Source organism: Lonchura striata, chromosome 18, assembly GCF_050655825.1.
Source record: "Lonchura striata isolate lonStrDom1 chromosome 18, ASM5065582v1, whole genome shotgun sequence".
Lineage (NCBI taxonomy): Eukaryota > Metazoa > Chordata > Aves > Passeriformes > Estrildidae > Lonchura > Lonchura striata.
The window spans coordinates 12,884,813-12,955,752 of NC_140720.1; the positions used below are offsets into that span (position 1 = coordinate 12,884,813).

The 70,940-nt window shown below is 49.2% G+C and overlaps 1 protein-coding gene across 2 annotated transcripts; it reads left to right on the top strand.

The window, feature by feature from the left end:
• The first annotated feature begins 6,658 nt into the window (after positions 1–6,658).
• LOC110474899 (heparan sulfate glucosamine 3-O-sulfotransferase 3A1) lies at positions 6,659–37,062 on the top strand. 2 transcript variants are annotated; one of them, XM_085556917.1, is made up of 3 exons: positions 6,659–7,452; positions 25,197–25,271; positions 31,392–37,062. In XM_085556917.1, the coding sequence occupies exons 1-3, from the start codon at positions 6,905–6,907 to the stop codon at positions 32,008–32,010; spliced, it is 1,242 nt and encodes a 413-aa protein (XP_085413043.1). In that variant the 5' UTR covers positions 6,659–6,904; the 3' UTR covers positions 32,011–37,062. The 2 variants fall into 2 exon arrangements, with proteins under 2 accessions (XP_085413043.1, XP_021394368.1); XM_021538693.4 differs by lacking the exon at positions 25,197–25,271 and having other exon boundaries at positions 6,664–7,452.
• The last annotated feature ends 33,878 nt before the right edge of the window (positions 37,063–70,940 follow it).

Below are 70,940 nucleotides of genomic sequence, written 5' to 3' on the forward strand. Positions count from 1 at the left end.
CAGCACAAGGAAGCACGCAGAGCACAAATAAAAGGAGACACAAACAAAGGTAATAAAAGAGACAAGTATCTGTTTCAAAAGCACTGGAAGAGCAGCAGGAGTGTAACTACTTCATGTTCCAGCTAATATAGCTGTCTGGAGTGATCCTCAGGCAGCTACACCAGGCAGCAGTTGATGGGTTCCCCTTGGAGAGCTCTTGTGAATATTGGCCTGCAGGGGCTGAGGAACATCCCGGGCTGCCAGCCCCACAGCACCCCACAGCACCCCGTGGGCATGGAGGGGCAGCCAGGGCACCACAGATGTGCTGGGTTATTCCAGGAGAGGGTTTTCCAGGATGGGAGCTGCCATGGAGGAGCACTGGGGTGGAACAGGTTGTTTCAGATGTGGGGTGTGCTCAGCGCAGCCTCCCCAGCCCTGCTGCCTGTCCTGGCTCTCCAGCTGGCAATCCATTGCTCCCCACTGTGGCAAGCACATTGCTCTCCCTCTCAGGATTTTTTATAGAGGTGCACAGAGAGAAATAAAAGATTTCTATTTCTGCTCCTTGTTTTTCCCATGTGGAATGTGTTTGGAGAATTGTTTACCTGGGGTGAGTGCTTGGTTGGATTCTGGTGAGGATTGCTTGAGCCTGGTGGCCAATCCAACCGACCTGGGGCTGGAATCTCAGAGAGGGTCACAAGTTGTGTTAAAGTAGTATGTAGTTTTAGTATCCTCCTTTTATATATTATATTAATGTATTTTACCATAGTTATAATAAAGAAATAATTCAGCCTTCTGAATTGACTCAGACATTGTCATTTCTTCCCATTGGGTTTACCTGCATTTACAATACCCCACAGCCCAGGGACGGGTGGATGTCATCCCAGCCAGCACAGGGTGACAGGATGCCTTTTCCTGTGGGAATCCAGAGCTTCCCCCTGGCTGCCCTGGCAGGTCTGGGACCCTGGCAGGGGTCAGGAACCCCCTGGACAGAGCCCCCAGAGACACTGGCTGTGATCTCTGGCCATGGAAAAGAGTTTTCAATCTTACAGGATCAATTACAAGCTCTCAGTGTTTGATATAAGCAATAATTAAGTGTGGCACGGGTGCAAAAGTAAAATTTTAGGATTCTAGATGAGGGGTCCAAAGGGGACAAGGTGGAGGAAATTGGGTGTGCCTTGTCCTTTTCCTCCTTCTTCATGCCCTCCATGTTTCACTGTGGTGTTGGCATTTTTCTGTTGGTTCAGGCTGGGGACACACTGTCCAACGGAGGTGACAGATATTGGCACGTTCTTGTAAATCCAGCCCAGGGAGTTTCTGGTATTTAATGTTTGTCACATCCCACTGAGGGCAGAGCCCCACACGCTGCCCTGCAGGACAGAGCTGGGCAGGGCAGCAGAACATGTGAGAGATAAACAGAATAAACAACCTGGAAACCAGCACAGACCAATTCTGGCTTCTGCTTTGGCAGGGGGCTGACAGACAGAGACTTTCTACAATCTCAGAATCATCAATAGCTCAGATTCCAACACCCACCTTGGGAAGGGCAGGGGCAGAGGTCAGGACCCCATTTACCCCATTACAGGCACTGTGGCTGGCAGCGTGGAGCTCCTGCCATGGCTCTGAGTCCAAGCCAGTCTCCTCCTCTTGCTGGTTCTTATTAATTCATGCTCCTGATCTGAGGCCTCCCAGATGTCCCCGTGCCCCGTGCCAGCTCTCTAATCAAGTTGGCCCCATCCCAGCTGGGCAGGAGGTACGGGAGCAAGGTGCATTCACTCAGTGCCATGGGCAGGCATCAGGTACAGAGATCTGTGGCCTCCAGCCCCAGCCAAAGCAGGACTCAGATTTCACTGCCTTTCTGCTCACAGCTCTGCTTGCTTTTGGGCACAGGCATTGCAAATTATACAACAGACCAAGTCGTTTTGCCAGGTTAAGAGAGTGCAGAGTGAAAACAGTCTCTCAAAACTTGTATTTCTTTTCTTTTTTCCCTGGTCTACATGGTATTTCCTGTGGATACTTTTGTCCTCCCAAAAGAAAAAAAAAATTAAAAACCAAAGTAAAATCCTATCCCTACATTTTTAGTGTCTTTGGCTCGATATTTCAAGATACCTTTTCAACAAAACTACCAGGACTGGATCTGATGATCAGCTCTAACACCTCTCCATCACCTGTCCCATCTGCTTGGACGCTGTTGATGCTCCATGGGGATGCAGCTCCTAATTCCCAGTGCCCTCATGGCTCTGCTGCTGCCCTGAACACCCTCAGCACGTGCTGTGCCTGAGGACATCCTGCTGGTGCCCTAGTAGAAACACCACAATTCTTTTTTTTTCTTTAAATAATTTGACAGCATTTGACTCTGCCAGTCTCTGGGCATCCACACATACTCTGCCCCAAAAATCTCAGTGGGTTTGGAAGCCCCTTGGGAGGCAGTGAGAGCTGGGATGAGGGCGGTGGGCACGGTGCTCCTGCCAGCAGTGCCAGCCCAGGGCTGGGGACACCCCAGGGGACAGCAGCAGCTCCTGCCAGGGCTGGGGACATCCCAGGGCACAGCAGCAGCTCCTGCCAGGGCTGGGGACACCCCAGGGCACAGCAGCAGCTCCTGCCTGGCCTCTCAGCCTGCCCCAGTACCCCTCAGTGGCTCTCCAGAACAATGCGTGTTCCTGCAATAGAAAAGCAAAAAGTCCTTGAACTTTCTGTCTGGTTTCAAGGGGGGGAAAGCCCAGGAGATTGTTGAGATCAATCGAGGATTTGGGTAGAACAGGAGCTGTCATTGCCTCCTCCCTCTCCCCTGGCTCTCAGATCCTTGGCCACTGCTGGCCTGTCCCCATTAGCCATTGTTCCTATTCACTGTAGATGAAGGGGCTTTTGTTGGAGGAGCCTATGTGGGGTCACATCACCCCTTGGTTATCAATCTGTTTCGCTCTGCTCTGTCCCATTCTCCATCTCCCCGGCACAAAGGGATGTTTTCTTCAGCAGCAGCTTCCTGACAGGCAGGGCTTCCCTTTCCCGTAGACCTTATAATCACTTGTTAAATCGCACTAGCCCCGGGCTCCTGGTCCCTTTTCCACCATACTCCCAGTTTAACCCCTGATCCCATCTGTGCCACGGGTCACTGGGAAAGGGGAAAAAATACAGCAATCCCAGCGGGGCTGGCACGGGCTGTGCATGCACAGAGCCTCCCCCCTTCCCAGCTGGATGGAAACACCTGGAAATGTCAGACGGTGGAAGCAAAGCCTGCAGCTCTAGTTGGCCAAGGGGAAGAAGATTTTGCTTGCTTGGTTTAAGCCAAAGTTCTCTCCTGGCAAGCAGGTGTGGTTTTTTTCAGTGAGAGGCATCCCAAATCAGCCTATTTGGAGTAGGAAGCCTTGCTGGAAGATTTTGGCACCAGCCATGCCAGGAGAGGAGCCCCACTCACCCTCAACACCCGAAATGACAGGAGCAGCGGAGCATTCCTGGGGGGAGGCAGGAGTGCAGCGAGAAATAAAACTGTAAATTGCTAAAAGGAGAAAGGAAGAGCTCAAAGTAAGGAGGAGCAAGTGCAAACAGGAGCACGGAGGAGACAGAGCCTGCCAGCACCATCCCAGGGCTGAGCCCATGCCAGCAGCAGGATTGGTGCCAGGGAGCTGTGAGTCACAGCCGTGGGGCACAGCCCTGGGGGTGGCCAGGCTGCCCCAACCCTGCCAGCACTCTGGGACAGTGCCCAGTGCCCATGGGGACAGCCCTGGGGGTGGCCAGGCTGCCCCAACCCTGCCAGCACTCTGGGACAGTGCCCAGTGCCCATGGGGACAGCCCTGGGGGTGGCCACACTCCCCCCATCCACAGTGCCCAGTGCCCAGTGCCCATGGGGCCAGCCTGGTGTGCAGAGCTGCCCTGGGATCCCCCCCAGGGACCCAAACACCTTCTGCTGTGGGAGAGCCAAGCTGGGTCTGTGATGGGTGCAATGAAAGGCTCTGAGATGGGCAGACAGAAATTTAAGGGGCAAAGAAAGAGGCTGCACTGAAAATGTTAAGTCAGTCGTGCAAGAGACTGAGTAAAATGAAAAGCAACTTTTGCTGCAAGCTCTAAGTCGTTAAAAACCCTTAAGTTATCCCTGAGAAGGGTTCTTTTTGCAGCAGGGCTAAAATAGATAAGACGAGTAAGTTCTCAGCACTTGATGCCATGATCTCAGCCACATAATTTTTCTGGCTTTATAGTACAGCCGTCATCAAATGGTCTCTGTAGCAAGAAAAACTCATCCAAAAATAAGGTCCAAAGCAGTCTGCTGCTAATAAAGAATCTCAGATTTGCAGCTGTACTAACAGAGTCCACAGCAATACGGGTGAAACTATTTCCCTATATTGCCCTTTCTAAAGCATTAAGACACCTTCCTTCTTGGAGAGCTGTTCCTGGCTGCAGAATTACTGGTGCCTTCAGCCCCAGGAGGCAGAAACCATGAGTCAGGGTCTGTAAAAATATCACAAGTTTGCCTTAAATATCGTAGGGCTCTTTTAAATATAGATATATTTAGCTTATTGCTTTCTAGACACTGAAACTTTTTATACAGGCTCTGGTCATATTTTCCCTAGTCAGCTAGTGACTCTTGAAAGGAAAGCTGAGTTTCACACAAATATTTCCAGGAAAAATGCTGCAAACATAAGTCTTGCAATGCAATCCCAGCAGATACATGCTCTACGCTCGTTCACACATATTTCACTTCTCTTTTCTGTTTTTCTCCATGTGAAACGACTTTTTTTTTTTTTTTTTTACAAACAGAAAGTGTAGCACTGTTTTAAGTGTCTAGGAAAAAGGTATCATAATGAGAATAATAAGAAGTCAAACCACTTTTGCCCTTCTGCAGGGCCCAGTCCAAAGCCCATTGATGTCAGCAAAGTCTTTTCATTGGCTTCAATGAGCTGGATCAGAGCACAGATTTATAAAGGCATTTAGGTTCCTAATGATGTAAGTAGTTGCCTAGAGGTGTTGGTGGCCTAACCTGCTTATAGCATTTTGTAAATCTACTTATTTATTGCAGCACTGAAATACCTGAAACGCTACAGTATCTTGAAGTCACCAAACACACTGAGATGTCGTAGAGTAATTCATTGCAAATAGCATTTGTTATTAATTTTGGTCTGTTTACTATTTGGAAACACATTTTTATTAGCCAGCCAGCTCTGCAGATGGCTGATTAGAATTCAATGCAATTTTTCTCCCCTCTTTTCATTGCATAATTTGCAGATACACCAGCTTTATTTCCAAGTAGTTGAAGTTTAAGTCCTCAGCTAGGTCCACACCAAACAGAAGGAGAAAAAAAGATCTAAGTCAAGTGTTTCATGTGCAAGTTTGTTTGAAAATTCTATAATCTATGACAAACATTTCGAATTAAGAGGGCATTCCCACAGGCAATGAAATAGCGAAGCCCTTAGAATCAGGCAGCCGAGCCACGAAGCTGAGAGCTATTTCCACATTTTATGTACTCTCTAAGGAGAAGAGCAAATTCCAAGAGCAATATCGTGTTGCATTTGCAGATATTTCTTACCAACCGTGGGCCAGATTCTGCAGCCAGCCTAGGAGGGGCAGATTGTGCAAATTAGAGGGGGAAAGTCTGATTTGGGGTGTTCCTCTTGGTTGTGATACCGTGAGCGTGTTTTACACCCAGCAGTGGCTTCGCTGAGCTTAAGGGGGGCTGTTCTTCCATGCAAAGGGATTTGTGTCTGTCAGGGTGGATTATTTGGCATATCAGGAATTGTTCTCAGGTCCGGAGGGATGCAGGGGGGGTTGTTTTAAAAACCTGAGTGGCCGGACAGGCAGGTGGCCAGCGCGGTCAGCCAAACCCCACCAGGGTCTCACCGCACCGCCCGTGCTGGACACAAAAGTCCTGCGGAGTTGGGCTGCCCAAGCAGGCTGCCCGTGGGCAGCAGGGCGTCCCACTGAGGCTGGAGAGCAGTCAGCACCGAGAGGAAAACTAGGCAACAGTTCCCAGATCTCCTCCCTGCCCCGCGGGATAGTCTCAGGGCATCCTTGCGACAGCTTCTGGGGCACCCCCGCAGCTCCCGGGGCAGCCTGCGGGGCATCCTTGCATCTGTCTACCTCCGGGACAACCTCCTGGCCACCCACACATCCCCCGGGGCATCCCCGCATCCTCCGGGACAATCTCCCGGACACCCACACATCCCCCGGAGCATCCCCACATCCTCCGGGACAACCTCCCGAACACCCCCGCATCCCGTGGCACATCCCCCGGGGCATCTCCGCATCCTTCGGGACAATCTCCCGGACACCCACACATCCCCCGGGGCATCTCCGCATCCTTCGGGACAATCTCCCGGACACCCACACATCCCCCGGAGCATCCCCGCATCCTTCGGGACAATCTCCCAGACACCCCCGCATCCTCCGGAGCATCCCCGCATCCTCCGGGACAACCTCCCGGACACCCCCGCATCCCATGGCACATCCCCCAGGGCATCCCCGCATCCTTTGGGACAGCCTCCCGGACACCCCCGCATCCCCCCGAGCATCCCCGCATCCTCCGGGACAACCTCCCGGACACCCCCGCTCCCCCTAAAGCGCTCGGCCGCGGTTTCCCAGCGGGGTCCGCCCGCTCCGGGGGCGGCCTTGCCCCCCGCCCCCGCCGCCCCATTGGCCCCGCGGCCGGCAGCGCTCCGCCCCGCGCCCGGCGATGCCTCGGCCGAAGTTTTCCGCGGCGGGCTCCGCACGTGGGAGCCCCGCGTCGAGCCCCGGTGCCGCAGCCGCGCCGAGCCCGCCGGAGCGGCAGCGGGGGCGGCCCCGCGCTCCCCCCGGGCCCGCGGGGGATGCCCCCCTGAAGCGCCGCCGGGGATGCGGCAGCGCGCAGCCCCCCGGCCCCGCGGAGCGCAGCGCGGACGGGCCGCGCCGGGGGGCGGCCGCGGAGCATGGCCAGGGCGCCCGGCCGCGCTCTCGGGCTAGCATGGCCGTGAGCGCGGCGGCCGCCCCCGCCGCCGAGCCGCTGCCCCGCAGCATCTTCAAGAAGTTCCTGGTGATGCTCTGCTCCCTCCTCATGTCCCTCTACGTCTTCTACTGCCTGGCCGACCGCTGCCAGACGCTGCCCGGACCCATCATCGCCGCCGGCGCCGCATCCGAGGAGGACGAGGGCGGCGGCGGAGAGTTGCTGGGCGGCTCGGCCGAGCTGCCCCCCTGGCAGGCGGCGGCGGCGCGGCGCAAGCGGCTCCTGCAGCGGCTGAAGCAGCGGCGGCGGCGGCAGGAGGCGGCGCCGGGCGCGGAGCTGCCGGCCGGGGGCGGCGGCGGCCGGGCGGGCACGGCGGGCACCGCCGGCACCCTGGCTCTGCTGCTGGGCGAGGGCAGCAAGCGGCTGCCGCAGGCCATCATCATCGGCGTCAAGAAGGGGGGGACGCGGGCGCTGCTGGAGTTCCTGCGGGTGCACCCCGACGTGCGCGCCGTCGGCGCCGAGCCTCACTTCTTCGACCGCAACTACGAGCGGGGACTCGCCTGGTACAGGTACGGGACGGCTGGCGGGACGCGGCCGGGGATGGGGATGGGGATGGGGATGGGGATGGGGATGGGGATGGGGATGGGGATGGGGCCGGGGATGGGGATGGGGATGGGGATGGGGATGCAGCGGTGGCCGAGCCGCCAGTGCCCTCCGCTGGCCGCCGCTCCCGGCAGCCCCGTCCTCGCTCCCCAAACCCGCCGATCCTCTCCTCCGCCAGCCCCGTGTTCGTTCCTCCGTTCATCCAGCACTCTTCCCCGCAGCCCCTCGTTCCACCCGTTCTTCCGTCCCTGCTCCCGAACCCTCCAGCCCGCTTCTCCCGCTGTCCCCGTTCCAGGTCCCCCTGTCCCCAGCGCTCCCGGGGTCCCCCCGGCGCTGCCCGCTCCAGCCCGGCTCTTGTGTTGCCGGACACGCACAAAGGGAGAAGCGGTGGGTTCCCCGCTGCCCTGAGGACTGCGCGGGAATGCTGAGGCACAGCTAAACCCTGGCATCAGAAGCACGGGCCCCCAATATCTTTAAAATCCCCCAACTCTTTGCAAAACCTGTGGCTGAGCGCAGATTCTCAGCCGATCCATCCCGCAGCCTCGCCAGCGGATCAGCGCAGCTCCCAGCCCAGCAGCCGCTAGAAGCCACTTTTCCTGTCGCCAGTGTGGACAAAAAAACCCTGTTTCCCACGTAAATACTTCAGCATCCCAGTAGTGACTAAAAACGCGACCAAAAATGTCACTTCCAGGAGCATGCCCCACATGCTCACCTTGCCTGCGGAATACCAGCAAAAGGCTGGTCGGGTGTTTCTTTCAATGAATGTTTTGTTGAACAAGCCAGTAAACGTTAAAGCCAAGAGGGTTCTCACTGAAGTCGTTCAGGTCTTTTTTTTGTTGTGTGTTTTAACGTTAGTAGAGGAGCGTCTTTCCGGCAGATTCCTATAGGAGGGCTTGGTTAGGGTGAGAGTGAAACTGCTGTCTCGAGAAGCCCGTCTTGTGTTCGTGGCTTTCTTGAATGAACAGGAGAACAGGAGAGGATTTTGGGTACCCCTGGAGTTTGTTTTACTTTCGCATAAAGCCCGGCTATTAGCAGAGAGAAGAGGATTTTGGCTCAGCTTGTGGTGACAGTAGTGAAATGTGGAGTAGGGTAGTACTGACAGTCCGAGTGTTTATGTAAAAGTCTTAACACGTGGAAAGGGTGAGTTTCCTTGTGTATCTGCCGCTGTCAGAAACACGCTGGGTTTCTGCAGGCTGCAAAGTGTGGGTTCTCTTGAGAAGAAAGATTTCCTTTCGTGTGGGCTGAAGCTGTCTACAAAATTATATTTTTAGTCTGCGCTTATCCAATTTCCACATGCTGACCCTGTAGCGGAAAGGAAACGTTAAAAATCAATCTGAAAAACCTCAAGAACTCTAATCAAAGTCTTGACTTTGAAAAATAAACACATGGCTGTGGGGTGGCATCTACTGAAATTTATGGTGGATATGCAGAAGAGCTCATTTATCAGAGATGCTCTGGGAGCTTTGAGGAGCAGATGGCAGTGGGACAGACCTGCTTCTGGAAGCAGGAGTGCAGACCTAGACAGAGGAGGAGCCACAGGCATTTAGGGCATAGTGCAGTGTCGGGGATATAATTTTCCAGAGGTTTGGTCTTGATCTTGCAGCTCTTACTCACTGGCCATGCTGTCCCGTGAGCTGTTTGTGTACTCATTAAGTTTTAGCAGTTGGCACATGAACTCTCCCATCAATTACTGCAGTTTGTTTGTTCTGGTATTTGATGTGCTGAGTTGAGTTTAATCTTTTTTTTTTCCCCTTTCCTTTTTTTTTTTTTTTTTTTTTATTAGCCCTGTGGAGGCTGAGGTACAGTGAATTCTTTGTACGGGATTATTCCTTTGAGACCTAATCTTGCTGGCTCTGCTTGTGTGAGTAATCTTTGCTAGCACGCCGTGGCAGAGCTGTGGTGCCAGCGTGCTGGTCACCGGTGACAAATGCCCATTTAAAAACCTACCTGTCTCTCTCTGCAGGCTTTGTTGTAATCTTTGAGGAGGGTTCATTGCTGGGGAAATGGCCAGATGTTTGCCAGAGGTCGGGATTCCTTATCTTTGGCATCAGAGGCTTAGGTTTCATGCACGCTGCTGTTTCCCAGCAGTCAGACTAAACAGGTTTAGGGTCATTACAAGGTATAAACACTTGGGTTTGTTTTCAGCCCCTGCAGGAAGCCTCCACAAGCAGCCAGTGCCCAGGGAACAAAACAAATTGGTGGCTGTTGCAGAGGTTGAAGAGGCAGCCAGCCTGTGTAGCTGATGCTGCTGTCACCGGAGCACGAAGGTGGGCTGCCACAGGCACAGGGTGGCTGTGGGGTTTTGGATGTGAGGAGAACCCTGATTTTCCCTGGAAATAAAAGAGCTGCTCCCCGAGCAGCTGCTGTGAGCAGGGGGAATGGCTGGGCTGTGGCTGCAGCCGTGGGGTGATGCTCCTGGAGCAGCCAGCCAGGTGTACCTGTGGGGCACGGGCTTGGTGACATGCAGGTCACCTGCTGGAGTGCATGGAAACATCATCCTGGGAATAAATGGAGTAACAGAGCAGACCCTGGTTCCCTGGAGAAGCCAGGGAGAACCATCTGTGGGATCGAGTTTGGTGAGTGTGACACCTCCGTGTGGGCCCGTGTGTGGGTTGGATATCAAGGGCAGCTGTGTGCCCAGAGGAGCTTTTTCTCTTTTGGGTTTGAGTCCCCTCATCCAGTGGGGATAAAAGGAGGGAGGGGGCAGCCCACAATGCTCGCATTGACTTCAGTGCTGAGATTGCTGCTCCAGCCCTGAACAAGGCTATTGAGCTAACAGGGTTCAATAGCAGGTGAGCATGGGCTTTAATAGAGTTCAACTGCCAACCCCCACCCGAGAATGGCTCTACAGCCTGGGGAAAACTCCCAAGAACAGGGGCTGAGCCAGTCATGTAAAAAAAAAAAGAAAAAAAAAGCCAGGATTAAAAGAAAATATCTGTGTTTGTGGGTGATACTGCGAATCTGGCTCTTTCCCTCTGATCTTTTGTTAGTCTCGCACTGATTGAGCTGCCTGTTGGAATGCCATTATACTGTCAGTCACCCTGGGAACATTTATTTCATATGTTTTAATCTCCCTGCCTCTCTAGCACCAATGCCACTTTCACTAGAGTGAAGCCAAGTTAATGTCATTAGAATACATCTGATGCAGGGGAAGATGAAAGATAATTCAAAGTTACTCCGTCAGGTTGGGAGTTTAAATATTGCTCCTCCTCGATGCTTCAGAGCTGGGGAGTTCTGACTCCTGATTAATGTCCTCTTGGGATTTTTTTCCAGGTTTTTTTTTTTTTTTCTTTGCTTCTTTGTAATCTAGGCAAGCACTGATATTCTGAGTCAAAGGGAACAGAGAACATCTCAGATGCTGAAGAGGTCTGGGATGGAGGAAGAGGAGGATTGTTGGGAGGGGAGATGCTCACAGCAGCTGTGAGCAGCTGCATCCCACCTCGAGCTGTGTCCCATCCTCTGTGCCTCAAACCAGGGTGAAATCAGAGCCCTGGGGATGGAGGAGTCAGGCTGCTCCTGGGGCAGGGCTTTCAGGTCTCTGTAATCCAGCAGAGCATTCTGTGAGTGAATAAGTGTGGGAGTGTTGGTGTGGGGGGCAGGAGTGTGTGGAGATGTCACGGGGACATCAGGACAGTGAATTCAATTTATAGAAGGTGGAGCAGGACCAGGTGGCCTTCAGGAGGAAAGACCTTGTTGCAAACCCTCTGTGTGAGGGTTCTGCAAGAAGCACCAGCTCTTTGGCTGTGTTCAGGGTGTGCCCAGCACAGAGCATGGCTTGTGTTGTTGGACACTGAGCTCAAACCAGTTTGGGTTTTCCACTCCCTGCTGCACATAGGAAGGGCAGGTTTAGCAGTACCTTCCCCTTGTCCTGGGAACATCTCATCTCCCAAACACATTTGACTCACTAATAGCATCACAAGCACAGCCTGGAGCAGTTTCCCTGGAAATTGCAGCCTTGGACAGCCTCATGCTGAAGAGGATCAAGGTCCTTGTTTATTTATTAGCTGTGTAATCAAACACCTCCTGTACCGAGCTGGCAGGGCCAGGTACTGTATAAAAAGGAAACAAAAGGTGGTCATGGCCCCAGAGTGCAGCTAATTCACTGTAAACAGCAGATGGAGATGGGCTGGGCCTGGCACAGCAGTGCAGAGTGCCTGTGCTGGCTGGGCAGCAGGTCTCCTGGGCAAGGAGTCCTGCAGATGAGGATGAGGTGGGTCTGTGGGTGGCTGGAGGGACCTTTCTTTGCTGGGGAGAGGAGCTGGAAATGCTGGGGAAATCAGGGCTGGAGTTGAGTCTGTGTAAGACAGTTACTGGTTCTGGTGCTCATGTGTTTTGTCACTGCCTGGACTGGGATGTTCCAAGGATTTTCAGCAAAAATCTGAAGCAGTTTGGAAGTTGGCACTTGGCTGCTGGGGAGATGTGGTGGTGTGCCTCAGTTTGCCCATCACTGCCCTGTGCTGCAGGGATGGAACCAGCAGGGCTGTGCTGTGACACCTCTCTCCAGCACAGACACGAGGAGTTACATGGATTCTGATGGGTTAAATACCACCCAAAGCAGGTGATGCCCACCAGAGCTGCTGGCAGAGCAGCTGGAGCCTTGACCCAGCTTTGACTGGCTGTCCTCTTGCAGCTGGATGGGCTATCCAGGGATGGCACTGTACAGACACTCCTTATGAGATCTTCCTGCAGAGAATCACAGAATCACAGAATCAATCACAGAATCACAGAATCAATCACAGAATCACAGAATCGTGAGGGTGGAAGAGACCTCCAAGATCATCAAGTCCAACCCATGCCTTAACACCACATGCCATGTCCAGTCTTATTTTAAACACATCCAGAGATGGTGATTCCACCACCTCCCTGGGAAGAAAATGCCAGTACTTTATTATTCTTTCAGTGAAAATTCTTTCCTAATATCCACCCTGTACCTTCCCTGACATAGCTGAAGCTGTGTCCTCTTGTCCTGTCAGTTCTGTCCGACCCCACCTGTCTGAACCTCCCTTCAGGAGCTGTGGAGAGCAATGAGGGCACCTCTGAGCCTCCTCTTCTCCAGAATGAACAGCCCCAGCTCCTTCAAATGTTCCTCACAGGGTTTGTGTTCCCAGCCCCTCTCCAGACTCGCTGCCTCCTCTGGACATTCTCCAGCATCTCAATGTCCTTCCCAAACTGAGGGGCCAGACCTGGACACAGCACTCAAGAGAACTGGGGCTGGGCTCATTCCCATCTTAAATAGATCCCAAAGGGTTACTGTTTTTCGGTGTTTTTTTCCAAGCATTTTGTGTCTCTACATATCCCTTCTGTTTTCTGTTACTGGAGAAGTTCATATCTGGGGTTTGTGTCTGTTCCAGATGATGGAGTGAGCTCTTGAGTTGGCATATTAGGAGAAGAAATCAACCACATTCCTATCAGAAAGCATCAAAATAAATTCTTCAGATTTTACTGGGCTCTTTTTTTCCAGATGCTGTGGTATGCACTGGGGAGGTTCAGAAGTCTATAGCCCATCCTCCTCTTCTGTACTGCTTCACACCCAAATCCTGGAGAGAACAGCACCTTCCTCACAGGGCACAGCTCTGCCTCTGCCCAAGCTGTTTGCAAATAGAGCTCCCCTGGCCCTGTCTGCTGGTGCTGAGCAATTGGGAAAACATGGCCTTGGCTGTCCAAGAAGTTGTCAGTAAAATTCTCAGAGCCAGCTCTCGTGGAGAGCAGCACAAAGCTGCAGCTGGCTGGGGGGAGAGCTCGTTTATGGCAAAAATTGGGATAGACTTTAGAGAAGCAGCAGATTCACCTGCTTTAGCCACTCTGGTTGGGTTTTGTGAGTCCCCAGCTGTGCTCGTAGCCTGTCCTGCTGCTCAGCTCTGCTGCCTTTGGGGGGGCTCCTGGCAGTCACTCCATGGAGTCTGGGGTCCACACCATCACCACCAGGATGTCTTTACCACAGCCCAGCTTGGATTTCACCTTTTGAAGTTTATAATAGGAGCAGTGAGGTCTGGGGAGGGGGAAGGGAGCTGGTGCACTTCCAAAGAGTTCAGGGCAAACAACCAGTGATCAGAAAACCTGAGAACAGCCCCCCAGGAGCCCCTGTGTGAGGCAGCCATTGAAACTCCTGAGCTGCTAATGATGCTTTTTTCCCTGGAAGAAACACTCAGAGCTGGTAATTCATCCTGTAAGATTGAAAACTCTTTTGCATGGCCAGAGATCACAGCCAGTGTCTCTGGGGGCTCTGTCCAGGGGGGTTCCTGACCCCTGCCAGGGTCCCAGGGCAGCCAGAGGGAAGCCCTGGATTCCAGCACCCCACCACAGGGCTTGGGGTGCTCTGCTTTTGATTGCTGTGGGATGGTTGTTGTGAAAGACAGTTTGGGGTTTTCTGCATGCAAAAGCTGCGTGTCACAGCAAGGCATGAAGTGAATATTGTGCAATAATCCCGTCCTCCTGCACTGCTGAACTCTGCTGTGTGAATGTGAATATTTGCCCGTGAATGTTTGCCTGGTGTTCAGCATTCTTGTATGTGTGTGGCAAAGGTTGTCATAGCCTTCATCACCTCCAAAGGAGGATAAAAACACAAAAGGAAAATCAGATTGCCTGCAGCAAGCAGAGCACAGGCAGTGACATGCAGAGCTGTGCTTTGGGGTTGACAGCTGGCACAGCCACCCCCTGTGCAGGGCTGGGGAGCCCTGGCTGGTCCATGCTCACTGCAGAGCCTCTGGCAGGAGCTTTCATGGGCTGTCCCTCCTCCCCCTCTCATGTCTCCATCTGTACTATCAGCAACAGGTTGGAAAGAAGCAGAATTGGAGACTTTCTCAAACAGTGTGAGATTAAGCTGTGAAACTGGCTGCCACGGGAGGTTTTTAGCTGAAGGAGTCTAAAAAGCACCCTGGAAGTGCTTGGGAAGGAACAGTACATCAGGAGCTGCTAAATCCAGCTTTGCTTCTGGTCCAGGTCTCACCTGGGAGGGACCCAGGGCTCTGCTCCTGCTGCTGGCACAGGAATTATCTTGTGGATCACAGGGGGCTCACCCTCCCATAACTGCTGCTGGAGGGGAATTATGGTTGGTGTTGTTTGGTTCAAAATCCAGCTGCTGTGCAGGGAGGAGTTTTCCAGTTGGCATCACGTGGTTGGTAGCAAGGAAAGGAGCATTTCCACCACTTTGCATTGCCACCACTTTCTTTGCACCATGGTCTGGGTAATTTGGGTGGAAGTGACCATCAAACCCCTGCTCCCTGTCAGCTCCTGTGCTACCTGGAGGTCATCAGCCCAACTCCTCTGCCCCATGCAAGCCTGCCAGGGCTGAAGGGCTGCCAGAGGTTTCTGAGCAAGCACAAAAAACCCCAGAACAGTCCGTGGGTGGGTGCGAATGGCTGGTGATGCTCCTGCTGGAGGGGATGATAACAGATACAGATCTACCTGCACCCCAGCTGTGGAGCAAAGCAAGGACAGGGACAGTGGGGACATCCCCTGACCCTGCTCTGCAGAAGGACTTTGAGGCACCAGCCTTGGGTCACCCTGATGTTGCTGATTCAGCCACGGGCCCTTCCCTCTGCAGAGATTTCCAGGAATGCTGTCCTTAACATCTCCCACTAGGCAAATCATAGCCAGCATATGGTTAGGGAGAAATTGGATTTCCCCTGTAATCTAATCAATGTTAAATAACAGTAATTCTAACTCCGAGCTCAAAGTGTTCAAAGTGCTGTTGGTCTCTGGGGCTCACTGGAGTTATTTAATCTAATGAAATCCCATTACTGTCTCCTGAGGGTGCACCGTGGGGATGGCTTTCCTAGGAAGGAAGGCAATGGTTAAAGAATTGGGACAAACACCCAGGGACAAATATCCAGTAGGGGTAAGGGGCTGAGTGCAGTAAGTTGAGGGTTTCACCTGGCAGGAGCTCAGAGCATTTTGGCTGCATCATTGCAGTGGTGGCTGTCATTGCTCAGGACGTGGTGGTGGGGACTGTGTGCCCAGGTGCCTCCTGTCACCTCCCTGGGCAGGCTGTACCACCTGGTGCCAGCTTTTCCTGGCCCTGGCAGGAGCTGTGTTTCTTAGCCCATCTCAGTGCTCCACCCAGCATCACACTTGCTGTGCTTCCTGCCCTGGGGGGTTCTCAGTGCTGGCTCTCCCTGGGCTGCTCCTGCCTGCTGGACTTTGACAGAATCAGAGAATCACCAATGTTTTGGTTGGACTGGGCCTCACAGAGCAGCTCATTCCAAGCCCCCCTGCTGCAGGCAGGTCTCGGGGTCTGGGTGTCGGGGTGACCCCAGGAGTGTAAAATCCTCATTTCCAGCCCTGCAGCCAAAGGAGGAGTCTGAAGGCACAGTATCAGCTTCTCAAGGCTGGTTATTTTCCCTTATCCAGAAGATTCTTTCTCTGCCCTGCTGAGCTCTGTCCAGCAGGTTATCCATGGCTTCTGTCTGCCCTCAGGGGGTGTTTGCATTTTATACCAAAAACTGCCTGTGCTGTGTTTGCAATAACGTGCCAATATCTGTCATTTATGTTGGACAGTTTGTCTGTGCCTTAAACCAACAGAAAAGTGTCACCAGCACAGCAAGACATGGAGGGCAAGGAGAAGGAGAAGGAGGTCAGGACATGCCCAATACATCTTGTCCCATCAAACCCCATTCTAAAAACCCCAAAATTCCACTTTTTCACCCTGTGTTAACTCAACTATCTCACTACTCAAACCCTTGTGGCTTGTAATTCCTCACACAAAGTTGCCAGCTTTTTCCACGGGCTAAAATCAAAGCCACAGGTATTTGTGACTTTGTGCCAAGGTCTCTGAGCCCCTGGCAGGGTCTGAGCCAGCCAGGGCAGCCAGAGGGATGTGCTGGGCTCCCACAGGAAGGGACACCTCCCACCAGCCCAGGATGCTCCAAGCCCCATCCAACCTAACCTTGAACACATCCAGGGCTTTAAGATGTTTTCCCCCAAACCTGCTGTACTTTTCCCATTTGCACCAAGCAATTTTCCCTAATCTGCTTTGCAGAGGGAGAGAGGAGCTCTTGCAGGTCACATTTCCCACGCTGCCTTTGTGACAGTTTCTGAGCCTTCAATCAATTACATCACAACAGAGTCAAGCCGAGCCTATTGCACCAGTTGCTCTCCTACATGCTGAGCTTATTGTATTCAAATATCTTGGAATTCTCTCAGCAGAAGGCAGGGACTCTGCTGCTGTCAAATACCAGCTGGGCTGCATCCTGTGTACTGAGGGAGTGTTCCTTTCCCTGTAGCACGTGCACCAGTTTCCCATTATTACTTCTTTAATAACACTGATACTTCCTCTGCATTGCCCATTTGCTGCCAAAATTGGAACCATTGAGCAGTAAGTGAATTATCTTGTGAGCAGTGTGGGGTAGGAGCCCAGTGGGGTGCTGCCCCAAAGGAGAGGGATCAAACCTGCCTTTGGGGTGTAAATTCCTGTCTCACCCTGGACCAGCTGCCTGGGGACAGTTGGGATGACTGTCAGGGGTGTCCAGCATCCTCTAGAGGAAGGATTGCACCCATAGGTGCTGGGAGAGGGCATTTAAAGACACTGGCTCAGTGTCAGTGCATGGGATGGGAATGAGGGGTTGTGGCTCTGTGCTGCTGGATTATCTTGGGACATCCTTGGAGCTGCCCATCCCCAGGGAACAGCTTGTTTCCTTGAAAATGTCTTCATGCTGAAAAAAACCCTAAAACATTAAAAAGGAACATGTCTGGTAATTTAATCACATTAAGTGCTCCTAAAATCATGTCTGTGCTGCACAGCAGCAATGCCAGAGCTCTCTGGAGGGGCAGATGTGGCTGGGTGAGGTGCAGAGGGATGGCGCTGATGCCTCAGGTTTTGGCTTTTATATTTTTCACATTCTGTGCTGCTTTAGTGTGTGGGTCTGGGCTTCATATCAGGGAATGGTGAACTCTGCACAGAGCAGGGAGACAAAACAATTCCTGCTCCAGCTGGGCACCAAGGACAAATGATCCAAACCTCAGCCCAGGAGCACAAACAGCGTGGGCTGGAGAGAGAAAAACAAGCAGGGTGGGACTGCCTGGGCTGGAGCTGGAATGGGACAATGAACTCCAAGGTGCCAATGGAGCAGAACTGATCCCAGGGAGAGCCCCGGGAGCGCTCGTGCATTTTGGGACCATTTTGGGTCATTTAGGTGCAGCCATGGCTGGGCTCTGGTGCTGCCCGAGGTGGATCCATAGAGGAGATTGTTTAATAAATCCCTATTTATTCTTTAGCTCTGTCTGGCTCTGCTCTGGGTCAGCCTGTACAAGGCACCAGGGCACAGGAGGGATTTCGGGAGGAGGGAGGGTGTGCCCTGTGCTCTGGCAAGCACTGCAGGAGCAGCCCGTGCCCCTGGGGGGTGGCACCGTGTCCCCAGCAGTGGTCTGGGTGAGCTGGCAGGGTCCCTGGGGTGGCGTGGGAGCAGTGGCAGGGCTGGCTGTGCTGAGGAGGAGCCCGGGTCCCCGCGGGCAGCGATGCCTGTGCTCATTATGCACGTCCCTTTCACACTGCCTTCATTATTCCCCTGCTATCTAGTGTCATTAAGATATCAAGTTCATTTAGGTACATCCACATTGGCAGTTTAATTATGTCTGGGTACTACTCTGTATTTTATTCATGGACTATCTGGGGGCGGTTGTCAAACACAAGACCAGGAGATAAAGGTTTGGTGGCTGCAGAATGCTAATGTCCTGCTGGTTCCCTTTTGACAAATACACATGCCAGTTATTGCCAAACTGATTATTTCATTCATTAACACCACATACATCAGCTCCCTTCACCAGCTATTATTGTATACATTCATCTTTTCATAAACAATTACCTGACAAAGTTGAGAAAGGCAAGATTTGGGGAATTAATGCTGTGCTGGGAGGTTCCTGGTGTGGGTTAGTAACAAGGTGCTGGGGGTGTGTAGAACGCTCCGTTAGCGTGATGGCTTCATTAATCAAATTAGGGACAATAGCATGTCACATGTGTGCCATGCTTCCAACAGCCCATTTGTGCTGTGCTCCCTCTTTGCCACCCTGACCAGTTTGTGCTGATGAGCTGGGTGAAGTGAAACCCAGGGGACCCCGTGGGAAGGTTTGGAAAGCAGCCAGACCATGATCCGCATTTCTTATCATTATTATTATTTTTAATAGTATTATTAGCATTATTATGATGAGGAATATTTGCGTGAAGATGGGTTCTTTGTTTATTGTTTCTATCTTTTTTCCAGCTTCCTCATACTGCTTTTTCCCAAGTTGGAGCCCTGTGCAATAGGATTAGAAATGTTGGTAGAATTATTAGGATATCACAAGTGTGTAACCAGCTGGGGAGCAAAGCCTCCCACCATTTCTTCTTTCTACACATTTTGACTGTAAAAACTGGAGATGGAGAAAAAAAACTGCAGGGAGATGTGAGCAGAGCAACCAAAGTCATGAAATAAGTGATTCCTGCAGCTTTCCTAGAGATGGTGGTGAGACCCACCAGGAAGGACTTGCCCAGGAGGAGATAACTCATATCTCCAGCTCCCCAAGTCCAGCACAAACCCTTGTGGAAGGGTGTTGGAATCTGAACTATTGATGATTCTGAGATTGTAAAAGTCTCTGTTTTTCTGCCCCGCTGCCAAAGAAGCCATAATTAGTCTGTGCTGGTTTCCAGGTTGTTTATTCTGTTGATCTCTCACATGTTCTGCTGCCCTGCCCAGCTCTGTCCTGCAGGGCAGCGTGTGGGGCTCTGCCCTCAGTGGGATGTGACAAATATTAAATACCAGAAACTCCCTGGGCTGCATTTACAAGAACGTGCCAATATCTGTCACCTACGTTGGACAGTGTGTCCCCAGCCTGAACCAACAGAAAAATGCCAACACCACAGTGAGACATGGAGGGCATGAAGAAGGAGAAAAAGGACAAGACACACCCAATTTCCTTCATCTTGTCCCCTTTGGGCCCCTCATCTAGAATCCTAAAATTTTACTTTTGCACCCGTGCCACACTTAATTATTACTTCTATCAAACACTCAGAGCTGGTAATTCATGCTGTAAGATTGAAAACTCTTTTCCATGGCCAGAGATCACAGCCAGTGTCTCTGGGGGCTCTGTCCAGGGGGGTTCCTGAGCCCTGCCAGGGTCCCAGGGCAGCCAGGGCAGGCAGAGGGAAGCCCTGCATTCCCACAGAAGGGATCAGACCTGGATGATGCTCTCAGCTTCCCCTCGAACACACAGTCCTCATGCTTTCAGTGTGGTGTCTTGTTTAATTTCTTCAGATGCTTTGTGCCCTCAGCTGTTTCTGCAGGCAGACTCCTGGGTGTGGAGAAGGAGCAGCTGCAGGAGGCCACCAATACAGGCAGGATCAATTCAGCTTTTCACTCAGGCAGACACGCTCGAAAAGTAATGCTTCAGGGGTCACACTGCTGCACTGCTCCAGTGCACGATTTGCAAACTAAATAAAGGATCTGAGTGAGTTTTAAGTGCCTAACTCCCTTAGGCCCCTTTGGAGAAAACCCCACTGGAGTAACTAAGAAGCTTTCACCGTGTGTTTGCAGAAACATTAATCCTCCTCACAATGTCAGGTCTCTTTGATCACACATCAAAATCTTCATCTCCAGGGGTCCTGGCTGGGCTTTCCAAAGTGGCTTAAGAGCAGAAGACCTGAGCTCCCAAGGCTCAGAATCCTTTTGGAAATTCCTTGTGGCTTTCTGTGTTGGAATGGAGAGATCCCACCATGCCGGGGGTCCCCGTGGTTCCCTGCAGGGTGGGACCCACCGTGGGGTGCTGGGTGACTGTTCTGGTGGGCTCTGGGTTTTCCAATCCCTGGTGATCTCCAGAGTGTCAGCGTGGCCTTAGTCAGTTCTCCCTTACATGTATATAAGGAAGAATATGTAAGGAAACAGAATATGTTTCCTTACACATTCCCAGGAAGCATGATGGAAGAGGGTTTTGTCTCTGGATGCTGAGGAATTAATGGTGAAGGAGGGTTGGTCTTGCTAAGCAGGGCAGCCCTGGAACAGGAGAGGCTGGATCCATCTTCAGGAGCTGATCTGAAGCCTCCAGCCCACGTTCAGAGCTGGGTGAGGAAGAGCAGTGTTTATTGACCTGCATCCAAATGGTTCAAGTTGACTTATGAACTTGAGGTCAATAATTGTTTTTTTTTCATCCATCTGTATCCTGGAGAACACTTCATCTTTCTTTCTTTTTAGTTCTTTTTTCTTTTCACATTACTGAGCTGTATTCACTCTGAACAGCCTCAGTGTCACAGCACTGCCCAAGCCTGAGCCTGCTGCCCTGATTTTTAAGTGTTAAGTTTTCTTTTATAGTTCTTTTGAAAGTTTTAAAGTTCTTACAATACTTTTTTAGCCTTCTGATGATGTTTACATATTTCTACTAAAGTTCTCATGCACTGTTCATGTAAATAATGACTGGTTTGCATCCTCCTTTGTGAGAAGAGAGAATTAATAGAGTGTTAGTTTGACCAGTGTGGTTGGAGAAGTGACAATTTCATCCTCCAATCCACTGTCGCTTTTAGAATTCTATATATTGCAAAGTCAAAATTAAAATTAGCTGTTTTTCTCTTTTAAACTTACCAAGCTTCTGTGTATTCAGTTTGTGTCCAATAATGACAAGAGCCTCCACATCCCTCCCTGTGACACGAAGCAGAGCATGGCACAGACCCACAGCTCAGCCAGAGCTGGGCTGGCTGCTGTGCCCCCTACTCTTGAAATTTAGATCTGCTGCAAACTAAAACTTCCTGAAGCTTGTCAGAGCACTCTGATACTGGATCAGACAGCGATGCACTCCCTGGGGGAAGGGGGAATTGCTGAGCTCAGGGAAGAGCTCTTGCTCCATCATCTTGTGAGTAGTGCCTAAACTCCTTGCCTTGACTGTGGGGCTGGAGACACCAGTGTCCATCTCTGTGCAGCTTCCTCAGAAGCCAGAATTTGCAGATTAGGCCAGGAAGAATATTTTTCAGCTTTCTGGAGACTTTTGCCCCCTTTTCACTTGACTGCTTTGCTCTGGGAATGAAAATACAGAGCCCTTTCCCAGCCATTAAAGTTTCATCTAGCAAAAGGACAAAGAATTGGCACAGGAAGGATGAAGAGCTGCAAGAGTAAACTTGTGTGACTCTATGTATTTTAGATCATAGCCTGAGGTCAGGCTCCCTTTTTTGTAATACAAATAAAGGTTTTTTTGGCCATGCAGCAGCAGGAGATGTGTAGTGGTACATAAAAAAGTCACTTCTCAGCATAATTTAAGGAACAATCTCTGTTCTGCACAGTGAGGGCCTTTGAGGTGTCTGGGTGTTTCCTAAAACCCTCTGCAGGCACAGAGACACACACAGATGTACACACAGCATCTCCAGCAGTCCAGACCATGCCACAGGGATTTCCCAAACTTTGCCATAATCTCTGCTGAACTGTTAAGGACTCCACAACAATATTCTGGCTGGCAAATCCTTGTACCTGTGCAGAGGGAGGAGAAAATCCATCTCCTTGCTCCCAGAGCCCCAGCAGCCAGTTCATACCCTGCAGAGACACAGGTGTGTCCAGCACTCCCCAGGTGTGGCTGTATAACCCACTGGGTCCCAGCCTGCTGCATCCCCTGCCTATTTCCAATATTATTTCTCTACCTCCAGTTTCTACTGCCTTAATTTAGCGAGTTTGGTCCCTGCACTCACCAGGTCCTGATTTACAGTCTCTGAGATTTGGTGGCATTTCTTCAGAGGGAAGGAGAATGAAGGAACATTGGGGGTTTTTTTCCACAAATCACCTCCATTTAGTGGTTTTTCTGTGTCCTTCCAACATTCAGACAACATTTTATTCCCCTTTAGGTTGCCTGCAGCTTCTCAACCACCACCCCTCTCTCCAGCTCCAGGTCCCACCCTGCTCCCCTCCCATCCTGCTGCTTTTCCTCGGGAGGAGCACATGCACTGAGTGTGCATGGCCTGCACTTGTACTGAGGAGCAGTGAGGCAGGCATGGAGAAAAGCAAATTGCATTATGTATTGCAGGCAATAATGCAGCTCCCAGGGGACACAGATAATGTAGTCAGAGACAAAGGAACAATAGTTTTTGCTGGCCTGAGCACTCACTTGATTGTGGCCTTTCTGGAATTATTCCTGACTTCTTCTGGGTGATTGTGTCACTCTATTGACTTTTCGCTTCTGTCTGCTTGAATCGAGCCCCAGAGCTGATGAGGGATCAGGATGTGGGCAGAGGCACCCCCAGCACCAGGGTTGGGGGTTATTTTCAAGCTGGCTGTGATTTTTGGGGGTTTGTTTGTCTGGGGCACTTTTTCTGGAGAACTGGTGGTTTGGGTTCCCATTTTCTGGTGGGGGCAGATGTGCCATTGGTAGTGGGAGGGAAGCAGTGGAGATTCCCTGAGTTTTGGGTGCAGAAAGAGGCATGAGGATGGAACTGCTGGCATCAGCCAGGCTGTGTGTGTGTCCCCAGGCCACATCTGGGCTTGGGGTTCTTGCAGGACACAGTGGGGCTGGTGATCCATGAGTCTGCAGGACACTGAACTGTGCCAGTGATGGGGATGGATTTCCTCAGCAGCCTAGGTGGTGAGAAACTGTCCAAATCAAAGCTCCAGCAGCTTTTGGAAAAATCCCATCAGGGATGTTTGCCTGGGGGCTCCCCAGAAATCACCCTGCAGAGACAGCCAAGGCTCTAAGATGTGCTTTGGACTCCTCTTCTCTTCTCTTCTCTTCTCTTCTCTTCTCTTCTCTTCTCTTCTCTTCTCTTCTCTTCTCTTCTCTTCTCTTCTCTTCTCTTCTCTTCTCTTCTCTTCTCTTCTCTTCTCTTCTCTTCTCTTCTCTTCTCTTCTCTCTCTTCTCTTCTCTTCTCTTCTCTTCTCTTCTCTTCTCTTCTCTTCTCTTCTCTTCTCTTCTCTTCTCTTCTCTTCTCTTCTCTTCTCTTCTCTTCTCTTCTCTTCTCTTCTCTTCTCTTCTCTTCTCTTCTCTTCTCTTCTCTTCTCTTCTCTTCTCTTCTCTTCTTTATCCCTTCTGCTTTTTCTGTCTTGTCTTTCCACCTTTCTGAGACGTAAGCAAATTCCAGGAAGGCATCAGTTGTCTTTAACACCCAGAGGAAAAATCGAAGGGAAGGGTTCAATTACCCACATGAAAAATGACTCTCCTAACAGAGGTCTATCCATTTGCTAGTTGTGCTTGTTTTAAAACTGAATTATAGAGACTGCACATTTTTCCAGAGACAAATGCATTAATTTTTCTCCAAACAGACAAGAGAGAAGCAGAGGGAAAATAAGATAATAAGAGTTTCCACAGTGATTTATATGCCTTTGTGAGAAATAATGGGGGCAGACAGCAGTGTGCTCCAGCAGCTGGGAGGAAGGGGCAGGGGGGTGGCAGGGACGACTGCACGGAAAACTGCCAGAAGTCCAAGTCTGATTGTTGCTTTTAGATGATATAAGATCACTTTATGTCTCTGACTGGCTTGAAAAATCTCTCTTTCTCTCTCTCTCTATATATATATATATACACATATAAAATATAGACCATATGATGCACTTAAAGCCAGCACAGACTGTGGTGTTTATACAGGAAAGGATTGTGTTTCTGGCCAACCTCTCCCCAGCCTCCTCCTCCTGACAAAGGATAAACTGGGACCTTTCGAAAACAAAGTGGTGGCTGCAATTTTTAACAGATTTGCTCTTGTATATATTTATACAGGGCAGGCGAGCCCTTCCCCAGGGCTGTCTGCTCCTGCCTGTGGGCAGGCACCAGGGGGGTTGAGTTTATTTTTTTTTTTATCTGTTCGCTTTGGTTTGATTTATATGGTAAAAGAGATATTTTTATTATAGTGCATAGTAAATTGGGTTTCTTTATTGCTCATGAGAGCTGTTTCCCAAAATTGGACTATTTATATAGTACACTGATTGCAATGTATTTCTGATCTTGGTGTCTAACTGTAGGGAATAAAAAAAAATTACAGAAAATCAGTTTTTTTTAAGAAAACCTGCAACCTCTTGAGATGATGATGTGGCACTCAGCAGCTCCCAGGAAATCATCTTGGTTTGGTGACTAAAGACTCTTGGTGGGAACTGGAGGCTCTGGGAGGTTTTAAAGCAGTTTTGTGGTTTGTCCATTGGTGTAATCCACAGGAAACACATCCGTGAGGCCAAAGGCCACCAGGGCTGTGGTACCTCCAGTGATGTTTCTCTGCAATTATAGGAATGATTCAATGCATTAATTCCCACTTGGTTTCCCAGCAGAAAATCCTGCAGCCTTCAGATGGATGTGAGAGTGAAGGGAGGCTGGAAGTGATGCTCTCAAGCAAAACTTAAATCTGTTCCAGGGCAGATGGTTAATTGTGTAGTTCAATTTATTTGCCTAATGCAAATCACGTCCCATTTGCCCGTGGCGCCAGGAGAACCAGATTCCTGTTTGTTTTGCTAAAAGCTGATGTTTCAGGGGATATTCTGCAGCTCCCACGTGAACCTCCCCCTCTGGCCCCAGAGGAGGATGAGTTGCACACAGGACAAGCTGTGCTTCCCATGGCAAGGAGCTGCCAGCACCACCTTGGTTTGCAGGATTCAGCCTCTCCTGCTCGTGGCTCCAGAGCTGAGGAGGTGCTTCAGCATCCTCTTTTCTTTTCCCATTCCCAAAGCAGGCACCAGGAAATGTCTGTGGGGCTGGATTCCTGCCTTGGGCCACCAGGCTGCTTCTCAGGGAACTTCCCAACTTCCCAAAAGGGCCTAATTGAAGCCTGTAGAGATTTTTTTTTTTTTTCCCACAGATTCATGGCTTTTCAAAGGAGAAATTTGCATATTAATAAGAAGCTGTTCAGACTGATTGGCTTAATGTGTTTGGTGTAAGTATAATTAAATGTCAGGGGAAATATATCATGAAGTAATGAAGCTGAAGTTAATTTATCAAAAAAAAACCCTAAACCTAAAGAGGGAGACACTTCCAATAACAAACAGTTCTTTAACCTTCCTCCTTAAGATGATTTGCTTAGTCAGGGCTGAAATGTGTCATCTTGGAGATCTTGAGTGAGAGAGACGTGAGGTGGTTGCTGGTTTGGGGATGGAGGTTTTTCCATGCTCTCCCAATTGCTGAGCCTCCTGTCCTGGCTGAGCCAGAGGGTTCCCCCAGGTCCAGGTGCAGTCCTGGTCCCTCCAAACCCAGCAGCAGCTCCAGTGAGGATGTCTGGGAGGATGTGCCCATGTAGGACTTCAGAATGAGATTGAGATTTATTGATATCAGGTGCTGGGCCATCTGTACCCATTTTTTTTCTCACCCCTCAGTCTTTACTCTTTGAACTTTTCAGAACACGTGCCATCTCCTGCTCTGTTCACATCCTAGCTGGTCACAAACCCCAGCCCACACAGGCACATCTCTAAAACAAATAAAAATTGCAATGCAGGTGCCAAAACTGGATGGTTTAAGATTATAATTGAGGAAGGTGAGGTCCAGGCTGAAGGCTGTCAAGGCTGTGGCTCCTGGCATCCTTCTGATGGAAAGAGCCTGGGAGCTCCCTCTCCATGGTGCAGACATGCAGTGGACAAACAGGCAAGGACTTCCCAGCAAAACTCTGCTTTAGGGGAGTGCTGGGTTCGTGGAATTCCTGTCCAGCCACGTCCTCTGCTGTCCTCTTCCAGCAGTGGCTGACCCTCCTGCGTGCTGGGATGCCAAAAGGGAGCTCTTGATTTGCACTTGTAAAAGGATCGTGTCCATTGTCTCAGCTGGAAAATCCTCCTTTGGCAGGACATGGCAGAGAGGGGAGTCAGCAGGTTGTAATAAAGGATCCCTTTGCATTTGGGAATGGGATTGGAAATGTGGTGAAATCACTGTGAGCCTGATTTTCTCCCTTGTAAGAATCAGCTGGTGCTGCAAGAATTTGGCAAAGCTCCTTACGTGTGGAGCTCTGGCCACTGCTGGGGTTAAGCTGCCCCTGGGGGAGGTAACGTGGTGCTGGAGAGACCAGAGGTGATGAGTGCTGGGTCCAGGTCTGATGGGGCAGGAGGAGTTTGTCCTTCCCAGTGCAGGAGTTACCCCTTCACTGGAGCTGCTGGGAGTACTGGGAGTACTGGGAGAGGGGCTCTAAGGCTGGGTTAAAGAGCTTAAAGAGGGGAAGCACTGCAGCCATGGCTGATGAACTCAGCCCCAGCCACAACCCTGGCAGAGAAAGATCCTTCAGAAGATGCCTGCTGGTGCCTCCATTCCCATACAAAGGATGGACACACGTTGAAGGGGCTGTGACCAACAGCCCTGGGGCTCTTCATCTCTTCCTAGTAGCAGAGGGCTGGGATTTACCAGCAATTAGCCACTGGAAAGAAAACAAACCCAAAACACTCCTTTTGCAAACGCAGCTGGACAGCCCAGAGGAGCTGGTAGTGCCACCTGTGATTGCCTCAGCTCCGATGAGCTCCTTGTTCCAGCAGAGAAAATCAATGGCTTGCAGGGCTAAGGACGCCAGGGAGTTTCTGCTTGTCGATAGCACTTAGGCACTGCTGGGCTCCAGATGTGCTTGCCAGCAGGGTGGGTTTTTTGGGAACCTCTCGGCCCAGTTTCCTCTCCCAGCCTGTTCAGGGGGTGCTGGCACAGCGGGATCACTGCTCAGCACGAGGTGGCCCCGGGCACCTGGGTGAGCTCGGCGCTGCCCACTCCTGCCGCCCTCAGAGCAGCCGCTCGGCCCGTCAGTAATTCAGCAGAGCAATTAGACAGAGGCTTTGCGTGCTGTAATTAGCTGTGACCCACACACTCTCCATGCCCAGGAGAGGAGGAGGACATGAGCTGGGCACGGGGCTGGCGAGCAGAGCCCCATCTTTGTGTGCAGATTCTGCCCCTCAGTGCACAGCGCCGTGGCTCTGCAGGCAGGGCAGGGACACCAGGGACAGGGACACCAGGGACAGGGACACCAGGGACAGGGACATGAGGGACAGGGACACCAGGGACACCAGGGCAGGGACACCAGGGACAGGGACATGAGGGACAGGGACATGAGGGACAGGGACACCAGGGCAAGGACACGAGGGACAGGGACACCAGGGACAGGGACACCAGGGACAGGGACATGAGGGACAGGGACACCAGGGACAAGGACACCAGGGCACCCTCCAAAACCACCAGAATTTCCCTGAGCATTGTCTTTATGCAGACAGAATGCCTCTACAGCAGGATGGGTAAGGACAGCAGAGACCCAGAGCTCCTTGTCCTCTCCTAGGACTGTTCCTGGATCTTGTTTTACTCCAAGCTCAGCTTAATCCACCCTCATTAAAATCAGTGGCAAGGGTGTCCTTTTGCTGTTAATGCCAGTTGGGTTTGATTTTACATCCAACACAATGAGTGATTCTTTTTTCCTTACAGACCTCTCTGATCTTTTGCCCCTCTCCTTTCAGCTTCCTCAGTCTCACAGCTTTTCTTGGACGTTTTTTTTTCTTTTAAATCTTTCTCAGTTTCCTGAAATGCATCTTTCCGTGTATCGATTTCACCTGAGATCTGAGGGAAGGCAGAGCAGGAGGCTCAGCTGACTCCCATGCACACTCACAGCTCATCAAAGCAAATACAGAGCCTCGTGAGAGCTGCTGGGGCAGCACAGCCCCTGGGCTCAGCAGCTGGCCTCATGGGAGGGAGGAATTAATCTCTTTAGGCAGCATTTTGGAATTTATGTATCCATACACACTCCTGGTTACATCAAGTTATCACTCTTGCTAGAGCATCTTTCTTTTCAATCATCTCCTGAACATGCTGTAATGGCACTTCTGGGAGTGTGGGCTGGAGGTGGGGGAAGGGGAGTGCTCCTGAGAGCGAGTTTTGGGTTTTTTATAAATTCCTCTTGCAGAGTCACTGCTTAAAATGACTTGGAAGGAAAAGAGAGATGGTGGGGGAAGAAGAAGACGAGGTGCTGGTGGCCCAGGGAGCAGCACACACCCCTCTGGGGCTGTGAGGTGGACCGAGCCACGATGCTGGCTGTGCCTCAGTTTCTCTGCCCTGCTTGTTTGATAGCTCCATGATGGAGAAGGCTCTGTGTTTCCCCCGGGGCTGCCAGCCCTGCCACATGCCTGTCACCACCGTGTCTGGCTCCTTCCTGGAGGCAGAATTCTGGCACTGTTTCTGTGGAGAAGTCAGAGATGAAATAAGCCCCCTCAGACAGTTCATTTTCCCTCTCTGCCCTGCTACCCCACCCTATCTAGAGGGTCTCATCCTTCCTAGGACTGTGTTGCATTTCTGGGAGCAGATTTCTTCCTTACCTTTTTCCACAGGACCCAAGGCTGATTGCAGAGCTGTGGGGCTCTTTCAGAAAGGGCAGCAATTTTTTTTTTATTTATTATTTATTGCATTTCCCTGCAGTGACCCCTTCAGTGGCACCTCCTTAAAAACAGCACTTGCCACCATGCCAGACTTCCTTTCCCACCACTGCTGGGGTGCTCCAGATCCCAGCCAGACCCTGGACATTTCTGGGGAGGAAAATCGAGCTGCAGCAAAGCTGCTGAGCAGGGAAAAGCTGACAGAGGGCAGATTTCCCCTTTGCAGCTTGCTTTAAGGTGTTTGTTCTCAAATCCATTGGCAGCTCATCCCAAGCCATGAACGCAGGGAGGGCCCTTGGGTGCTCTAACACCACATTGTTGTCAGTGGTGACTCCCTTTGCCTTCACATCTTCAGGATGCATGAGAGATCTTTCATCCTCCTCAGATTGCTTATTCCTCAGTCCCAAAGTCTTGGAGTTTCCCCCAGACAGAAACCCTCAGCAAAGGTTTGATTCTCTGGAGATGTCTTTGCTCAGCCCCTGCGTAACGTGGTTGCAGAGGGAATTCCTTTAGGAAGGGCCATTCCTTGCTCTCTCATTTGAAACATAACAGCCTGGGGTTTGGTTATTATTGCTGTTTTTAGCTGCTGTTGGTTTTTCTTTGTTGCTTTTTTTGATAGATGGCTTCAATTTTGCTGGCATATTGCACGGGTTTGCAAGCCAGATGCTGCTGCAGGATGGTTGCAGGGAGGAGGGCAGGGAGCTCATCTCACACATGGGGTCAAAGCCAAGGGCTCAGGGTGTGGGGGGCTGCAGCTGCCATCAGAGCTGCTGGGGGCATGGGGGTGAACCCCAGTGGGGCTGCAGGCACCCCCCATCCATCCCCCATTCCCCTGGGAAGGACGGGACCATGGGAGGATCAGCTGTGGAGAGGGAGAGTGCTGAGGGATGGATTGGTGTGCCACCAAGGATGGGGGTGGGAGTCTGGAGTTTTGTAGAAGCCTTGTGAAGGCCTAGAGCAGAGGCTGGACACAGCTAAAGAATAAAGCAGGGATTTATTCAAAGGATCTCCTCCATGGATCCACCTTGGGCAGCACCAGGGCTGCAGCCAAGATGAACCAAAATGGTCCCAAAATGCACGAGCGCTCCCGGGGGCTCTCCCTGGGATCAGTTCTGCTCCATGGGCACCTTGGAGCTCATTGTCCCATTCCAGCTCCAGCCCAGGCAGTCCCACCCTGCTTGTTTTTCTCTCTCCAGCCCACGCTGTTTGTGCTCCTGGGCTGAAATTTGGATCATTTGTCCTTGGTGCCCAGCTGGAGCAGGAATTGTTTTGTCTCCCTGCTCTGTGCAGAGAGCTCAGCATCCCCTGATATAAAGCCCAGACCCACACACTAAAGCAGCACAGAATGTGAAAAATATAAAAGCCAAAACCTGAGACATCCTACTGTGTTGTAGGAGTGATGTGTGGGGGGGATGCAAGTGGGATGAGCAGGAGAGGGAGAAGAACTGGGAGTCACCTGCTCCAAAGGCTCCTCCACCTTCCTGCTGTGCCTTGTTTAACATGAAGGAGCTCAGGGTGTCCAGCCACCAAATCCTGTGGCTCTTTAGCAAATCACACCCAATCCTGGCCCAGGAGAAACTCTCGGGACCACGGAGCAGGATGGACCCTGGCCTGAGCCCCAAGCCCCTTCCCACTTCACTCTAGGAGAGCTTCCCAAAGCAGCTGCCGTGGGATGTCTTTGGGTGAAAGAAGGAAATTGCTGAGGTCAGGAGGCTGAAGTTGCACATTTTTATGTGTCACCAACTTGCTGCCTCCTTGGAAATCCTAAAAAATAAAGTCTTGCATCCTGGACCTTGAAAATTCCCCTGTCCAACAGGAAGGGAGTGTTGTTACTCCAGGAATTCACTGTTATTCCAGGGAATGTAAGCCTCTGTGCAGGAAACCCCAGTGTGGGCAGGGAGGAATTTAAAGGGGTAGGGCATTAGGATGGTTGAGATGCTGCTGTGTTCCTGCCACTGCAAGAAGGGAGGTGGGATCCCATCCAGAGGGCAGGGCTTGAACAGGCAAAATGAATCTGGGCTTGGAGCACAAGCCCTGTGAGGAATGACTGAGGGAGCTGGGGGTGCTCAGCCTGGAGAAACGGAGACTCAGGGGTGACCTCATCACTCTCTACAGCTCCTGAAAGGTGGCTGAGCTCAGGTGGGGTTGGGCTCTTTCTCCAGGAACTGACAGAACCAGAGCACACAGCCTCAAGCTGCACCAAGGGAAATACAGGTTGGATATTAGGAAGTGTTACAGAAAACTGATAAAGTTCTGGAATGGCTGCCCAGGGAGGTGGTGGAGTCACCATCCCTGGGTGTGTTTAAACCAGCCTGGATGTGGCACTGGGTGCCAGGGTTGAGTTGAGGTGTTGGGGCTGGGTTGGACTTGATCTTGCAGGTCTCTTCCAACCCAGTGATTCTGTGAATTCTGTGTGAATTATTCTGTGAATTCAGGTCTAATTCCAGGTAGATGGGCAGCGAGAGGAAGTGGGAAATCAAGGGCAAGCTCAGGTGTTTGCAGAATCAGAGCATTGTGGCCTCCTGACTGTAAATGCAAGGAGGGAAGGGCTGGGCCAGGGGCAGGGGGCTCAGGACCATCCTGCCCTCGATCCCCAGGACACCCCCAGAGCTCTGCCCACCTCCAGCTCCCCTGCCCAGGGCACTTTGGCACTGACCTGTCCCTCGTTCCCCCTCTGGCAGGGACCTGATGCCCAGGACGCTGGAGGGGCAGATCACCATGGAGAAGACGCCCAGCTACTTCGTCACCAAGGAGGCCCCGGCCCGCATCTCCTCCATGTGCAAGGGCACCAAGCTGATCGTGGTGGTGCGGGACCCCGTCACCAGAGCCATCTCGGACTACACCCAGACGCTCTCCAAGAAGCCTGACATCCCCACCTTTGAGAGCCTGACCTTCAAAAACAGGACTACGGGCCTGATTGACACCTCGTGGAGTGCCATCCAGATTGGCATCTACGCCAAGCACCTGGAGAACTGGCTGCTCCACTTCCCCCTGGGGCAGATCCTCTTCGTCAGCGGGGAGAGGCTGATCAGCGACCCTGCGGGGGAGCTGGGCAGGGTCCAGGACTTTCTGGGCCTCAAGAGGATCATCACGGACAAACACTTCTACTTCAACAAAACCAAGGGCTTCCCGTGCCTGAAGAAGGCGGAGGGCAGCAGCAAACCCCACTGCCTGGGGAAGACGAAAGGCAGGACCCACCCTGACATCGACCAGGAGGTGGTGCAGAGGCTGAGGGACTTCTACCGACCCTTCAACATGAAGTTCTACCAGATGACAGGGCAGGACTTCGGCTGGGACTGAGGCTGAAAGAAATAATTTAAGAAAAGGAAAATATAATATAATATATATATTTTTTTTACGTATCAGTAGAGAAGCGGGGGGGAAATACGGAAAAAAAAAATAATAGCTGTGCTGAAACATGATTTGTTCTGATTGGATTTTCTTTTCCTTTTTTTTTTTAAACACTGCTTCGTTTCCTTTCTTCTCTCAGAGAAGAGGTGCTGTGTACATCCAAAAAAGGAGGCTGTGAACAACAGCCTGATCCTACTGACATGAGCCTGAGGTTTAGCCCTGCCTCTGAAAAAAACACAGGTGCAAAGTTTTTTGCAGTGACACGAGTGCTTGGGGTAGCTCAGAGTCTTCCTGAAAGTTCAGCCAGGTTTTGGCTAGCAAGGGCCATTTTGGCCAGACCTCACCACTTTTGACAATAAAACAAAGGTGGCTTAATACCTAATTTGGCTTTCCAAACGTTCCCTTAGGGGATTTTTTTATTGCATGAAACATTTGGTGAATTTTGCTTCCACTTACCCAATTTTTTGTTTTATTTTTACCCCCTTTAAATCAAGCTCTTTCATCAGCCAAGCTTATTTTTCCTCTTAAGGAAGCCAAAACCAATAATCCTTTGTTTTGTTTTGAGAGAAAATAATTTTGGTAGCCAAAAGTGAAAGAACACAAATGATTCTTTTGACTCTATAATGAAAATTGCCAGGTAGTCAAAAGGCCTCATTCACAGGAGCTGGCTCTAGACCAGTGCTCCCTATTGCATCCCTTTTGCTACTCTGACAGCAAAATGCTTTTCTAAGGGTTTTTTTTCCTAAGGCGGGCTCATCTGAAGGGATTTTGGGGATGGGAAGGAAGGTCCATGCTGAGATGATGCTGGTGGCACATCCTGAAGGTGTTGGGGGACCCACCATCCCACCAGGTGTATGCAAGAAACTTCTTGGTGTCCAGTGCACGTGGTTGAAGCCATAAGGATGAATGCTTTAAGTTGGGCCAGTCTTAAATAGACTGGAGGAAGGGTTGGTTGGGAAAAAGTGAACGATAATCATGTCCAGAAAGAGGAATGAGAAAACAATAGTTCTTTCCTAAAGGAGAGCTGATGGCGGGAGCTGGAAGGTTGTGAAGGGCTTTAAAAACTGTCAGGCAAAACCTTTACCTCGTTTTTTTTTAGCTGGTGGAAATGTTTCAGTGATAGAAATCTGTTAGTGAAGCAGTCTTTTATTACCATGGGCTCATTTATCTGCTGGCTCTTGATTTTCAGCATTTCTGAGCTGTGGGAGTGCCCAGTTACACCTCGGTGCTGCACAAACCACATGGCAGTGCTCCTCTCCTGAGCCCAGCTTTGGAGAGTACCTGAGGGGGTAAAACAAACCTGTGGGGATCCCCCAGGAATATGGTTGGGAAGGAAGCTGGGGATGAAGTTCACTGGCTGCCTGCATACCAGGAAGGACATTAATAAAATCCCAGCAGAGCAGAGATTTCAGAGTCCAAAGAGAATTGGATCAAAAGTTACAATTCCACCTGAGGGGGAAACATTTCCACCTTGGCAAGTCAGGAGAAGGGTTTGGTGACCCACTCAGCCTCATGGCATGTGCTGAGCTGCAGCTTCTCCTGGCTGCCCTAAACCACCTTTCTTCCCAGCCCTACAGGTCTCCTTGTGTTCCCAAAGATCCTGGAACCTTCCTATCCCCTCAAGACACAAACCCTCAGGGTTTTGCATGCCAGGCCCATTTCCCAAGGGAAAATTCAGCTCGTGAGGCCCCAGGAGCTTCTCCCACAGCTGTCACTGCAGAAATGCCCCAGCTGGTAGAGAAGTGGTGATGGGCTGGTGGCACCAAAGCCAGACTGTGCTCAGCCCTCTGTCCTGGTGTGGCACAGCTCAGTGCCATGTTCACTACCTCCTCTCCCCCATTTCTGTCCCATTTTAAGGCCTTTTGTGGCAATATCCCATGCCACATCTGCATTAACACCTTTCAGCAGGAAGGAGGAGGAGGCACCACACACACCCCCAGCAGTCCCTCTCCTTGCCTGCCTCCCCTCAGCCCCTCAAAATTCACTAAGACATGACAGGAGCAGATCAGAGATGGTCACAGAGCTTTGGCTCCATGAGGCCACGGTCCCTCCCAGCATCTGCAGCTCAAATCAGAAGCTGGGAGAACGTCGGGCTCTTGGCAGTGGTGTCACATCACCCTCCCCAGTGTGTCACAGGAGGGGAGGGGAGCAATCTGCCTGTGCTGCTCAGAATGGGCATGAGGTGTAGCCAAAAGGATGGCAGGTAATTATTGGGACAGATATTCTAAGAGCAAGTTTTTTGGGGTAGGAATGAGGGATGGATAGCCGCCCATGCTGTGCTCTTCAATTCAAAGGGAAAAACCAAGGTGCTAGTGAGGATGAGGCATCACTCACTCACCCAGCAGGCACAAAATATGAGGTCTTCCTAGCTGAAAAGAAGATTTTAACATGCTATTTCTTTGGTATTTCAAGGAGAATTAAGGTTGGGATAATACAGACAAGTATTGTGGTCTGACAAGTTATTGTGGTTTAAGCCCAGCTGGGATCTCAGCCCCACTCACTCACTCCACAGGTGAGATGGGGGGAGAATTGGAAGAGTAAATCTAAGGAAACCTGTGGGTTGAGATAAAGACAATTTAATAGGTAAAGCAAAAGCTACACACACAAGCAAAGCAAATGAAGTCATTAATTTCAGGCTTCCCGTGGGTGCTCAGATGCTCATCCCCAGGACAGCAGGGCTCCTCACATTTGGAATGGTGACTTGAGAACACAAACACCATCGCTCCAAAAGTTTCCTGCTTCATTCTTTGCCCACTTTGATATGCTGAGCATGATGCCATGTGGTCTGGAATATCCAGAGCCATATTGCTCCCATCAGGCTCAGCTGTCCTGGCTGTGTCCCCTCCCAGCTCCTTGTGCATCCCCAGCCTCCTCACTGGAGGAGAAGCAAAAGCCTTGATGCTCGTGCAAGAACTGCTCAGCCACAGTGAAAACATCCCTGGGTTATCAGGACTGTTCCCAGCACAAATCCAAACCACAGTCCTAGGAACAGAATGAACTCCACCCCAGCCAAAACCAGCAGACAAATATAAACATCACTTACGAGTGTGATGTTTTAAAAAATCAATATAATTATATTGCTATTTTCTCCCATACAGTCACATTTGCACTACCATAAAGCAGCTTTATAGGGCCACAGACTGGTCTCCCCATATTGCACAAGCTGCAGCAATACCAAGCATTTTTTACAGCTGAATATCTGCACCTGCCACCAAATCCCTGCCATTAAATCAGGAGAGCCCTGATATGTGCACAAGCCCATCAAATGTGCCTTTAAAAACTCTTCCCAGCACATCAAGCTCAGCCACTTAGGAATACTTTCCCCTAAATGCTTCAGTGTTTTACCCCCTCTCATTTCCAGGGGTTTGAATACCTTGTTGCACACCTTGTAAAGCTATTTAGGGATCTGGGACTGTGATTGATTGGTTTTGATCTGGCCCATAAGTAGTTCTGAAAATCCCTCCACATATGAACAATGGCTTTTAAAAAGAGGTCAGGCAACCAAATTGCTTTGAACTCTAATAGCATTTAAGCCTCTAAACTCTTTAGGCTTATTTGAAAATCCAGCCATGAAGTTTAGATTATTTTAACCTAAGAAGAATTGGAGGTAAACTATTGAAAACCACATCCCTTCTGGGCCTGCAGCGCTGAGCACGTGTATTGGAGGGGAAATCAAGAGTAGCTATAAATAAAAGAGTGTTTTTATTTAAAAAGAAAGAGGAAGAAAAATCAAAACATTAACTATGAGAAAATAATTAGGTCATTAAAATGCTTCTGGTCTCAATAATCAAATCTGCCATGAGACATTGATGAAGTTCAGGCTTATATGCGATGCAACATTTGGATTTTAGAACAAATCCAAATTTTGGATTTAAGAACCCACACCAACCTTTACAAGGCATCCTGTCAGCATCAAGCGCCAAATTGATCATAAAGAAATTTCATACAATGAGGGAGGTGAGGCCTGGGCTGCCCAAGGTGGTGGATTCCCCATCCCTGGAAGTGTCCAAGGACAGACTGGACTTGCAGCAACCTGGGATGGTGGAAGGTTTCCCTGGAATGAGATCAGCTTCGTGGTGCCTTCCAATCCAAACCATCCCATGGTTCCATGATCTTTGAGGAGACACACAGCCACAAATGGCACCAGAGCTCTCCTGGACCACCAGGAGCATGGCCTTGGGTGTGCTGAGCACCAGGATTGCCCCACAGTCCTCAAAAATAATTTTTCCCCCATTGCTCTTGACATGCTTTGGCACAGGCTCGAGGAGTTCAGAAAGTCACAGAAGGTGAGATCTCCCTTTAACCCATCAGCAACAGCTTTCAGCCAAACCTGGAGGATGGGGAAGCTCTTTGCTCTCTGTTTCAACTGAAAAACACAGAGAAATGGGGTTTTCTTTACCAGTGCAGTTTGGCAAGGCAATACCAGGTCTTTGTGCTGCCGTGAAATCCATCACTGCCATTCCTGGAAGGGCTGGGATGGGGCTGCTGTGCCCCTGGTATCCTTGGTGCTGATTTTGTGCCGTGGGGAATTTTATCAGCTGCTGTGGAACTGCTGCCACTCAATGATCTGCACAGCTAAAAGGAGTTTATTCACCAGGGTGCCCTGGAGATCAGTGTGTGACACTCCTCTGCCTGGTGTCAGGGTGGCCTTTGGGTGCGGCACTAAGAATTTTCCAGCAATATTTTGGCCTTTCCTACCCTGAAAGGTGATTCTTGCACTGATTCCAGGGTGATTCTTGCACTGATTCTCAGTTCTCCCACATACACACTTCACACTTCACAGCATCAAGTCTCCAGATGAAGGGGAAATATTGCCCATTTTCCTAACCATTGAAACATTCCTTGGTTGTAGACAGCAGTTTCTGGGTTTTCTCTCCTCCCTCCCCTTCACTTGGTGATACTGTCATCCTTCTTCCTTTGGTGCTATTTCAGTATGAAAAAAAAAAAAATTAATTTAAGAATGAAAAAGCACACATTTAATAAAGTTTACGGGTACTGAGAGGCTGTGCTCTCTTTTTGCTGGTGGCAGCAACCTGGAACGAGGGGGAAGGTTTATGAAAAAAGGGGGATACCACAAAGTTACCCATTTGTGTCTGATTTTAGTCTCCTAAACCTAACTCACTCCATGGCTCTGCCTTCTGTGAACTCCCCAGTGGCATCACTGGCATTGTTCCCATGACCTCTTGTTTTCCACCACATCAAGGTCAATGCTTGAAATTGAAAAAATTCCTTTCTTTAAATTGCAAAAATCCTCAAAATTTCAGGTCTCCCTGTCTCCCCCAATGTTCACCCCTCTGCTGTCCCTGGCCCTGCCACGTCCCCAGCATTTCTCCACTGAGATGGAAGAATTCCTGCTTCCCCTGACCTGGGTAGCTCAGGAATGGTCCCAGCTCACAGCGTGTGAAACCCGAGGGGAAAGGAATTCCTCAAGAAATATATACAGTGGAGAAGCCCCCCTGTATCAGGTTTGCTGTGTGGTCAAGTAAAATGATATTCTATTTACTTTTTTAGATGTATAAACAGATTAAGTCCCAGGGAAAATATGCTCCCAAACTTCATAATATTTTATTAAACCACTGAAGTTTAATATAATCTTTGGGCTTCCACAGAAAAATTTTCCATTTCTTTTCTGAGCACCTTTGATTTTATTTTCTTTTAATTATGGTTATCCGGAGTTAACAATCTGGGGTTTGCACTCCACCCAGAAAGGACTTTCCAGATTAGAAGTGGGGAATTTTGCTGAAATACAGAAATATCGATGTGGTGGTAAGAAGTCATCGACACCTGGGCAGAAAACTCTGGAGAAGGCAATGTGCAGAATTAATTCTGCTCAGTAACAAGGCTGCATTCCTCAGTTCACAGCATTTATTACCTAAAATATTGGCCAGCCATGGCTTTTGTGAAGAGTTATACCTTCTTCATGTTCTGCCTGTCTCCAGCACTGCCCTCGGGCTCAGCACTCATGGACACAGCTCTGGATCCTCACCCATCGGGGTGTGAAGCTGCAGGAGAAATCCAACATCACACCAACACACACAGCCTGGCCCCTGACCTGGCCTGGCTCGTGGGGAAAGCTGCTGGAAGCCAAGCAAAACCCCTCAGGAAAGACCCAGCACCTGCATTTCCACATGGCTAATTAGGAATAATAATGGCCATCGTGGTGTCGTGGTTCTTCAGACAGCTGTGTGACTTCTGGAGGCCAAATTCGCTGGTGTGAGCGTTCCCCAGGGTCCTCAGTGCAGCACAGGAACTGCAAATGTTGCTTGTCAGCCCCACAAATGTGTCCCTGCAGCTCAGATCAGCTCCCAGGAAATGGAGATCAGCCCTGGAAGTGGAGATCAGCCCTGGAAATGGAGATCAGCTTCTGGAAATGGAGATCAGCCCTGGAAGTGGAGATCAGCCCTGGAAATGGAGATCAGCCCTGGAAATAGAGATCAGCTCCTGGAAATGGAGATCAGCTCCTGGAAATTAAGATCAGCACCCTGGAAATGGAGATCAGCTCCTGGAAAAGCAGATCAGCTGCTGGAAATGGAGATCAGCTCCTGGAAATGGAGATCAGCCCTGGAAAAGGAAGGTCCTTCCTCGCAGGCACGCCAGCCTCTCTGAGTTTCTCCATGAATGCTGAGGCAGTGGTGAGGCTGTAGGTTAGACTTGCTTGGCCAGAGTTTCTCCAGCTGATTTCTTTTGTTCTCCCACCACCTGCTGTGCTTTAGGGCGTGTGAGCAGCAATCTGAAGGAAATGAGATGTGCTGGCTGGAGAGCTCTTACCTTCCCTGGTACAGGCTGATGGAAGAGAATCAATAGATTTTCCATCCAGCTCGCTGCTGGGCACACAGGAGATGGCAGTGGAGTGAGAACGTTCTGAGCAGGACAGGTTTCAGAGCACAGAGGGAAGAGGCCAAATGCATCCTATTGACAGGGCAAACACAGTCACCAATTGAATTATTCACCTTTCTGCTCACTCTCCAGGGCTCTGCCAATGCTTTCCTGGGATCCACGGCTTTGGGATGTGCAGTGCTGTCTGTGCCCTGAGCAGGGGCAGGCTGGGGGAGGCAGAGAGAACATCCCACCAGGGCTCCCAGCAGCATCACCAGACCTGAGGGAATGCCAGCAGCCATTTCCCTACTGGGTTTTCATCAGCTCTGTTAAGTTCTGACAGGGCTGTTGGCCCTACAGTCCAAGAACTGCAATTTAGGGGCACATCCCCACCCACCATAGGAATGGTAAAAAGACAAAGGAATAATAGGAATTATAAAAGATAAAACCATGGGAATTATAAAAGCAAAACCAATAGCAATGATACACCATGACTTAGAAACCCCCTCACTGCTCCCCTTTCCTTTGACTCAAACCCAGTATTGTCCAGAGACCAAACTCCATTTTTCCACAACGGGAAGATTCAAGGTGAAATGAAGAAATTATTTGTATGACATCTCCTGGGAGCTGCTGGGGCTCAGGGCACGGCCAGCTCTGCCTGTATAAATTGGATATTAACCCTGTACATCTGAGTGAGCAAGATGTGAGCTCTCCCTGACCTGCAGTGACCCCCGTGTCTGGAAGATGCTGCTGATGTAGTGAAGGACTGCACATACCCATCTGGGATCAGAGCTGGGCTCTCACCAGCTTAGAAAAGCTTGTAAATGGCAGAACTGATCTTTTCCCAGCAGAGCTTTGTCCCGGATGCAGCATTCCACAACAGATCCCAGAATGGTTTGGGTGGGAAGGGACCTTAAAGCCCATCTCATTCCACCCCCTGCCATGGGCAGGGACACCTTCCACCATCCCTGGCTGCTCCAAGTCCTGGCCTTGGACATTTCCAGGGATGGGGCAGCCACAGGGATTTGGGATTGCAGGGAATGGGCATCCAAAGTCAGAGTGTGATGTCAGAACCACCTGAACCCCTGTCAGACACGATGTGCCCTGGATGGGGAGGGCAGGGGGGCAGGAGGGGCTCGTGGTGCTTGTTGTACCCTGGGCATTGTCACTCCAGAGGGCAATGCCACCAAGGAGCCTGCAACCACTGCCTGGACAGCCAAACATCCCACTAGCCTGGGAAATTCATCCTGCTCTGACACCCCATATTTTACCAGCTTCACTGAGGAGAAAATTGTCATATGCTTCCACTTTTCGAGGAGCTGAGCTGTCCTTTTGATAGCAGCTGCCAGCATAAATATACATGAGAAACAGGTTTTCAGTTCCTGAAAAATGTCTAAAAATTGTAAACAATCCTCAAAGTCATGTGGGGATAAACAGTCAGAATTTTAATATTGTTTATAGTTTAAAAAAGCAACAGTTGTCTGAGTCGAGTCAAGCCAAGTCCTTTTGAATAGATAATTTTCAAACATTTGGTTTCAATTCTCCCAAACCTTCAGCAGAGAAGTCCCATTCATGGAATATTTAGCTTACAATTCAAAATGAAAAGTATTACGGAGTAGAAAACTGGATTTTCTATTTCAAAAAATAAATGGCCTCAGATACTGAACCATCTTGAAAACCCTTTTTAGAAAAAAAAAAAAAAAAAAAAAAGAAACAAAACCACTCAGCCAAGTTTATCCAGGCTGTTCTTCTGCAGAAAATCCCAGTTTTGCTGAGTTAGTTGTTTGTTTCACTTAACAAACAAGAATGTTCCATCAGAATATTCCATCAGTCCTGCTTGTCAGGCTGAGAGCAGACTTGTCCCTCCCTGTCCCCCACTCCAGCCCTCACTCCAGCACAGAGGTTCTGAACTGGGCAGAGTGGAAAAGAGAGTTCTTCCATTTCCTCTTTGCATTAGAGCTCATTAGGAAAAATCCAGAGGCCCCTCATTGTGCCTGCATTTGCATGTCTTCTGTGGATGTTTAAATTATATTTTCCTGTTGTTGTTTTTGGTTTTTTTCCCCCCTGTTTCATGTGTCTTTCCTGTATCACTGACACTGCATTGCTTCCCTGCTCACAATTAATTCCTGAAATAATTTATTTCACTTCTGTCACTGTTTCTCATCTGGATGGCTCACACAAAGGGAATTTGCTAGTTGTGTTGGTAGGAAATTATTTATTTAATCTATTTGTTGGTGTTAGGGAATAATTAGTCAAGTTACATGGCAGGACTCCTTTTCCCAGGCTGGATAAGACATTTTTCAGGAAGAAATGAAAAGTTTCTAAAAAGCTTTACTGAATGCATTTTGGATGCTTCACTCCCCCTCCTAAAATCATAGAATAATTAAGTTTGGAAAAGCCTTCTAAGATCACAAAATCCAACCATTAACCCAGAACTGCCAGGTCCACCACTAAACCATGTCCCCAAGGGCCACATTTGCACATTTTTTTTAACAATTCCAGGGATGGTGATTCCACCATTTCCCTGGGCAAAAATGCAGCAGATCTGATGGTTTTTTGAACCAGAATTTAGTTCTTTACTCAGAGGGTGCCCAGAGCAGCTGGGGCTGCCCCTGGATCCCTGGAAAACCAGGTTGGACAGGGCTTGGAGCAGCCTGGGACAGTGGAAGGTGTCCCTGCCATGGCAGGGGGGGAACTAGATGGGCTTTAAGGTCCTTTTCAACAAAAACCATTCTGTAATTCTAACAAAAGCCATTCTGTGATTCTAACAAATCAGTTGACATTTTGGTTTGGATTTTTGTTGCTGTTCTCTGACCCAGATTTCCTAGATGCACACGGAGGGGTGTTCGTGTGGGAGCATTTGGAGCTCTGGCAAACCCTCTGTGCAGAGGATCAGAGAGTTCCTGCCCTGAAACCCAGTGGAGGCAGCAGAAAGAAATTTAAAAAAAAGAAAGAAAAAAGAAAAAAAAAAAGAGCTCCCAGATGTTTCACTTGACTTTCTATCAGGCTCCTTGCTACCTGTGTGGCCTTGGCAGAGCGCTGGGGTTTGGTGGATGTGAGCTCCCATGCTCCTGTTGGATCCATCCCAAGGCAGGGAGCTGCCAAGCTGCAGCTATTTCCTCCTTCCTCTCCCAGCCCGTAGGCTGTGCTCCAGTGTCTCTGCTGAGTGAAGAATTTTTTGTTAATCAGATGAAATAAAGATGGGAGGGACGGAAGGGAAGGTTCCAGGGAGCTGCAGGTGGGGAGAGCCCACTGGAGGAACTGGGGTGCAGCAGCTGTCTCTGCAGGGCTCAGTCCTGCACAATTGTCATTTGTGCTTCACCCCCTTCTCTGCTCCATCTCCAGCCTGGCCTTGGAGCAGTGAGGCTTCTCCACCTCCCTTCCTTCCTCCCTCCCAGCCCTCCTCCTCCTCACACACACAGGCACCCACTGTGGGTTTGGCACTGCCTGAGGCTGGGCACACCGCTCATCCAGAGCTGCCCATGCACTGCTGGAGAAAACTGTGAGTAAAGAGTGAGCAAACAGTGAGTAATTCTGTCAGATACAGGGTCTGGGGATTTCCATGCCCAGCCTTTGGCCCTCATCCTTTCACGTGCCAACCACCCAAACCCAGAATGAAGCCTATGAATGAGCTCCAGGGCGTAAAAATTACTCTCTGCTTTAGTAATCTCAGTTCCAATTTACTGGCACATAAATTCCTTTGGTTCCTCCCTGTTGGAAATTCCTTTTCCAAGCTCTCCTTCCTTTCCAGCACCACCACACCCATGTCCAACCAGACATGACACCAAGAACTCCTGCAAATCTCCATACAAACAGGGTGTAGCTCCATCCTCAGGCTTAGATTCAAGCACTTGGAACCAGGGACACTCAATCATCCTCCTTTTCATTTTAGAAGACATCCTGCAAGCACTGAAATCCAGCCAGGTTTGGGAGGTTTTGGTAGATGGGTGGACAGCTGATCTCTGCAAAGTGATCTGTGAGCCAGCTCAGGAGGATTTTGCATTCCAAGACAACTGGAGAAAATTTCTGCTTTTACATCAAATTCCTGGCTGCCTTTTGGTAGGAGGCTCCCACACATGAGGAGCATAAGGTCTTGGTTGAAGATTCCTGCACTTGGCATCCTTGCACTCAGGTTAGGCACTGCAGAACATCCACCCCATCAAGGTCCTGGTCCTTCTTCTCCCTCTCCTTGCTGCCAGTCAAGAGTTGAGCTGGTGTCCTGCAGCTGGTGGGTCCAGCAGTCACTGCAGCTGGTTCAAGCTGCAAAGTTCAGTCTCCAAAGAGCCACAGGAGGCTGTGGATGGAGCTGGCTGGGACTTGGAGGCAGGGAACCTCTCCTGCCAGGGCCCTGCGCTGTGTTTCCACATCCAGTCAGCTCTAATGGGAAATGACAGCTGATGAAAGCTGCTATTCATGGCCCTCTGAAGAGCTCATTACCCCCTGCTCATCCCAGCCCCTCTGTCAGATTCACTCTGGCTTGACTCCAAGCCCAGAGCCAGAAGTGTCTGGAGAATCCGTGGCAGCCCCAGGAGCTGGAGCTGCACCAGGGTTTTCCAACAGTGCATGCCAGCACAGCCACAAGCTGGGTCCTGCCCCACTGCACAGCCAAGGCCCATCCCAGCTCTCCTGTCCAGCTCTTGATGTGGTTTTGGTGGGACTCTGATGGTCACCAAGACCTGTCTGTGCAAGTTTCTTCAGTATCTTAGTACCTCCATGAGTCACTCCAGATGTGTTCCTGCCTTGGGACACACACAGAGCAGGCACAGCATCTACCACTCTGCTGTTTATCTGGCCACTCTTGTCCCTCCAAGTCCTAAATGCCTTCTCCAAGCCCAGACATCCCCCTTTTATCAACACTGCCAGCTCTAAAAAACTCTTAGTTAAAAGATTTTTCATTTCAAAGACTTTCAGTTTTCACCACTAACCATTGGGGTGGCTGCTAGCACAAAGGACCTGGAATTTAGGTAGGATTCTCTCTGTAAGATCCTGGAATGTCGGCAGAGAAGCTGCAGAAGGATTTAAAAAAGACCCAGGAGATTGGGTGAAGCCCTGGAAAACCCTGGAAATCCTGCCCTGAATGAAGGAGCCAAGCAAAATCTATCTTGCTTAACAGTAACCATTTCTCAGTCTGTAGGAGAAGAGATCCAAGACTACAACAAGCTGAGCTTGGACTTTGGTCACTCATTTTGGTGCTAAGTTTGATCCTCTAGGTCTGCATTTAATCAAGCTGGCCAGCTGTGCTATGGAGTGGGAATTAATTCTATTTATACCTCACAGTTCTGAGACTTAATGGATGTAAATGACTTTCCTCTGCAGAAACACACCACGTAACTACCAGGAAAAGAATTCCTCCTCACAGGCCCTAAGACTGTGAGGCAGGCAGTCAAATGAAAGGGTAAATACAGCTTTTAGAAAAGAAATCTCAAAGAAATCAATGCTTACCTCCAGAACCCTGACTGTGGCATCATTTGACAAGGGAGGGGTTCCTGCACAGGATACTGAAAGAGATTCCAGCAAGGATGACTTGGTGGATAATGAGAGGGTGGCAGGGTGAGCTCTCCTCACAGAGTCTGTGATAGTGGCACAGCTGTGACCAGCAGGAAAGGACAGAATTCCTTCACCACAATCTAACATTCCTGGGCTTGTCCATCTCCTGGGACAAGCCCTCCCCACCTTTGCACTCCCTGGAAATGCTGCCCATCACTCTGGAGCTGACCCAGCACTAGTGAGCTGCTGTCTGCAGGGATGCTCCTGCTCCATCAGCTCTCAAAGCCTGAGATGCACCAAATGAGTGTCCTCAGCCTCCCAAAGCCAGGTGCCAAAACTGAGCCAGCCACCAACCTGAGGAGAAGCACTATGTAAAGGTGCCTGGGGATACCACTCCCAGGACAGCATCAATTCCATCCCTGAGATCCTGCAGCCCAACAAAGCTGCTTTTTGTGTCTGGCTGTCAAACAAGACCAATCCAACACTTCTGGCACACAGTAACACTCTGTCCTCCCTTGTGGGGGCAGAGGAAGGGGTTCCAAAGAGCCATCACTAATATATTTAGCCAAATACTGCCTCATTGTTTTCGTACCTGCCCATATCCATCACCTACTCATCTTCCCTTCAGCTTCTTGCTAAGGAAACAAGTAGATTTTATAGAAAGTAGATTTTAACCAGTCCTCTTTGGTGTTGTCACAGTGGAAAACTTCACATCCAGAGGAGCTCAGTGTTCAGCTTTTCCATGAGAGTGGGACACTGTGGAAAAGTGGGCTGGGGAGGACCTTGAGCTGCTGCTGCTGGCTCTGAAGAGGAAGGACCAAGGGATCTGTGTCTCCCTGGAAGGATTTACATTCCCACAGCAGACTTTCAGCAGCATTAACAGCCAAATCCTGCGAAGAAAAATATCTGTTTGTAGGTAATAAAGGCAGACAGATGCCCCCTGCGTGCAAACTGCCAGTGCCTCTGAGACAAGAGGCTCTAAATTAATAATAACAAATCCTAGAGCTGAATGCACAGTTACTATTTGCATCATAAATAAATGAGAGGGCTTTTATTTACTCGTTCTGGGGGCAGAGCACAAACCAGAGGGAATCCTCAGAGCTTCCACAGCAGAGACTGTCATTAGCTCAGCACAAATGCTCGGTCCCCTTCAGCTGCCTGCCCCAGGAGAGGCACTCAGTGCTCCTCAGTGAGAGGGAGAACCACGCAGGGCCTCCCTGAGGATGGAGAGCTGCTGAAAAGCAGAGAAAGTGGCCTGGCTATCCTGGCCAGTGGCAAGCTGAACATGAGCCAGCAGTGCCCTGGCAGCCAGGAGGGCCAACTTTGTCCTGGGGGCATCAGGCCCAGCATTGCTGGCCAGGCAAGGGAGGGGATTGTCCTGCTCTGCTCTGCACTGGAACAGCCTCAGCTCCAGTCCTGTGTGCCATTTTGGGCACCACAATAATAAAATAAAGATATTAAACCCTTAGGAAGCATCCAAAGGAGGCAATGAAGATGCTGAAGGGCCTCGAGGAGAAGCTGAGTGAGGAACAGCTTGGTCTGCTCAGCTGGAGAATGGCTGCCATGAGGATGGGTGACTGCTCAGCCAAAGCAAACTGGTTTGGTTTTCCAGTAAAACATTCCTTTTTAGCTCAAAATAAGGTTGGTTTACCTTCTGGGACATGCACATTGGTGTATGGCCTCTTGCTGCAGAAGGAGGATAGGTTTCCTATGGGCCCTGGTGGGTCATTTATCCATAGAACTGCAGAATGATTTGGTTTGGAAGGGACTCCAAAGAAGAATTCCACTCTCCTGCCATGGGCAGGGACACCTTTCACTATCCCAGGTTGCTCCAAGCCCCTTCCAGCCTGGCCTGGGACACTTCCAGGGATCCAGGGGCAGCCGCAGCTGCTCTGGGCACTCTGACACACCGTATCATCCTTCCTCCTAACTTACCATGCTCAAAAATGGTTTTATTGTTCTGTAAAGTGTGACCACCTCCAGCTTGTCCCTCAGCTACTGCTTAGCAGAGGAGATGCAACATGGTCCCTGTGCACCCCCTGCCCAGCCCCAAGCAGCTCTCAGAGCATGGCAGGGCTGAGACCATCCTTAGGATATTCCTCCCTTCCTTCCCCACCCAGGGAGATGCTGTAAATGCAAAGGGAGTCTCCATCTCTAACCCAGCCACCCCTCAACCCCAGGCAGGACCAGCCAGCCCCTGGGGCAGACTCATGCACATCCACTGCTGATGTTTCATGTCCATGTTCCATCCCTGGGGATGATGACCAGGACCATGTTCTATCCCTGGGGATGATCACCAGGACTATGTTCCATCCCTGGGGATGATGACCAGGACCATGTTTTGTCCCTGGGGATGATGGCAACAAGGAACCCTGCAGTGACCACTACAAACATGCCTCTGGCAGCGTGGGCTGTGTTATACCAGTGTCAAAATTTTCAGCTTCACAGGAAGAAAGCCAACACTGTGTGGAAAGTGGGAGAGCTCTCAGAGAAATCCCCTCAGCCTGGTGTTTCTTTTGCTCTGCCAGACAGCCCTGGGATTTTCCTTATGAGCGTTGATTTTGGAAGTTTCCCCTCGCTGAATCATTACTTATTATGGCACTGAACGACAGTTCTGCCTGGCTCTGTGCCACCACCATGGCAGTGGCCACGTTCTGTAATGCTTTGGGTTTCCCCATTAGAGGAGAGCAAGCCTGCCCATGTTTCCTTGGCAGAAAAGCAGGCTATGACATGAGAACTGTGGCCAAAAATCACCATAAACCCAATGCTATTTCATTTTAAACGACAGCTCCATTTACACTGCGGTGGGAATGAAGAAAGGCCTTCCCCTGCAATCCTATTTGTTTATTTTTCCATGCTCATTACTAACGAGCACAACAGCAAGTTTTTAACACTGGCCATGGCAACCCATCCCATTATAGTCAAACTCCTGTGTTGCATGAGTAGCTAGACACATGAATAATTTAACCATGGTTTAAACAACATTAAACTAAAAGTTTAATCAAGACCAACTATGGCATCTTTCCCTAAAAGAATTACAGGCCGAGGCTCTGGCTCTGGTTTCAGTGCACTGGAAGGACAGACATATCCTCAGTGAGGTTTCAAACAGACCAGGAGGAGCAAGGGAAGAGCCAGGCTTGGTGCTCCTGTGCTGTGCTTGCTACAAAGATGGAAATACCATGGAAAGTGCAAGGAAGAGGGGCAGAGTAGCTCAGCTAGTGGATGTGAAAAGAGCAAAAACACTTGGGCTAAGCAGAGACCACTGGGAGGAGCAACCACGTGCAGGAGGCAGGAAAATCACAGCCCAGGCAGTGGGAGAAACCTGGCGAATCAAAGAGTGCAGGGAGGAGCATCCATGAGCAAACAGGGAAAGGATCATCCATGAGCAAAAACAGAGGGTCATCCATGAGCAAAAACAGAGAGGGTCATCCATGAACAGAGAGATGGAAATATCATGGAAAGATGGAAACAAACACAGATGAACAAATGCAGAGAGGACCATCCATGAACAAACACAGAAAGGATCATCCATGAACAAACAGAGAAAGGACTATCCATGAAAAAACACAGAGATGATCATCCATGAACACAGAGATGGAAATACCGTGGAAAGATGGAAACAAACACAGATGAACAAACACAGAGAAGACCATCCATGAACAAACAGAGAAAGGATCATAACAAACACAAAAAGGATTATCCGTGAAAAAAACACAGAGAGGGTCATCCATGAACGCAGAGAGGATCATCCATGAACACAAAGAGGGTCATCCATAAGCAAACACAGAGAGTCATCCCTGAACACAAAAGGACCAGAGAACCACATTCCTTTCCTTCTGTGTGGCAGTCCTCAGACACCTGAGGTCAAAATCTGTGGCACACACTGGCACATTTCTAATGCCAGCAACAACAGGAAAGCAGATGTCGACATCCAGCGCCGCTCAAGCAGCATCAGCCTCTTCAGCATCCACATTTCACCAGACAATTCTGAAGGAGAAATATTCACCAGTTACAAGCTGAAACTCAATGGCAGCCAGGCAAATCCTCCCTCTCTGGACCTTTCAAAACACTTTCTGAAGCCCTTGTGCAGCCCAGGCCTCACTCTGCCCACGACCTCTGATTTATTGACTGTTTTAAAGGAGTTTATGGCTGTTTCTGCAGTGGGGGATCACCACAAAGGCTCAGGCCACACTGCTGGCTCAGGGCTGCATGTTTGTGCCTCTCCAAAATTCACAGCCACGCTGATTTTATTCCAAGCACCCAGGGCATCCTACAGTCCAAATGGTTCATTATCTCAGGCTTTCTTTAAAAGGTCAAGAAATACTCTCTGCTTGGCAGATGGACTAGGGTAGGAGTCGTGGAGTCTCAGGATTTGTAGCATAACAAGGTTATTAAATTGCAAACCCCAAGCAGAGGCAACACCAAAAATTTGCCTGAAGTTTTTAAAGAAAAAAAGTTATATTTTAAGAACATTTTTTCCTTTCTTTACCAAAAAAAAAAAAAAAAAAAAAGAAAAAGTTGGCTCTCAAAGCAAATAACTCTGTTTTCCAAATAACTTGATTTCTTATTCTTTCTTTATTTCTCATTCTATATTTATTATTTCTTATTCTTTATTATTATTATTATTGTTAGTTAGTTAGTTAGTTAGTTTGTTTGTGTTTGTTTGTTTGTTTGTTTCTGACCTGTTGCCTCCAGGCCCTTTTTCCCTTTTGATATATTTTTTTTTCCCTGCTGGAGCTACTGGAGAAAAGAAGGAAAATACAAGAAAAGACTAGGAAATCCCTCTCCCAAAAGTTATCTATTCAACAGCTCTTCAGCTCTCACTGCCTTTGTGTCAGATTGAAAAGTTCAAAGCTCATAAGGACCAGGTACAACCACCAGCTGCAGCTGCAGGAGAAGCTCCTGGTGCTGCAAGTGAGCATCTTTGGGTCCAGGGCTATTTTGGGATGGATTGGCACCCACACCCTGTGCTAATGTCCCACCTGGGCACCAGAAATGTGGTGACAAAAATAGAAATAACAGCCCAGCATTAATAATCCACCTCTTTGCCACTGAGTCTTGCTGACTGTTTAAACTGGAAGAGACCAAATGAAGACAAATGCACTTAATAGCAATGAGTCCCCAGAAACCTCAGGGAGTTAGTGGTGCTTTCCTACTGCTGTCAAATCCAGCAGCAAAACTCCTTGGCTGGCAAAGGAGTTTGGCTCCATCTTCCCTGGGCTGGGATGCTCAGGAGCTGCTCCTGTACAACCCTGAGTCCTCATTACCCTTTGTGCCCCCCCAGCTCTCCATGGAGCACTGGCCAGGAACCAGGAATGCCAGCCCCAAATTCCCAGCCTGGCAACACTGAGCAGAACTCAGACTTTAACTCTACAGAGCTTTATGGAGCCCAAACTGAGTTTTATTGACTCCAGTAGCTGCCTGCACAAAGCATTCTTTGTAAACCCCATTAAGCTCCTGCTTTCAGCAAACACTTTTCCCTTCCACGTTGCAATTCTCTGCCAACAAAGCAGAAACCAGGATCCACTCCTAGGGCTTGTAACGCCCATTTCTGTGGCACAGGTACCTTGTCACTGTGGCACAACTGGTTTATTTTTGCAGTCATAGGAGGAGCAGAGGGAAGGTGGGTGCAGGAGGAGGTTGTAGGCTGGAGGAAGAGGGGCAGGGGAAGAGATGATCTCTGGGATGAAGTTCTTGCCCAGATTCTCTGCTTCACCTGCTGCTGAAGCAGCACAAAGGGTGAAGCCAGTGGCTGCAGATGTGGAGGAGCTGCTGCAGGCAGGGAAGGATAACTGGGTTTTCCTTGGCAGCTCTGTGCCTGTCTGCAAAGAGCTCTCATGCCACGGGTCCAGCTGCAATCCCAGCTGGGCAATTCAGCCTCAGCTTGCAGTTCCCAAAATGATGAGAGCTGGTCAGGGACAAGAACCACAGCTGGAGAATTTTTACAGCATGAGAATCTGCACAGCAGGAGTGCACGTCCTGCCAAGCTCCAGGGCATCCTGGGCTTCAGGTGGCTCCAGGAATGGAAGCTTCTTCTTGAACAAAGAAGTGATGCTCCAGAGGGTCCCCAAGCCCCACTGATCCACTCCAAATCCCTACACACATTCCTGACCACTGCCATTCACAGACCTGTATTGTCCCAGGAACAGAAACACACACAGACTGTACAATTCCCTGTGGGAAAAGCCTCTGGGATGGATCCCAGTGGATCCCAGCTGCCAGGGTGGCTGGGGCTTGCAGAGGTGGCAGCAGGTCTCTCCAGGCTTTGCCTGTCCTGGGGACTGAAGTCTGGCCATGGGTACAAATGCCTTCCCTTCTTCTCAGCTGAGTCAGGACCTCTGAGGTGGGAGATGTTAGTTTGTCTTCCACAGCTCAAAAGCTCAGCTGTGCCCAAACTCAGTGGTGTCCTCGAGGCTCCCACCTTGCTGTGAGGACCTGGGCAGGGCCACACCAGCCTGCAAGCCCTGCACTCACCACTTTGGTGTTGTAGGATCTCCCCAGGCACGGTGCTGTTCTCCTCTCAAGAGAGCACATGCCCTCCTCCTGCCCAGGTGTCCATCCTCCCTCTGCCTCAATGCCAGAATGAATCAATCTGCTCTCAGCCCTCCATCACCTCCAAAAAGCCACACAACTCCATCAATTGCTCGGAGCAATATTGCCTGAACTCCCCAAAAAATTCATTTCTAGGTGGCACAAATATTTTGACACGCTTCTGAGCAGTTGTCCCTGGGACCTGGCACCCTTGTTCCCGTCACCCTGTGGAATTTGCCCTCCTGTATTTGCCCCTCAGACCCCCTGGCACCACACACAGAGCCCAGTGCTGGCTGCTCCTGTCCTGCTGGCTCGGGTGGGGATGCAGCTCTTCACCCCCACGCTGACCCCAAAGCACCTGTGCCCTTTCCACTGCCCTCATTCATCTCCAAGGTGGGAGTCTGTGCCCCCCATCAGCTCACAGAAGATTTTCCCCCGGGAGCAAGGGCTGGTGGGATCCAGGGAAGCAACCCTGGGAAGGTCCAACCTTGCTCAGGGTACCCTGGCTCCTTTAAACAGCTCTTAAATATCCTCTTCTTGCTCTTCTTGCTCCCTGCTCACTTTCTTTTTGTCACCTGCAAATTTAGATTAACAAGGAGGTTTGACAAAGTGCTCCTGTATATGTTAATAAACCCATTAGTGTCGGCCTGCCTGACATATAACCTGCAGAGCCTCCAGTGTTTACTAACATGATTGTCAAAGCAGAGGAACATTACTTTTTAATGACATTTCATATCACTTCAGTTGAAGTAATATCCTGGGACATGATAATCAGAAAGCCATTTAGCCACAAAACTATGTGCTGAATCGAGGCTGGTGCATGAAAAAATGCTCATTTTGTCAGAATTAAAACATTTGTGCTTGCTTCATAAGTTGTAAGTGCACTTGTGGAGGAGAAACATGTTGTGAAATATTTATTGGAAGCAGCCAGGCTCAGGTAAATGGGGCTTCAAAATGAAATGCTGGGAAGGGTTATTACTCTAGTCGCTGTCTCTTTTGCATGTGATACATCAACTGACAATTCAAATGTATGAAATGCTTAATAAAGCAACAAGATTTTAGAGCTTCTCTTTAAAGAACAGTTCTGAAGCAGTATGAGTGGCCATAACCAGCCCAGCTGAATTTATTGCTGCTTTCAGAGTCAGCTGCAAGACAGACTGAGAGGGAGTTTGATTTTATAGTGCACCTCACATGCTCCAGGTGATTCCAAAGTGCTTTTTACAGCAATGAGTGTGGTGCACAGACAGCAGTGGCACAGGGACTGCAGCCCTGCTGCTCTTCATAGTGGTTCTCTCCCCAGCCTGGCTGTCCAGGGCCGTCTCTGAGCTTTGCACTGAGCTTTAGAGGCAGCAGATTGAGGAGCAAAGGATGCTCATCCAGGGGAAAGCAAACTGGGAAACTCCCTGAAACACCCTCAGAGCTGCACTGGAGTCATTGAATAAAACAAAGAAATTATCCTGGTTTAGAGAAAGATATATAAATTAACAATAAATTAATAGTTTCTCCTTGTTTTGAAATAAAGAACCAAGGGGATCACTCTTTCAGTCTGGTCAGAACAACCCTTCTGATAGAAATCAGCAATTGATTTCGTTCAAGTCTCCTGTTGGATGGTGGAGAGAGCTGATTAAAGCTATGCATGTACTCCTAATAGGAGCAGGATGCCTTTCTGTCATTATTATTAATTATGCTACTGTGATTACTATATGCTCATCCATCCACTCATTCCCCTTTCTAGCATCCCAGCACTGGCCACATATATATGAATACAGATTTTTTACTGTCTTTTTGTTTCAGGTTTTCCAGGGAGGAAAAAGCAAACAAGCAAAACAAACAAAAAAAAACACCAAAAAAAAAAAGAAAAAATAAAAAATAAAAAATAAAACAACCCCCCCCCAGAAAAAAATAAAATAAAAACAAATCAAAAGGTAAAATAAAAGGAAAAAACCAAACCAAACCAAAAATAAAAAAACAAGACCAAAGCCCAGAATTGACAAGATTTCTTAATAGGATGTGTGAGAAAGTGGTGGGAGATGTGTGGGTGTGATGTACATGGGGGCGTTTGGCTTTGACAAATGCACAAAGGGAAGGTTAAGCCAACAAAAAAGAGACTTTGTGTTTCATGTTGGACCCACTGGGCTCTTACAACCTCCCCCTGTCACAGAAGCTTCTGGGTCTGAGCCCTGGGAACCTCTCTCCCACTCTCACATCCCTACCTGGGGGCCAGGTTTTCCTGAACTCTTGGCCACTGGCCCCAAGATAGCCAGAAATTTTCTTTTACCAAATAATTAGACTGTGATAAGAGGATACAAAGGGAGCAGCGAGGGCTGCAATAAGAGATGAATTATTAGGCCAAGATGGAAATCTCTGTTGATAAATGACTGGCCCCAAGCAAGGAAGAACTCAGCAAAACACAACGACATCCTTGCTGTGACACAAGGAAGGGGAAGGAACAACATTAAAAGACACAGCAAAGACCCTGTGCAGCCACCTTGACCAGTTGATTAATCAAGTGATATTGATATTTCCCCCTCTTTTTTTTTCCTGCTGTGCAAGATGCTGTGTCCAGTTCTGGACCTGCTTTCAAAGCATGTCCCTGACAAGTACCACCACGGGGAAGGAGGGGAGAGTGAAGCTGCCAACACATCCCAAGGATTGGTGCCAAAATCCAGTGGATCCTCACAGCACTTCAAAGTTAACACTCCAGCACTGAGCCACAGCAGTCTGGGAACAAAAAAAGGAGAGAGAACCAGGTTTTTCCCTTTTTCTCCTCAGTAGGTTGGCCCCTGAGTTTAGGAAGGACGTTGAGATGCTCGAGCACGTCCAGAGGAGGCAACGAGGCTGGAGAGGGGCTTGGAGCACAAGCCCTGTGAGGAACCACTGAGGGAGCTGGGGATGCTCAGCCTGGAGAAAAGGAGACTCAGGGGTGACCTCAGCACTCCCCACAGCTCCTGAAAGGTGGTTTTAGTCAGATGAGGGTTGGGCTCTTTCTTCAGGAACTGACAGAACCAGAGCACACAGCCTCGAGGTGTGCCGAGGGAAATTCAGGTTGGATATCAGGAAAAAGTTTTCACAGAAAGGTGATAAAGTTCTGGAATGGCTGCTGGGGAGGTGGTGGAGTCCCCATCCCTGGGTGTGTTTAAACCAGCCTGGATGTGGCACTGGGTGCCAGCGTTGAGTTGAGGTGTTGGGGCTGAGCTGGACTGGATGATCTTGAAGGTCTCTTCCAACCCAGGGATTCTGTGAATTCTGTGATACCTTGTGCTCCAAGTGGAAGAGCTGCCATTTATTAATGCCCAATTCCTGGGATTTTTAAATCCTAGTTCAGAGCTGGGGAAACATCTACTGGTGTCACTGAAAATAAACCTGACAGTGAGGCACTGGGTAAAGCACTGAAATCAGCAGGTTTTAACATTGCAGCTACTCCTGGGCTTTGAGAGGGGAGGCTCAGAATGTTTTTATGCCAACAAGGTGCAAGAAGAGCCCTGGGGCTGGTACCCAGCCATGATCAATGACACTCTTGGAGTTCCCTGTAGTTTGGAATGCAACTATCCCTGGGGGCTGGCACCTGGGGCCTCTGGTACCACTGGTTTTTGTGGAAGAATTAAGTAGAAACAACTAGCAGAATGTACATGTATGTGTATGTTTGTTGTGTATACCTGTATACTCATACCTTTAAAACACTGAAATGGCTTGATCTGGAATTGCTAAACCTCTTTCTTTCCTTATCCTCCTCCAGCAACCACCACCAAAATACACCTCTCCATTTAATGATTGTTAGCAAGGTACCATGCTATATCTTGATTAGTTAAAGCTGACCATGCTGCAGAATTTAGCCTGAATTGTAATGAAATGACTGCCAGAGTGAGGAGTGCAGCCACGAGCAGATTTATTCCAAATGGGTCTCTGCCTTAGGGAAGGTGCTTCCTTCTCTTTAACTCCCTGAAAACTGGTAGCCAAAGTTCAGCTCTCCTTGCCTGTGGTGCCACTGCTTCCTGCTCACACTGGCCTCACACAAGCTTAATTCCACTGCCATGGTGATTTGCATGAACACAAGGAAAGAGAGAAATGAATTTATCTGCTCTGATTGCTCACAGCAGGATTTAGCATTGAGGACAACTATACATGGCAAGTCCTGCCTTCTCTGCTTTACTTGACTGGCAAATTGGAGAGACCAAAATATCAAATATTAATACTGTTGGGTGTTGATATCAGCAGCACTTATTTTTACAGCCATCTTCTGCCCTCAGACAAGTTAGTTTGGATCCCAATGTTTTATTTAGTAAAATGGGGACAGGGAGAAAGAAGTGAGAGAGAGAAGTTCTGCTATCAAACAGTGCTGGCCAACCCTTAGATGCTGATGTGGCCATCAGAAATCTTTCAGGAGATCACATGGCTTTCCCAGGTCATGCCCAGAACTTTTAAGGGTCTCAGGAGGACCAGCACATGCCTTGGGGAAGGAGCAGAGGGCAAAGCATGGCCATGGATGAGCGAATGAGTTTCTTGCTTTGGAGCAGAAATGACAAGCATATGCAGAAGAGATCTGGTTTCCATCAGCCTGTTATTTATAGCACAGCTTTCACACCATGGATTATACCCATTCATGCTTGTTCTTTGGGGCTCTCTCTGCTGCACTGCCTCCTCACCTGAGCAATGAATCTGGGCTTTTCACCCTGCCATGACCAGGCTGTTCACGTCTCATTTAGTTGTGTGCTCACTAAATGTGCTCTGCAGAGCTTGGCTGCACCTGAAAAGGGGGTTTGCAAGCACAGGAGCTCCAAAACATCCTTCTGAGCCTTGGGCTGGGGTGGTGAAGGCAGGCTGGTTCATCAGCTGTGCACAAGGGAGAAATCTGCTGGAGCCTTTGATACCTGGACCCCAGAGGACAGACTGGGAGCATCCAACTCTGCAGCTGGATCCATTAAAATTGGCATGGAGGAGAATAGTCTGGTGGAGCAGCCTGCACCCTGCTCTGCTGCACCCTGACAAGGGCTTCACGTCAGGTCCCACCTTGGCTGGACACTGCAAACCCTCCTGCACTCAAACCACTGCAGACAGCAGGACTCTAGCTGGACCTGAAACAAGTTCCTGGGCACACAACTGGTGAGGGAATCTGCAGCCCATCCACATGCTGATTACTCACACAGAGCAGAGCGAGTGTGGTAGGTCCCATCTGCTGTGCCTGGAGTCATCCAGCACTGTTCTAAGCACCGAGGTTCAACAATGGCTGTTTGCTCTCTGCTGTTGATGGAATGGGATTTGTTGTCCACAATAAAACTCCTGGCACATGATCAGTCACTGTATATAAACCCAAATTCCACACCACCAACAGCCACAGTACTGTAGAACAACTCTAAAACACCATTAAAACAGGGGCCACCCCAAGTCCAGGCATTCTGAAGAGCCATGAGAAATCTGGCAGTGCTGTTCAGGTCCCCCTCAGGTAGACTTGCAGGTGGAGAATGTGGCTGATGGTTGTCCTGAACCCCAGCACAAAGGCTGGGACAAGTTCTTACATACCCAGAACCAAACAACAGAAGGTGACATGACGCTGTGTCCTTGGGGCCACGATAAACAGCATCAGACAGTTTAACTCTGCTGGATTTTAAAGCAGGGCACGGGCCTGCATCAGCAGTGTGTCTTCCTCCCAAACCCACAGAGATAAAGCTGAAGAAGCCCAGACCTCTCAGTCATACCAGTGGTTCCACAACCACAACAAATGCAGCACCACAGCCACCTTCTGGACACTGGCACCTTAAATCAGTGTGGATTTTAACACCAAAAAAACACTTAGGAGTTTTGTCTGAGCAAGATGTCCATGGGAGAGGAGGTGATAGGTTTGGTCTACTGCTACACCTGTCAGGGGTTCAGTTTAGGAGAGATGGATCTTATGGGGGTTCAGTTTAGGGGAGATGGATCTTATATCCTTTTTCTGGAATTTCAGGGCTTGATTCAGGTGCCGAAATCCACATAGCCTCATCCAGTGTCTCTGCAGATGTGGCAGATCTGCCAGTTCCACACAGAGGTCTCAGGGTGGCATGATGGGCTTAGTGGGCAACCAAGCAGCCTCCAAGCAGGAATTCAGGAGGAAAATGAAGGTAAAGATTGAGGGCTGTGGGGTGGAGCAGAACTTCTCACACTGAGATACTGCAGGTGCTTAATAATTTAACTTATCAAAAGGAGAGGAAGAAGTGTCTTATTAAAGATGAAGAGCACTTACTAAAGATGAGATATCTTGTTACAGAACTCTCTTTAATTTAACAGACAAAGCCATATCAATATCCAGTGGCTGGAACCAAAATTAGACAAATTCAGACTGCAAAGAAAGTGCCAGTTTGTAATTGAAAGAGTAATGAGCCATTGGAATTACTCACCCTGGGCTGTGATGAATTCCCCACCATCTGAGTGGATGCTCTTCTAAAAAGCACCACACTGCAGACACATATTTCTGTGTTGGGGAAATAATGGTAAAGCTTTTCCATCTTGCATGAGGTTTTTTTTTGTGCTGTAAAACACAAACAAAAGAAGTATCAGACTGCTCAGTTACAGATGGAGAAGGAAAGCAGAGTGTAAGTGGGCAGCCTGTGAGAGTGATGCCTGGAGAGAGGATGGACAGAGTTAAAGGAATAAAGCAGGGATTTATTAAAAGACCTTCAAAGGACACACCTTGGGCAGCACAAGAGCCCAGCCAGGGCTGCACCCAAGATGGACAGCACATCACACGTTTTCACACTTTTATATGTTTTGGTCCATTTAGATATTGGGGTTCATTGTCCAGTTACAGCTCCAGATTCTGAAGTCCCATCCTTCCAGATGACTGATTTCTGAAATGACTGCCCAAGTTTGCATCAATTGTGAGGTTTGAGGAAGCTGAATACACACACTCCTTTCCTTGGGGCAGTGGGTACAACACTGCCTGAACCACAGGAAGCACGGGATGGATGAGAAATTCTTCCCTCACTTTGGGAAATCCAGCACGCAGGATACCAAGAGGGTGGTCTGCCTGTTGATTCAGGAGACAGAATTCAAACTGAAAGCTCCATGTGGAGCAAATTAGCAAAAACTAATTCTAATCCATCCCATGCTGGCATGTCAGCCCTGCTTAAAATTGCACCTCCTTTCAGATCTGGGCTGCTCCTTGTCCTACATGCAGAAAAAGAGGATGGGGAGAAGCTGCACTGCAGTCAGTGTGCAGATGGTCTGTGTTACTGAGCCTCTGGGGGATCAGCCACTTGCCCCCACGCCCCAGGATAAATCACAGCCTCCTCCAGTGTGCTCAGGGAACAGCAGGGCTCTCCCACACTGTTGGTTTTCCCAGTTTTTACAGAGACAGGGCAACTGAGGGGTGCTTTAAAAGATTTTATTCCATTATCAGTCTCATTGAAGGGTGAGACATAAGGGATGTAAAACTCAATGCCATTCCATCAGAAGCTAACCTATTTCCTGGCTACAATACCTTAGAATTGTTTTCAGCCTGTTGGTTTTTACTCCATAATGCTGCTGTTACTTCTAACACCAATCACTTATATTTTTACCCCACGTGGTCCTGCTACAATGCATCTTTCACAGTTCTAATTCTCTAAAATATCTGGTCTTTTTGCAAGGCCATCATTTGAAACTTCTTGTTTCTAGTTCAAGCTCTCTCTCAACAATGTCATTTCTATTCCATGGCCTTCCTAAGTCAGCACACCTTATCTCAGAGTTTGCACACAGATGTACAAGACTGAGCTTTCTGTGAGGTTCTGAGAATTCTCTGTAAATCAATTTCTCACATCTGCCCCTCTTTCTTGAACTGTACAAACTTCTTTGAACTGTACAAACTCTCTTATGCATCATCTGCTGCACACAGTGAAGCACACAAGGCACTACTTTAATACTGCTACTATAACAATCAATACATAGAAAGACTGGTTAAAGAGATGTAAATACTGAGCCCCTATCAGCCTGCGATCTTCATCATTATCATCATCATCATCCTGATAGGGAACTACTCACTGTTGTAGGCACATTCTTCTCTCTTTCAGGATTTTTCATAGAAGAATACAGAGGAAGTAAAGAGAAAACAATTTCTATTTCTGCTCCTTGTTTTTCCCATGTGGAACATGTTTGGAGAATTGTTCACCTGGGGTGATTAAGCAATCCAAAAGGTTGGATTCTGGTGAGGATTGTTTGAGCCTGAAGGGCAACCCAACCCACCTGTGGCTGGACACTCGAGAGAAGGCCAGGAGTTGTGAGTGAGTTAAATATTGTAGCTAGAAAAAGTAGGTATGTACTTTTAGTATCTCCTTTAAATAGTAAATTAATGTATTATAGCATAGTTATAATAAAGAAATCATTCAGCCTTCTGAACTGGAATCAGACATCAGCATTCCTTCCCACCAGCTTCATCTGCATTTACAATAACTCACATCTTTGAGCAGTTACTCCGTGTCTCCTCCACCTGAGGAGAAACTCTGGAGTCCACTTCCAGCAGCCAGCAGAGAATTGCTTTTCTTTAGTTGACACAAGCAGAGTTTGCCAGCCTGTGCATTCTCGATTTCTGCCTGATTTAAAGTCGCTGCCGATCCTGGAAACAGAGAACTTGCAACCCTCACCACAAACGTGCTCATCCAGCCGCCCCAGGTCTGCCCAACAAGAGCATCCTCTGGGCAGTGACACTCAGGACATGTCCTTGCTCCCTGCCAGGGAGGGGAAAGTGACACTTGTGGTGACTCTCGTGGAAGGCAGAGCTAAAATGTGTGCATTCACTTTCTTCTGCAGACAGAGAACTGAGGAAACACCCAGCTGGGCCAAAAGAAATATGTTTGGCATCTTTCCTGCTTCTGCACTGGCACGTTGGTGCTGCTGGAACTGAAAACAGGCCTGAGCTTTATTTACACTAAAGTCTCTTTCCATCACTTTGGCAGTCGGAAGGGGCTTAGTGGTGGTACATATTATATTTACTTTTCAACATGTGTAAATGGGGATCAGTCTTTTACATGGCTCAAAATAGATGTAAAAGACCCTTTATGCTGTCAAAACAGCGTTGAGAGGCCTTTCTGCAATTAAGAAATCAGGGAATATCTCCAGATACCCCAAACCCCTGCAGAACTCTACTTGTCCTCCTTCCTGTCACACTGTACAGCAAGGGAATTACTAGGGACCTTAAAACAAGGTGACATATTTCCATATTGGTGTCAGTGAGAAACTCTGGAGCCAAGAAGGGGATGGCTGTTATTGATTATTGGCTGATTGATTACTGTGAGTGCTCCTCGCTGCCCAAACTGCTTTCAGCTCTGAAAGAGAAGGGCTTTCATTCTGCCTTCTGTTAAATCCAGGTGCCATCCACCTTACTGCTCCACCAAACAATGCCTGGATAGACTTCACTGTTCCTTTGGCGTGGCCATCACCCGTGGGGACACCCTGACAGGTCACCAGGGCCATCAACCCTGGGAGCTGGAGCAAGTGACACTTAACCCAGCTGCAAAGTCACTCCCTGAGTTTGTGTCAGCCTGTCCCACCCCCAAACCAGAGCCACCCAGTAGCCCAGCTGAAGGGCAGAACCTTTACAGGAACTATCATTTTCTTTTCCTTTCAGAGGAATTGTCAGCAACTTTCCTTACCCCCCTCCTCTTTTCCTCCATAAAATAACTCACTCTCCAGCTTTGCCTTTGCAGCTTTGCTCAGGAGCAGTTGCAGTTGGAAACACCCAGACAAATCTTATCCAAGAGTTTATGAGGCATAGCTCAGAGGCACCCTGAAAACTGCAGCATGCTACCTAGAGTGCTGCAGATTATTATTACTTTTTTAATCTTGGTAGAGTTCTGGGTAAGGTTTTAATTGGGCGTAGTATTTCAAAGCCAAGGAGCAGGATCTGTGCAAAGCACTGGATGGTTTCTGTATTAATTGACCATCAAATCCTTCCCCTTTGCATCTGCATTTTATTATTAGAGAATGTAAAGCAGTTTATAGGGCTTTTAACCTCTTCAAGCAAACACTCTGTGGAAGTTATGCTGCTGCAGGGACCATATTAGCTTTATAGACTTCATTTCTAATCCAAGGACGGGGGTAAAAGTGGAGAAGAGACTGAGCAAATGAATGATTTTTGATGGCATAAATTCAGCTGATGTAAATCAACACAACTCCATTAACTTTGGTAGAGTTATGCTGATTTATGCCAGTTTAAAGATCAGACATTTGATCTGCAATGAGGTCCTCATTCCCAGAAGACCAAAATGGTATCAGACCAATCTTCACAGACCATTTATCAGCCTTCACAAGCACATCCTTCCCTGCTGCACGGAAAAGCCCTGAGCAGATGCCAGGGACCCATCTGGCAGACTGGGTCCCAGCATGCCGGAGCAATCCCTGGTTCGGACAGGGCAGGCCCAGATCCCAAATCCATCTTAAAACCTCTGGCCCCCATGTACAAAACCAAAACCCCCCTGTACAGCTCTCAAAAATTCTTCCCTCTACTTTGTGACTACTTCTACTCTAATATCTAAATTTTTGTGACTTCTTGTTCTCCCTGCAAGGTTGGTAAATCATTCCATGGCTCAAACCCAAAATCACAGCTGTTTCCAGCTGCCTGCCAGGGTCTCAAATGCTTCTGACCTGGACCCTGGGCATCCAAAAATGTCTGAGGGACATTTTGAGTTCCAACACCAGCAGGCACGCACTTGGAGGAAAATCACCTCTCAGCAGGACCCATCCATGGCCTGAGGGACCTCCAGGCTGTCACCAGAGCTGCCAGGGTGAGGGGTGGCACAGAAAGGCAGAGCCTTGCTGTGAGCCTCAGCTGAGCCCTGCAAGCTCTCACGGCTGAGCTCTCCTTTCCTCAGGGTCTTGGCGCTGAATTCCTCAGGGAATAGGAGAATCAGGATTTGGAGCCCAAACTGCCGTGGGTTCCTGTGTACAAGGAAACCTGCCCTTACATAACCAGGCAAGTCTGATCTCCTTTTTGAGTTCTGCGCAGCAGAAAAAGAAGGAAAATTCACCACCTCACTTCACTTCCTTCCCTGTTTTCTTCACACGGTTGTTCCACCACCCCCAGCAGGTGGGATTCCCATTTTGCAAATCCCTGCCCTATTTCTTTGTTCCACAGTAATCCCAAATGCCACCAGACAGAGTCCTGGACAGTGATTATGAGCAGGCAAACAATGGGCTAAGGGCCAGTATAATTATCTCGTTCCTAAGCACTTCACAAAGCTCCCAAGTATCTTGTATTTAGTTACTTGGTAAGGTCCTGAACGTCTGACTCTCAGCCACTATGGTTTTATTGCTACAGAATAAGCCAGAAACCATTCAAAAGCTCTAAAAGGTCTTTTTAAATAGTCAGAATGAATTTACAGTGTTGGCTGCCTGGCAAATGCAACAGGCATTTCAAGTGGAAAGGAACAGTTCTTTATTGCATCTGCTCCTGGCATTTAGGGCGCCCTGATCACTAACAATTCCTCAGCTCCAGTGCTCAGAATCCTGCAGGCTGCTGGCTGGGCTGCTGGGGGAGACAGACTGAGAAAAAAAAGGGCCTGCATGAAAGGAAAACCTGGATCCAGAGTTAGCTGGAAATTTTCATTACAGTTTATCAAAAAATTATCATTTTCCAATTAAGTGTCACAGCAATTCCTTGGTTTCAAACACCTGCAAGTGAAACTTTCCTCAGATTTTCCTGCCCAGCCTTGATTCTCTGAGTGCCACCTCACCTCAAGGGTCCAGGTCTGGAGGGCTTTGGGCAAAAGCTCTGGAACTGATTTCTGAATGGTGCCAAGTCCTTGAGTGGCCCTGCTGAGGACACAAGGCTGAGGTGGACCTCAAACCACGTGCAACCCCTCCTCCACCCACGTTCAGGGCTATTGCCACTCCATCTCAGCCACTTCATGGCCTCACCATCATTATTTAACCAAGCTGGTGCCAGGGCAGCTGGCCTCAAGCAGCACTGGAGAGGGGAGGAACAGCAGATGACTTTTTGATGGTCTGAAAAGCCCAGAACTTTTGGCTTTTTGGTGGTCTGGAAAGCCCAGAATAATTTGCTAATTTTTGTGGCCAAGACAGATTAGAGTGACACAGGACTGAGGGGTTTCTAATTTTATGTCTGGGGCTCAAAAGCTCAAAAAAGGGCAGACAGAAGCCATGGCCAAGCTGCTGGCCAGAGCTCAGCAGGGCAGAGAGAGAATATTCTGGATAAGGGAAAATAACCAGCCTTGAGAAGCTGATCCTGTGCATTCAGACTCCTCCTTTGGCTGCAGGGCTGGAAATGAGGATTTTACACTCCTGGGGTCACCTCAACACCCAGACTCCGAGAATGGGAGAACCCCCAGTTTGAGAACTTGGGGTTTGGATGATGAGCTACCCCAAAATAACCACAATGAGAGACTCTAGAACATGGACTCATTGCATCAGCCAGCTCTGAGCACAGAACCAGCCTGGCAATTTCCTTCCTGAGACTTCACTAAAACCTGCAGCCTGTGGTATCTCACCTGAGTGGTCTTGGGAAAGATCTTATTTGTCTCAATGATGGATGCTTCTATAAGCAGAGATCCAGCTCCCAAAACCCCAAGAATTACATAGATTTTAAGATTTCTGGTCTGTCAAGTGATTGTTTTGTCTCTGATACAGAATTCTAGTTTGACAACAGTGCCCCAAGCATCTCTAGTTCTCACCTGTTTCCACAGCATTTAGTGTACTCCCAAACAACTTATTCTTATTTAAAGTTGTTCAGAATATGCTTTGCTAATGAGACCTTTGATCTGCCTTGGTGTAAATCCATGATATACTGTGGAGCAGCTTTCAAGCCTAGGACTTGTTTTTCAGAAAAGGTAGCATTAAATTGCCAAAAAAAGATCCATTTTAAGTCAAGAGTTTTGCAGGTTTGCTGTGGCAGGAGAAAATCTGAGGATATCAAAGAGTCAGGGGAGGAATATGGTACTCAGCTGAGGCAATGGAAAAGCAGTCAGACACAAAAGCCTTTCTACAGCTCTGACAAACAATATTCTCAACCCCTGTAGAGCTTAGTTTAAACCAAAAGGACAGAAAAAGGAGACAAAACATGGAATTAAGATATTTCCCCTCTGCCACATTAACTTCAGTAATGTGGTGGCATACAATGGCATAAGGAATCTTAAAGTTCATAAGAAACTTAACTAGAAAGATACATATTGTGGGAATTTTCAATTACATCCTAGAAATTTAGACATTTTAGACCTTTCAAACCACAGCACAGGTATTCAAGACTTTATCCACATTCACCACAGGCAGAAAGAGCTGTCAGGCATCAGCAACAGAGCTCAGAGCAGCTCTCAGTGGGTCTCTGGCCCCACAGGGCTGGGGTGTAGCTCTCAGCACAGGTATTTATAACCCTGAAGACAGAGAGCTGCTTGAACAGGATTTATCAGGAGCAGAGGCAAAGGCAACATGCTCAAAGGCAATCATCTGCCAGCAGCTCTACCAGCAGCAACCCCCCTGCAGTCAGCTGAAAGGAGGTGACACATCTCTTCACCTGAAGAGATGAAAGGAGGTGACACATCCTGCCCAGGGTCAAGGCCAGGCTGGATGGGGCTTGGAATGATCCAGTGTAAAGAAAGATGTCCCTGCTCATGGCAGGGGTTTTGGAACAAGATGATCTTTAAGGTGCCTTCCAACCCAAACCATTTTGTGATTCTGTGATTTCTGTCCCTCAGTGTGTTCAGTACTGCACCCCCCAACACTTTGGGCCAGCTGATGTCCAGCAGACACCACCCAGGGAGCTCCTGGTGCACTCCTGGCTCCCTGTTAGGTCCAGACAGATGTAAAAATGACTAGTCCAGAGGTTGTCCAGGAGTGAGCAAACAGGCACCAAGGACAGAGCCCCCTGTCTTTCACCAAAACGCTTTAACCCCTGCCCTCCTGGAATGAAACCAGCCCCTCCAAACAACCGCCACGGGGAAGAGAAAATTGCAAACGACTTAAAGTGGGCTGGAAAAACCCTGAGCTCGACAACCACAAACTGAGGCCACTAATCTTCTTGTCATGGGAGCAGACTCACCCAGCAGAAGGGAATTCCTGCCTTTGACCGGACTAATTAGAGACATGGAACCCTGCTCCCGTTAGGGCTTGAAGTGCCCTAATTGGAAGCGACGCTCGCCGTGCGCGGGGGACGCGGAGGCACCTGGCACCCGCGGGGCTCTGCGACCACCACACTGCCTGCCTCACCCCTGGGCTGAGCTGTGTGGGGTGGATGAACACCCATCCCACCCCAGAGCCACTCGAGGGGGCTGGAGGCTGTAGAAGATTCCTCCGTTTCATTGGGGGGAGGTTTGGTCTGACCCAACATGGAAAGGATGCTCGGGAAGGTGGGGATGGGACTGGGGTTCAAAGCTTGGCTCAAGTGAAATCAAGGCAGAAGGTGCTGAAGGAGCTGTGCCTGTTTCTGTCCTGCACAGGTGCAGGAACAATCAGCTGCTGTGCCTCAGGAGTGCGTCATATTTCCAACTATGGTGATACACAAAGCTGTAAAGATCTCAGATTAGAAAATATTTAGATGCAGGATGAATCAACTGGGTGCTTGTGTAGAGTGATGTGAATCCTCATCTCCTGTCCAGCCCTGGCCCCTGCAAGCCCAGAGGTAAGTCATCACACTCTGCAGAATCCTGGGGCAGCCCTGGAAAGAACTTTCCTTAGATACTGGTGGGAAGGAGACAAACCTCACATTTCTAAGCCAAAATCTCTCTTCTCCACAAAGCACCACAGTTTGGGAAGCAGCACAGAGTGGTCAGCAAGGCACAGGATATCTCTGCAGCCCTCTCCAGTCCTGCTGAGCTCTTAGAGAGCAACATCCACCACAGGGAGGGCACTCAGAGCAAGTAAGCAGACACTGGAGCATCAGGCTCTGGAGACCTAAGCTGAGACACTGGAAAAAATTAAGCTTGCTCAATGGCACTGCAAAAAATCAACTTTCCTTTTCAATTATTGGGGTTTTTTTCTGCAAAAGATTAGAATCTCATACCTCTATTACTTGTACTGTCAAGTAAAAGTGTTGGCTCGCTGGGTCGTATGGCAGCAGGCAGTGTGCTCACATCTGAAGGCCCCAAGTTCATTTCCAGTTAATGATCCATAAGAGGGACTGCAGCTTTCCTCCTACAAAGATTGCCTGGAAGCTCCCGACAGACTGCTTAGTTTGGGGCAGAAAAAAAGCTCTGAAATCTTTCCATGGTTTATAAATCAGGTGAAGTCAGCAATATTTATAAGGAGCAGTAACGTTTGGTGCACACTCGTACCAATAGCTGGTCAGTAAAAGCTCCTTCAGAGTGAAAAAAAAACCTAAAAATAGACAGTGATTTCATCACAACCAAAATGCAGAACTTGCTCAAATTCATATATAATAAAGCAATTATTGTTTATTATTGAAGTACCAATTGATTATTAAAAACACATTTATTGAAGCTGGACCACAAGGTAACAGATACGTACCTCTGGCATAGCTGCGAAACCTCAGTAAATAGTGATTATTAGAAACAGATTTATTGAGGCCTAACGATATGGTAAGATGTGTATCAGTTACAGAGCTCTTAAAACCCAATCAGTCTGTTCTTAAGCCATTTTTACTGAGGGTTTACAGCTCAGCAGTAGGGCTCCATGCCTTCATCTAGGGCTGCTAAGCCACATCTTATTGCGGGTTTGATACGTAATTAAGGGAGTGTTTGCTGGGATAGGACTATACTGAGCAAGGAGAACCAAGATAAAATACAACCATTTTCTTCTTTCTAGAAATGCAGAGCAGAGTTGCTGCTGCTTGACCTGTGGTTGAATCTTTTCATACAGCTCTGACCCCTCTTTCAGTGGAGTGTGCAGACCACGGGCAGTCTGAGGAGATGGCCCATCCCAACACCACAAGCAGAACGTGTCCTCCTACCCCCCACCATGCAGCTCACACCTCTGCTAGGCTTGACCAGCTCATGCTCATCATGCTGCCTTCACCGAATCTCGCTGAGTACCGTTGTTGTAAATGTTAAATCCAAGCTACACTGACATTAAACCTGGGCTGAGCCCAAACCCTGCCTGGGAGTGAGAGCTGGGCACGGTGAGACCACGAGTGGCCACCAGAAGGTCCCAATGTGCAGGCTGTGCTTATTCACACAGAACAAGTCCCATCTCCTGGTGCCTTCAGGAATGTTTAAACACTTGCCCAGGAAAGTCCGCCATCCATCCATCCATCCATCCATCCATCCATCCATCATCCATCCATCCATCCATCCATCCATCCATCCATCATCCATCCATCCATCCATCCATCCATCCATCCATCCATCATCCATCCATCCATCCATCCATCCACCCATCCATCCATCCCTCCATCCATCCCTCCATCCATCCATCCATCCATCCATCCATCCATCCATCCATCCATCCATCCCCCATCCATCATCTATCATCTATCCATCCCTCCATCCCTGCCAGCCCCATGGCACCCATTTTCTCCATCTCACACACAGGCACCAGCCTTCAGCACATCCCCTGGAGCCTCCCCAGTGCTGACCAAGCCTTTCACGCATCTCAGGATGGATACAGGAGGCCAAATCCCCAGGGACACAGCCAGAAAATCAAGAGGCAGTGTGGAAACCACAGACTCAGTCAAGGCAGCAGTTTTGCCCAGATCATGCAGAACAGCTGGGGCAAAGCTCAGGGCAGAAATCTTATTTTCTTTTGCCATGCCTTAAGACTGCCCAGCCTCCCCAGTGGAGGAGGAAGAGGGGAGAAAGGAGCCTGGATTACTGGATAACTCCCCTAGCCCCAGTCTTTGTTCAAATTTATATATTCCACTACAGGTGACATCATGATTGCTGGAGTCTGACAGGTGATGCTGTAAAATGCATGAAACCATAAAAATTTCAACAGCAGCAAGCTCCATTGACGCTACATCTGACAGCACTTAGCTGCCCAGCTAACACAAATATTACAAAAGCACTCGGGAAAGAAATCCAACCTGCCTGACCTCAGTTTTGGACTAATAAAGAGTACAGCATGACCAGATTTCACCCACGTATAACAAGCAGACATCTCTAAAGGAAGCCAAAGCAGGGTGTTGGTCAGTGTAAGGGGCTGAGGCAAGAGATGAGTTAAGATTAGGCAAAGTCATGGCTGGGCTGTGCCCCACTCCAGCTCCTGCCAGGAGATCTGTCTCAGGAGCTGCACAGCTATCACTGAAAAAGGATGTTCACTGGCCTTACACAGCCAGGCTAGGGTGGGTAATTGCCCAAATCATGTCAGAGCTCCTGATGTTCATTTCTTCCCTCACCACAGGGAAAGAGAGAGTAATCTTGTCTCTGAAAGTTGGACATTAAGAGAATCCAAGAGTCATTGCCTTTTCTTTTGTCACCCTCATCTTTTCAGTCTGAGAATCTGTTTTTTTTTTTCTTTTTCCTTTCTGCTGTGAGATTCCTCTGGTCTCCCTGGAGGAAGAGAGCAGTGGATCTGTGGAAGGCTCTCTCTGAAGAAGGTGAAGGAGGATTCCCCCATTTCCCAAAACCACTGAGGTGAGTCAGGCAGATGTGGGCGGGTGGCTCCAGCCAGGCAGGGATTTTCAAACCAGACATGCTGAAATGGATCATCCATTTCTCCAGGGAGAACTGCTTTCCATGAGCTCTTTTGGGATTAGTCAGACAGACGCATGGGCAGAAGCAGCTTGTCACCTTCCAACTTCCACTCCAAAACCTTTCTGCCCCAAACCCTCACCTTTGTCCCTGCCAAGCCATCCTTTCCACCCATCAGCATCCAGGTGAGCGCTCAGGTGGAGCAGGCCTGTCACCAGGGAGGTGACAGCCACCACGAGCAGGGGACACAGCCGCCAGGCAAGACCAGGCAGCTGTGACCAGCCCTGCTCCCACCTGCAGCCCTCCAAAGGCACCATCTGGCTGCCAGCAGCTTCATTTTGCAACCTTAGGGTCCCTTTAATGTATCCCCCCACCCTCTCCTTTTTATGGAATAGGCAAAATAGTCATAGTAACTGATCATAAAATTTCAAACTCATTTACCTTTCAGGAGGCAACTCAGCACAGGCTGTTACAGGGCAATTTGGTACATCATAAAGTTTCCTATTAGAACAGAAAATAGGGCTGCTTGCATGAGCTGCCAATTGGAAATAAAATAGTAGTGGGGTCATGATCATTAGCACTGCTTTTTCTATTAGCTTTGCTTCCCACCAGAGTGGGAAGAGGAGGGAGATTTAAATGAAGATGAAAACAGATGAGGCAGGACTGGAAGGAGGAGAGAGGAGAGGAGAAAGGGTTACTCCAGGATGATGGGTCTGTTCCTGCACCTATGGGATTTGTGGTGGAGAGCCCCATGAGGTGCTGGTGGGTCCAGAAAGAGTCCCTGGGCCACACTGGGGTGTCCAGCCTCCTGCAAGAGCAGCTCAGCAGAGTGGCAGCTCCTTTGTGATGTTTGGGAACACGTTTTCAAAAGCAAAACCAAAATATGTTTTCAAAACCAAAACCAAAACTTACCTGAACTGAGGTAAAGATAGGCTAGAGTGAGAGCAAACCTGTTGGTACTGCAACCAGACACTGCTGTAAATAAAAACAGCTAATCCAGATTTGTCTTTCAGTGTGAAACCATTCCCTCTTGTCCAGTCATTATGGTCTGTGCTCTTGGGGTTGAACTCTCAAGGACATCCTGAGCTGTCATCCCATCCGTGGGGACAGTGGTACAGGAGGAAGACTGAAGCATTTTGCTTCAGGAAAGCAGCATAAATAATGTTTTTATTTCTGTGAAGGAGGATAAAAAGCTTCTTTCCCCTATCAGAAGTTTCCTTATGCTGGTGCTCAGGCTATCAGCATGCTGACCCAGGTGAGAGGCTCAGCTCACTCCACACACTGACTCAGCAACAGATCCCCATCACAGAAATCAGAGACACCGTGAAGAACATGGTCCATGGAAATCAGAAGGCATCAGCTCAGAGTTTGGAGCACTCAGGCCATAAATGGCTGTGAAGTCCAGGTCACAAAGCAATAGTAAGCAATAACAACATGATCTGTTTGTTAATAGTCATCCCATGGCTCCCATAAAAGCCCTCATGCCCTTTTGAGAGCTCTGTCCTCTTGCATTATTCCTCACAATTTATTAAGACAAATTGTTCCTACACCACAGCTGGAAAGCAACCAAAACCAGCAGCACTGTCTCCATCTCGTGGGGAACAGAATCCCAGCCAACCCATCTCACTGCTCACTAAGCACATCCAAACCAAGCTGGGTTTGTTTCCTCCCCATCCTCCCCTTGGCTTTGGGTGGTTTCCTCTCAGCTGCAGCCTCCAGCTCCTCCTGCCCTGGCATTGCAGTCATCCCTGAAGCATTCCACCCCTGCCTGCCCTGCTGCAGGATCTCCTCCTCTCTGGGGAGCCCTGCCACAGCTGGGCAAGACCAAGGGCACAGGAAAGCCTCCCCAAACTCTGTAGGAAAACACTTCTGCCAGCAGCAGCAGCATCTGGACAAGGAAATGGTGCTCCAGCCAGGATGTGTGACAATGCACCCCTGGCACAAACCCAGCTGGCACAAGGGCTGGAGAGCCCCAGGTTGCCACTGTGTCTGCTCTCCCTGGACCCTAAACACCACCAGGGGATCACAGCAGCACCATTCTGGGGAGCACTGCAGGAACCTGCTCACCTGTCAGAACTCAAAATGTCCCTCAGACATTTTTGGACGTTCCAGGTCCAGGTCAGGAGCATTTGAAACCCTGGCAGGCAGCTGGAAACAGCTGTGATTTGGGATTTGAGCCATGGAATGATTTACCAACCATTGAAGGAAGAACAAGAAGTCACAAAAGTTTCGATATTAGAGTAGAAGTAGTCACAGAGTAGAGGGAAGAATTTTTGAGTGCTGTACAGGGGGGTTTGGTTTTGTACATGGGGGTCAGAGGGTTTAAGATGGATTTGGGATTTGGGCCTCCCCTGTCCTCCCTCTTTCTCCTTCCTCACCTCCATGTTCTTGGTGATGTTGGCACTCACAGATTGGTTTAGAGTAGAAAAGCACCATTTAATATAGGTAATAGGCATTGGGAAAAACTATAAACATGTAACACGTAATGTACCATATCAAAGATAG

Excerpts from the sequence above, each read along its gene's own strand:
- LOC110474899 (XM_085556917.1), top strand. The coding sequence starts at position 6,905 with ATGGCCGTGAGCGCGGCGGCCGCCCCCGCCGCCGAGCCGCTGCCCCGC. Across the intron at positions 7,453-25,196 it reads CGGGGACTCGCCTGGTACAG|ATTCATGGCTTTTCAAAGGA; the intron begins GTACGGGACGGC and ends TTTTTCCCACAG. Across the intron at positions 25,272-31,391 it reads ATTGGCTTAATGTGTTTGGT|GGACCTGATGCCCAGGACGC; the intron begins GTAAGTATAATT and ends CCCCTCTGGCAG.